The 72,089-nt window shown below is 41.6% G+C and overlaps 2 protein-coding genes across 9 annotated transcripts in view; one reads left to right on the top strand and one right to left on the bottom strand.

Moving 5' to 3' along the window:
• The window catches only part of LOC104134354 (activating transcription factor 7 interacting protein), a 93,444-nt gene extending 61,081 nt beyond the window's left edge, over nucleotides 1-32,363 (top strand). For 3 of the 8 annotated variants that reach the window (XM_035903245.1, XM_035903244.1, XM_035903246.1), the window contains exon 11: nucleotides 554-9,299. In XM_035903245.1, the coding sequence (XP_035759138.1) occupies nucleotides 554-1,999 (1,446 nt within the window). In that variant the 3' untranslated portion in view covers nucleotides 2,000-9,299. Of the gene's footprint in view, nucleotides 1-553; nucleotides 9,300-14,333; nucleotides 14,413-20,340; nucleotides 20,500-21,447; nucleotides 21,634-25,399; nucleotides 25,886-26,957 lie in introns of those variants that run through there. The other 5 variants (XR_004843181.1, XR_004843180.1, XM_035903248.1 and 2 more) reach the window with 5 other exon arrangements.
• A 4,888-nt stretch (nucleotides 32,364-37,251) lies between these two features.
• On the bottom strand, nucleotides 37,252-68,849 carry PLBD1 (phospholipase B domain containing 1). Its single transcript, XM_035903205.1, has 11 exons — nucleotides 68,618-68,849; nucleotides 66,419-66,638; nucleotides 59,618-59,701; nucleotides 57,549-57,687; nucleotides 50,636-50,800; nucleotides 48,972-49,116; nucleotides 42,091-42,291; nucleotides 41,840-41,980; nucleotides 39,996-40,181; nucleotides 38,722-38,828; nucleotides 37,252-37,421 (listed from the first exon to the last, which is right to left on the bottom strand). The coding sequence occupies exons 1-11, from the start codon at nucleotides 68,847-68,849 to the stop codon at nucleotides 37,254-37,256; spliced, it is 1,788 nt and encodes a 595-aa protein (XP_035759098.1). The 3' UTR covers nucleotides 37,252-37,253.
• Between the last annotated feature and the right edge of the window lie 3,240 nt (nucleotides 68,850-72,089).

The following is a 72,089-nucleotide window of genomic DNA, read 5'->3' as shown; positions in this document are numbered from 1 at the left end:
TACCTGTGGATTATAGCTATTAAAATATTTGTCAGTACTTGATATGTAGGAAATTCAGTACCAGAATGGATGACCGATGTACGGTTTTAAGATTTAAATTTTCAATATAAGATGCATATTTTGGAATTTTTCTTCTTCAGTAGAGCCTGAAACCCGGAAAAGATTTTCGAACAACAGATTGTGTGTGATAGTGGTATTTAGCAATGGAAGGTGAGCAAGGAGGGAAATAAGACACATGATGCTTTCCGGTTTTCAGTCTTGCGTTACAGTGTATGTTTCTGGGTTTGCTTTCAGTCAGATCAGTTAAAGCATGTGTAATGCCATGGTTAATAAAGAAGGACCTGATGCATTTTAATTGGCTAATGAGGTATGGAATTGACATGCCATATCATTTGAAAAATCCAGTTAATGCCACCTGCTTTTTGTTATGTAAAATCCAAAATATTATGTATTACTCCGCACTTCACAGCTCTCAGAACAAAAAGTAGTTCGCTGTGTGCCGTATACCTGTGGCATATTTGATGGTACAACTTTGATCAATTGTTTCGAAAAGCAGTTGAAACAGGAAGAGACTTCATCAGAAAATAAAGAAGCGGTAGAAGCAGCACAGACGAATTTTAACTTCCCCGAGGATGTCCTCTTTGGCTTGGAGGAAGAGGAAGAGGATGCTAAGAGCATCAAAAACACCCACAAGCAGACTGGCTGGGCAGCTAACCTATTAAAACAATGGCTGGCCAAAAATGGCAAGGATCCTAGCTTTGAATTGGTCCCAGTAAGTGAACTCAATGATATCTTAAGAGAGTTTTATTACACAATAAGGAATCATGATGGAAATACCTACAGTGTGGCAAGCTACAAGTCAATGCGTGCTGGCTTAAACCGGCATCTCAAAATGCCACCTTATAATCGTCAGATTTGCTTAATGAAGGACAAAGAGTTTGCTGGTGCAAACATGGTATTTGTGAGCGTGCTGAAGATGCTGCGCATGCAGGGAAAGGATGAGACTCACCACCATCCTCCTATAGCTGTTGAGGACTTGCGTAAGATTAAACAATCTGGTGTGCTGGGATTGCACAGTCCACTGGCACTTGTCAACAAGGTGTGGTTTGATTTGCAGTTGCATTTTGCCAAACGAGGGAGGGAAATTTTAAGAGATCTGGCTCCAGATGCTTTTGTTATTGAGAAGGACAAGAACGGGCGTCGATATGCTATGTTTAGGTATCCTGGCAAAGGAAAAAGTGGAGAAGATCCTCATAAAATGGGTAAAATGTATGATATGCCAGGGGATCCAAACTGTCCTGTTTTTTCCTTGGAGCTCTATTTGTCTAAGTTGCCTCCGGAGCCCCCTGCCTTTTACCTGCATCCTTTAAAGCTAACATCAGAGCAAATGCAAGAACAACCTGTCTGGTACAAAAGAGAACCAATGGGTGTGAACTACTTAGGTACCATGATGCCTAGGATAAGTGTGGCAGCCAGGCTCTCTCAACGATATACCAATCATTCTCTCCGAACTACCACCATCCAGCTACTGTGTGAAGCAGGACTGGGGCCTAGAGAAATAATGGCAGTGACGGGCCATCGCTCTGAGTCTGCTATTAGACACTACTGGGGAGCTGCCGAAGTTCGCTACAGGGCTTGGTCAGATATAACGGAGAATAACACCCCCAATTACCTATATAGCAAGATCCCAAATGAAGTGATAAAAGAATCACTATCTGGTGCCTCCACCTCTTCTATAAACCATGTTGTTCTAGAACAAAGCAAAATTTTGTTCCCTAAGAAATCTGTGGTGCCACCTGGCACTAATTCTGTGACTTTAGTCCCTGAGGGACACCCAGCTCTGAATTCCAAAAGTCCCGTCCTGTTGAACCACAGTTCTTCCAAGGTGTTTCTCCCCAAGAACATGGTCAGTGGGAACCTAACTGCTGGTCCCCTTCAAGGCTGTTGTAAAGAACCTGTCTTTATAAAGCGTGTGATAAAACAAGAACCAATGACTTGATGCTTCTGTAATGGAACTGGTTTCAAATGAATTGCTAAAATGGAAAAATTACCAGATTTGTTTTTTCATTTGGTCTACTAAGGAAATTTCTTATGGTCTAGTTCAGCACGAAGTATCCTGTTCGCACTCCTGAAGTGAGCTATGGAACAGAAACTTAAACAGAGCAGGGCCTGGAGTTTGTATGACTTTCTGTGGCAGCTGGGACTCTTAAGTGGCTAAGCAGAGCTGTTTTTAAAAAAATGAGAGAGAGATATTGATTTCCACTTAGCTGAAGAGCTATGCTTTCTTCACTAAGTGCATGGCTTTTCTGTTTTGTGAAGAGTGTATTTATTATACCATTTTGTGCCTGCTGGCACCAATGTAGCATCTTACAAATCAAATACTTGATTACTGAAGAGCACAGAAAAAGTAGAAGTTGAATGAAATAGACACAGATACACTACATATATATATATATATATGCATGAAAACACCTGGAATTGCTTGACCACTGTCACCCTCTCTGTTCAAATTGTTATTGGACCTACCAGAGGATTGTGCCTTTTTTTTTTTTTTTTTTTTTTTTTTAACATTCTTCTAAATTTATTTTCTCTGTGAGCTACAGATCTGTACTACAGGTCTTTCATTTTCCTATTTAATATTTCTGGCTAAGATTTCAGTCATTCTATTCTCCAAAGGCACTGTCTGATACAAATGATGTTAAAATTGGGATCTCTTCAGTTGTGCATGAAATGGGGAAAACATTGTGAAAAGAGTCGAGAACAGGTTTGTCACTTAAATGGCAAGTAATTAAGAGTTGAAGTGTTGTCTCTGTATATGCTTGTGAGAGGTTTTTTTGTATTTCCTCTCACCTACCCCTTCCATTGTCTTTGCAGTATAGTCTTTGTCAGTATAGTATAATTTACAAGAAGCACGTCCTGTTCTTCCCCACCAAACCCTATCCAAATACTATTTTTGGTTTTAACTTGTTTAGATTAGTTCAGTGTAGTAAATTGATCCTATCATTACATTTTTTGTTGGAGACTTTTACAGGTTAGAAATTCTCAGGATAGTGGATGTGAATTTTGTCAGAGAAATGAAATTGTAGTTTAAAAGGCTCTTTAGTAAAGAAAAATTACAAATTAGGAGGGCTAGTCATAGTTCATTTTGAATGAATCACGCTTGAGAATCGAACTCATGGTTTGTCTCTGCTATTCTATGCCATGACTTTCATCAGGGATTCTGACAAATAGGGAGATCTTCCTGTAAATAAAAATGGAAAACTGCTCATCAAATCACAAATTATGGTAGGTCCACTTTAGAAGAAGAAACAGGGTAGCATTTAAAACTGTTTTCCATTATGTTAACAGAGTGAAATGAGAATGGCTTCGTCCTTTTGAAATGCATGTGTATATATGTGTGTACACCCGCACACACACACACATGGTTTATCATGCTAAAGACTTCACTGGAAGTGTTCATGTGGCTCAGCAGTGGACAAAACAGAGAAAAATCCCAGCTGAAATAACAAAGTGACCATGATAAACTCTTAATTCTGTGGAGAACTTCCTTGCTGGGAAAGGCTTTCAAACATTGAATGAGATTTATCACTTTGTTATAGTCTGAACGAAGGACTTGATTCCTGAACTTTGACGTTTTTATCTTGGCTGATAATGTTTACCTTTGTGGCCTTGGGTAGGTTAATCATACTTACTGCATCAATTTTCCAAAGTGTAAGACCAGCACAGTGTGTTCCATTTTCTGATGGCTAACATTAAAGATGAAAAGGTTTTGAAAGTGCTATATTCATCTTATGTATTGTGTTTACAGACACTTTTATTTGCTGTTGTTATAATGATTGAGCTAGTTGATCAGATATAATTTAATATAAAAATTATTTCTGTACAATCCTGCACTTCCTTAGTTGCAGCATTAACTTTTACAACATTAACGACTAGAGGAAAGAAATCATGGATCCAGGAATATCACTTTGTCAAGCCTAGAGCAAATCAAATGGAAATGGTAAAAAAAGTAATCCTGTCTAATGGCTAGAAAGAAGGAAATTTGAAAAAACAAAGGGCAAGCAGTCCTTAAAATATAGCAGACCTGTGCAGTAGCTTATGCTAGGATATTTTAAAGTAACAGATTTCCAAATTTTAGGGATTCATAGAATTCATAATTCAGCCAGACTGGCAAATTTAAGTTCTTGTTTGAAAATATTTACTCTAAATTTCTGCCAAGATGAGTATGTATTTCCTCCCCTCCCACCCCAAAAAAATATTCCTATCTTTGTCTCAGGTAGTTATGCTTGTTCCAGCATACTGGCATTGAACATTTATCCTGCAGAAACAAGAAATGTGTGTTGCCAGGAGATGATTTTTTTTTTTGTTCCCTTTTGCTGCATACTGTGGTCATACTGACCACATGCCCTGCTCTGATCCTAACTGCATCTAGGTAACCTACTGTAACAGCATACTGCTGATCGTTTCATTCCTTAACACAAATTTAGTTGGTGATTTAAATGGAAAGGGGACTCTTTTGGCCAATCTGGGCATGTCTTTGATTCTTTCTAATTATCATTTGGCTTGTGACTTGACTTCCATTCTGTTGGCTCATAATTGGGGATATTTTTGGCTTCTCATTTGTTAAATTCTAATTCTATTGGCACCAACTATACAATGTCCTCTTACTACCTTCAGTTTGAACCTGATACTTCAAAGCTACTGACTGCAGTATTACTAGCTTTTGAATTTTGTATGGGAGAAAATTTTTTTGAAAATGAGAAAAAGCATTCCTGGTTTGGGCTGGAAGTATTATTGCTTCACAAGAGCTGTTGTCGGTGTTCACTAAGCGTTCCACTAATACTTGAATTAATTCTGATTAATAGAACATATTTCTAACCTTCCAGAACTGAAAAAGCTTTCTCCCGTTGCCCTCCTGCCCAAAGTGTTAAATGAATCTTTCCTATGTGTATTTTCTTTCTAGAAAAGCTGAAGTAGGCAAACAGAATGGGTGCTTCACTGCTTTCGTAAAGTCAACTTCGGCTATATGTACAGTAATATGGGGAGCAGGGGGTCGTCTTTTTTTTTTTTTTTTTTAAAACCTGTGAGAGAAAATTTCAAGTCAGTCCTGTTCATGGCAGTACAGGTTATGTTGTGTGAACATCACTAATTTTATCAAAATGGACATGAATTGGACTCCTCAGTGGCAGTATCAGCAAAGAACCTCAAGCAGCAGAATAACCTTTTGTTTTGTTTTGTTTTCCCCTTTCCATTTTATTTCCATTATAGGTGAAGCATGTTGGTGAACCAGCAGGTTAAGTGCAGTTTGTCTAAACATAAATTTAGACTTTGGCTGTAAACTTAATACGAAACTGTTAATTATAATGAAAATTCACTTTAAAAATCTGAATATAACAAATATACTTTGAAAGAAATTTATTGCTTATCACTCTTGAATTCTATAATTAGATCTTTTTCTAAAATAAGAATATTTCATTTCAGTTGCAAAAAACCAGCACTTAACCTTAACCAAGTCAACTAAACTAATTTTTTAAATAATGGCTGCCATGTAATTGATTAAATTCCATCCCCCTTGATGAAGATGACTCTGAAAACAGTGGGAAATGACTGGAACCTTATGTAGTACATCCATATATTTAGTCTTGCATCTCATTTTCATAATGAAGCTCTGATACTGGTGCTGTGCATCTAGAACTTGTGTTTTCTGTGCTTTTTCCTGATAAGTTTGGAAATACCTGCTGTTATGTCAAGGAGTACCTTAATTTTTCTTTTTATGAAGCTGGCACAGTATCTTACAGTATGTTAATTTGTTTTTATTCTTTTATTGCTATTTAAGTATTCATCCCCCCTGTACAGTACTGTGATCTACAGTGTGGGAGGTCTAGAAAGTAAATGTTCTTCACTGTGTGCACCTTCTCTGTGCCCCCTGAAGAGCTCTGTTGTGCACAGTGTCAAATACCTGAAGACATTGGAAGGATGCTTTGAAATTCAACATGTTCTTGGCTTTGTTGTGGTTTTAGTCTGGTACATCTCCTTTTTGTTGTCCTGAACTATACGGCTTCTCAATAGTTGCATACTGTTGAGGTCAGTATAGTCAACGTTTTCAGTAAGCAGCTTGGACACACGATTTTGCTGTATGACTGCTTCTCCTTTTTCAGGCTTCCTCTTCTTCCTGCTCTGAAAGGAATAGCCACAGGGATGTGGGAGGGGGGCATCTTACTGTGTTTGTGTTAGTCTCTCAACTTCAACTTTTTCCTGCATATGCAGAAGTTTAAGGGTTGTTATTCAGTCCCAGTCATTCTATTAATGGCCATTCCAGTGCCTCAGGTCCTAGAATTGCATTTCTGAAGACATGACAAGCACTTTTAATGTATTGGGATAAATATTATTGTTCCAGAGGCAAAGGCATTTTTAATTATATATAGAAATCTTAAGGATGGTTTTTAAGTATTTTATTATGAATCCCAGTTATAGATACAGGATTTATATATATTATATATAATATATAAATATAGTTACGGTATATGGAGGGAGTCTATGAAAGCAGCTTTTATTACATTGTAACATAAAATAACAGTGAACAAATTTGAATGGGGTTGGGTCTGTTAAAAATGGCTGACACAAAGTCAATCTGTTCAAGAGTGATTATGTGGTATTTATTAAAACCCCAGGTCAGGTGAATAGTCTCTTCTTCCCTCTTCCCCACTCCAGGTGCACCTTATCTTCTTACAGAGTAAATCTTTTTTCAGTCTAGATTTTATCTGTGCATTTCACCTTTTCACCTAATACTAGTTTTTTAAAAAATATCCACCAGTGTCCTATCCATTTCCCATTGTTTCTGACATGCCTTGATTTGTTTGGTTGAACTACAGTTTAATTTAAGCTATTTTGCTGACTATTGGAAATCCATCTGGTAAAATGTTAATAAAGTACATTTATAACTCCTATCCCTTTACTTTGCAATGTATAACAAACTTTGTGAATGTCTGTTGGGAAACAATGTGAACAAAGTGGATATGTCAGCTTACAATTCATAAGCAGCTATTAATTCTATATTGTTGAAGCATTATTGATGAATATGTTTCCTTGCATTTCATGGTTTTGTCACTGAAAATAAACATGCATAATTATATATGTAAAATGGGATACTTGATTTTTGTTTCTCACCCTGGGGTTATGTTTGTGCTGTTTAAAATGCAACTAGCTCTGCTCTGTGGAGTGGAACCTTTACCTGAGACTAATTAGAAATTTAAATTATAAAGAAGTTAGCAGGAGGACAGTTTAAAAGTCATACAAGAATGGATTCACTTGAATTTTGTTCCTTACAACAGCCACCCAATTCAGCTACATGACATCCTGTTGGGAATTCTTCAGATTATTTTTTTAATTAATTTTCTAAAGTGATTTGTCTTTCCCTGAGACCATATCTGTGTAACCTAAACCAACCCCAGTTACTGAGAGCGGCTTTCAATAAGTAAATACAATTGTGTTTTGTAGACTCCAATTTGTCATTTTGGGCCCCAGATTTGAGAGGAATATTAGAACAGTCTTAACTGATGATGTCAGACATGGTTAATGGCTTTTAAAAGTTGCATTAAACTAATGTGAAAAGTACTATAAATGAAATATATTTACTGATTAAGAAGATAATCTTCCATCATCCAAGACGGCCATCCCACATAATACTGTTGGGAAACTGTCAGTGGGCTTTGGGGAAACAAGGTAGATGTTTCACCTTAAAAGAATAAGAACCAGTAAAGAGATGTGTGTGTGCGCATGCATGCATGTATGTGTTTATTATATACCCTTTTAACTGTTTGATTAAGGAAAAACAAAATTGCAGCAGTAGATAACTACTTGAAGCATTGTGTCAAGTGTTCCTTTATGGCTTCTTGTTGGAGTTACGATTGCTAGTGCCTAAAACCAGCATTTCTGGCAACCAATTTCTCAACCTTCTTGATTTATTATTCTTATTAATAGGAGTAGCAGAGCCAACATCTACTCTTTGCACCAAAGAAACAAGAGGGTATATAATACATAGGGTTACTAAGACTGGTTATTCTTTTTTTTCCATGCTTGCATTGTTCTTGTTCTGTAGGAAGTGTTGCACAGTACCAATCAAGGGTAAGGGGAACACAGCAATCTTGTAATGCAATACGTAAAATGTCTGTCAATAGTGTTTTGAGTATTATACAAGTATGCAACCACACACTATCAAAGCATGTATTGCAGCCCTGTGAAATTTTGTTTGTGCAAACTGTGATCTTGATAAACTGCTGACTTTATTGCATTATCATTTTCATTTTTATCTTGGTAAGAGATGACAAATACGTTTGGTACGTTGTCAAATAAATTCTCATGACAGCTTTGCAAGGCTGGAATAATTACTTCAATTCTATGGGAGTTACTGCATTGGAAAAAAACCCTGTTAGTTATAAGTGATAAGTCTGACATTGAAGCACTTAGTGACTGAAATATGTTCAAAAATGTATTAAAATATAATTTCCACAGCTGCTTAGACTGTGCTTGAAATCTGTAGTTTTGTATATGGAAGACTAAAAAAGTAATATGGGCCTTATAATTATGCATACAAACACAGTATAACCACCCTTCCCACACACGCCTTGTTCCCAGAATATATTTTTACATCACTCCCCATAATTTAAGATTGACTTTGCTATTATATAACGCCTTGGTGCATCATGTATGACTGGTGGTATGATGCTTCATGGATTGTCTGTTCTACAACCCCCCAGCATTTTTTCTGTTGTGTTACTGTAGAAACTATTAATAATAAAATTGTCTGCACTTGTGTCAGTGTGCCACATGTAATCTTCAGAATTTTGATCTTTCCTACCCTGGAATTAATTTTTATTTTGCACTGGTTTTTTTGTTGTTGCTTCTTTTTTCCCTTAATTTTTCACTTTCACATACTGAAATGTTCCTTTATGAAAAGCAGGTGGCATTACAATTAATAGCTTTGTTATCGCTGTGTGATGAACTGAACCATGGCGTTATATAATACCAAAACTTTTTTTTTTTAATAGTATCATATATGAATAGAGAAGTGCATTTTGGAACTTTCTTCAAAATACCAACATTGACCTTTGGTTTTTCATGTGGTACAATACATGTGCATGTTGGCATGTGTATGTGTGTGGTTATATAAAATGATGTAACAGGTAACGCTTTCTGTTCAGTTTGTGTTTTAGAGACTTCTTTCCCAGCGTTGTGGTTTAACGCCAGCCAGCAGCTAAGCACCACACAGCCGCTTGCTCCCTGCCCCTCCTCCCCATCCAGTGGGATGGGGGAGAGAATCAGAATAGTAAAAGTGAGAACACTTGTGGGTTGAGATAGAACAGTTTAATAATTGAAATAAAATTATATTATTATAATAATAATAAATTGTAATGAAAAGGAAAATAACAAAAAGAGAGAGAAATGAAACCCAAGAAAGACAAGTGATGCAAATGAAAAGCAATTGCTCACCACCAACTGACTGATGCCCAGCCTGTCCCTGAGCAGCGGCCGGGCCCCTGCCAACTCCCCCCAGCCTTACATGCTGAGCATGACATCATGTGGTGTGGAATATCCCTTTGGCCAGTTTGCGTCAGCTGTCCTGGCTCTGCCCCTTCACAGCTTCTTGGGCACCTCCAGCCTTCCCATTGGCAGGCCAGTATGAGAAGCTGAAAAGTCCTTGACTGCTTAGCAACAACTAAAACATGGGTGTGTTATCAACATTATCCTCATCCTAAATCCAAAACACAGCACTATGCCAGCTACTAGAAAGAAAATTAACCCTATCCCAGCTGAAACCAGGATACCCAGTTTTCTTCAGTAGTTTGCCATTGACATATGTATTCTGTGATGCTCTGACTGCTTCTTTCTGTGTTAAACTTCATAATTGTAGTTATGGTGGAAGATGCCTCATTTTCTCAACATCATATCTACCGTATGTGCTTTGGCCTTTAAATTCAGTCTCCTTCCTTGTATTTGTTTTCCTCATTGAATTGGAATAGCTTTTTTTTTTTGTCCCCCCGCCCCTTTTTTTCTTTCTCTTTTCAAAATTACGAATGACAAAATCAACCTAATTTGCAGCAGTGCTGATCTGAAAAAGTTGCTGGATAGTAAAGCTAAGGTGATACTCTTTCTCCCACTACAGTGTATTTTACAACAGTGTGAAATGGTCTCAGCATGTGGAAAAACAGAGTGTAGCAAATAAGATGTTGTATGCAAAACATTTTAATTGCAAATGGAAGTTTACCAACTAGATGAAGAATAAAGATGTGACTATTAAAATTAGGAAGTCAGGAAAAGATGAAGTTCTGTATTTTTCTTGCTTTCTTCCTGATTTTTTTTTTTGCTCATGTTTATCTTTGAAACTGTGGCATTTCAGAGTAGGGTTTGTTAGGTTTAATGTTTAATTAAACTTTTTTCATTGCATTGTTTTGTATTAAGTTAAAATTGTTACACCACTGGCTGCTGTGTGAAAGCAAAGATTTAAACTAAGGCAGCTCAAATACAGTTGTGGTTAACTGGATGGTTCAGTCTGTGATGTTACGCTTCCACGTTGTACAAAGTTACCTTATCAGCTATGGATAAAACAGGTCCAAATTGGCAGTGTGAATGTCAGTATTTTGGAAGATTTCCACTTATTCAGGGTTTAAAAGCATATATGTTAACATGTGTGAGCTGTTAAGAAGGCTGGAAAAGGGAGTTCGGCAGTTTACATTGAGTTTTAAAATAAATTGTAACTTTTTGGTGTTTGATTACTAGAAACTACCCAGATGCTGTTATACAGAATCAGATTTAAGTGCCACTTTTGGTCTGTTTGAAGACTGGTGCTCTGGTTCTGACAAACGATGAAGTGGTGGTTTGGGGGGTTGTGGGTTTGTTTGCTTTGGGTTTTTTTGTAACTGTGATCTTCACACAGATAGAGATCCCTTTATATTACTGTGGTTATTTCGTTTCTGTTCCAACTTTATATTCTAAGGTGACTGAATCTTCTGTTACTCAGATTCGCTAGGCAATGTACGAACTAAAGCATCAGGCATATGTTTTGGCTTCTCATTAAATGCTTTTAATTATTTTGCTGGTGTGACTGTACAAATGAAAAAGTGTTACAATGGCATCATCTTGCTCTTCTGCAGAGATCAGCTGAAGCAGGTTCAGGTGCTTGGCTTCCTGTGTTTGGAGAAAGCTGAAAACTGTTGGCAGACTACAATACCTTGACTTTGCTTTTCTGTGTTAGCAGTTTCTGCCCAAACACTTGCTGATGTCTAATACTAGGAGCTGAAAGACTTGTTCTCTTATTTCAATGTTTGACATAAATGTGAAGGTTGTTGATACATGACTGAAAATCCAATGTCAGGCTTCCTTTTGCCTTTATCAGGGCTGCAAGCCTTCTTAAGCCGGTTTCAGATTTTGCTCAGAGCAGCATGTCTGAATCTCCTTTTCTGATGCGTGACATGGCAGTCTCCTCCTCAGGCTCCCATTCCCTTCTATTTACAGAAGCAATAGCAGTTGTTTCCCTCTAACCTTCCCTCAAACATAGCTGTGTTGTAAACCAGAGTTTTCACAAGTCCTTGTAGCAAAAAAAATTTCCCTGAGAGAATTCCTGAGTAAAATAATCATGATACTCCAAAGGGGTGTTTTTATTTTCTTGATGAGTTGGGCATGGGATTTGCTGAAAATCATTTATTACTTGCTTTTGGCAGGGATGATTCCAAATGGTTCCATTTGTAGGTCTTAACCATTCAGGTGATAAGCGACAACACTCCTACACCACACCCCCCTAGGTAGGAAACACAATGTCCAGCATTTTCAGTGTTTCGAGTTTCCTTTAAAATTTTCCTCTACCCGTAAATTTCATTTGAGGGAGATGAATGGTCAGTGAACCAGGGGAATCTAGTTGGGAAGGCTGGGGATTCAGGACTTCAGAGTGTGCTGTGTGTGGTGTACACCCTCTTCTTGGAGTAGCCGGAGTGTTTGCCCTGGAACCAGGACTGGGGGATGTACTACCAAGCACCAATAAAAAGGCTGCCCTGCAAATCTGCAACTTCTAGTGTGGGTTGTAGAAAGAACCTAGCTACTTAGGGATGGTTCCTGTTGAGGAGATTGTTCCCAGGGTCGTTAAGTAGAAAACCTTGAATGATGTGGCTAACTACAAAAAGGTCTTTCCTACTAAGAAGTGCAGGTGTATGAGACCTTGTCAGCTGATTGGATTTATCATTTAATAGTTGCCTGTTTAACTAACTCAAGATTTTGGCCTTTCAGACACACCAAAATAAAAAAAATGCATGCAGTGACATTCGTTGACTTGGAAATTCAAAGAACTTTCTTGACTGGCACAGTTAAGTAGGGCTTCAAAACAGTTAGCTCTCATACAGAATATTTTTCTAAGGATTTAGATTTCCTTGCAGAGGAAGAATTGAAAGGAAATTACTTCAGACTGATGTATTTTACAGTGGGAAGAAATGAATAGCTTAGTGTTATTTTTTTTCTTTCTCTAGTTCCTTATTAATCTCCCCCTCCACTTTTCAATCTGCTTTCTCCTGGCAGAGTGCGACATAGTTCAAAATACATGTCATTGACTGGGAAGATTATCAAATTGGAATGAAATTCCTCCTGACTTTATGCTGATCGAGTAATCATTGATTATTTGAATGTGCCTTTTATCTTGAGCTTCAAGTGGGTAAATCAGCTCTTCATACTAAGAAAAGTGAAGCTGGAAAGTCTTTGAAATAGAAATCACTCAACAGAAGAATTCCATGGTTAATAAAGTCTGAAAGATGTTTATGTACAGCAAAGACAAGAGTCCCTATAGAGGTCTCTTCTATCACCTGTGAACATAAGTAGTTAGATATTTCTTACTCAAATTGCGTATCATTTAGGTTATTAGCAGAATTTCATTAGTGAGAGCATCAGAACTTAAGAAGAAATCAGGTTGTAATAATGCATAATGAAGAAATCAGTCATGTCAGGTACTCCAAATTTAGTGACTGAAAATTTGGACACTGCTTTTGTTTGCGTTTAGTAATCATATGATACCTCTTTTCCCCCGCCTCAAAGCCTTGCCCATATGAGAATTGTCTTTAGGACCTCCTTAAAGGCTTAGTTTTACCCAAATGAAAGGTATTGAGCAGATAATCTCAATGCTTAGGCCTTTTGCATCTGTCCCCGTCAGACTACACAGAAAAATCTCTAATCTGCCTAGGAGTTATCATGTTGTCATTTGTATAGGCCATGTCAGGCTGGTAACTCTTAGCTTTTTCCCATGTTAAGCGTTCAGAGATTGAGAATTACGTTGCTTTTCTAACCCTTTGTGTGTCCTAAGGAACCTGGTTTACTCTAATCCATAAATCAGTAGTAGTTCAGTGCAACAATAAATGATCATCTCTTCTACAGAACCAAAAAACCCCTAATTTTTGCAGCAAGTTTAAGGAACTAGTAATGGACATAGTTAAAGATTTTTTTCTAGAAAGTATATTTAAAAACACACAAATACATAGGACCTCCCCCAGTATTTTTTTCTGTCACCTGAAGGAAAATGTTGGTGGTCTTTCCAGTCTGAACAGCCAAGGCAAAGTAATTGATCCAGAAGATACATTTTGCTTGATGGTCCTCTAGGGCTTTTTATAATGCTTAGCCTTCACAACAGCTTAAAAGATCCCTTTATCCTCTCTAAAAAGATGGTTACAAATGGCTTTGTATGTAGAATAGCAGAATGCTAAAACTTGTGATAATGGGTAAAAATACAGTAATGAAATTACTTTAAAAAGCTGGATACAATTGGAGTTTTCTGATGGCTTTTGATTACATGTTTTATAAGCATAGAGGTTCCAGCGTAAATTTCTCTTTTCCTTATTGGGAAGTCAATTTCTTTATAGGCACATAGGCCGAGCTGTCTCAAGATAAGTAATATGTAGTCCTTGTGGCTGTTCTGTCAAAAGGTTATACTGCTGTAGAAGAAAGCCCAGATTACAACCAGATTAAAATACTGAGTCATAATTGGAAGATACTCTATAACACTGAATTGTTATTTATTTACCTGTAAAACAACAATATGCTACTGGTCATCAGGGTTTTTTTACTCCTTACAAAGCTAAAACTACTTTAATATTTAATACCGCAGTACAGTCATTTGGTTATTGCCTGTTTTTCAAGTCCTGGGAAATTTGCCTGAAATTTCTTCCTCCTGCTCATTTCATCAGTTCCTTTCTAATAAGTGCATCAATTCTGAGACCTCTCCTTCTCAATGTTCAGTTTGTATCCCTTTTCCGCCTGTGTTCCCTGGATTTGCTTTTGCAAAATGAAGGAGTTTTGTCTTTCAGAGCGGGAAGGTCACAGGAAGCGATTCGGGAGGTGTCATTGATCTTACACTGGATGAAGAGGAGGATGGCTCTTCTCAAGGTAGGTGAAAAAGATTTTGCTAGGTGCAAGGGTAATTGAGCTACAAGTATTACTTCATCCCTTGAATGACAGAAAAGAATAAACTTGTATTTCTGCTTAGTGTATTTTATTCCTTGGTGTTTCAGTTAAACAGGGCTGTTATTAAAGAATTCTGATAGGTGTTAAATAAAAGGAATACTACTTACTGTAAAACAGTCTTTAAGATTTTTACCTTTCCCTTAATTTAAGCATTGTTGCTGTCTATGCTTAAATCTGTTAGACTTGAGGAATAATTTGAGATGTTTGGTTTCTTTATTATATTTTGGAAAATTCTTCTACATGTATTTAATTTTTCTGTTTACTGATTAAATTAAAACCTTTTAATTCTACAATTGGTATTCAGGCATTAGATTATTACAGCTTCTAATCTTTTAACTAAAAAACTGTGCAAGAGTTTGGATACTAAGTGCAGATCTGTTCTTTGCTTTGGGACTGCATGCCAAGATTAGAGTAAGTCTAGTTGTGCTCTTACATCCTTTGGCAGTGTGGATGCACTTCATCTTTTAAAATAATACTTTTTTTTTTTTTTTTAATAAGTCTTGCATGACTGTAGGCAGGTCTAATTATAAATAGCATTGGATTAGCAGAGAATTAATGTGTTTCAGAGAAATAAGAGTCTGTACTTAAGACTTATGTATTGTGCTGTCATCTTAACTGAAAAATTGATATTTCTACTATTGGAGATAAAGTCTTAATTCTGCATGGTCTCTAAATGTATGCCCCAGCACTGCCTTCTGGAGCCGAGCCACCAAGAATTTTGATTCCTTTAGATAACCTCAGTGGCTATCTCTCTAGCTAGTGCATTCAAGTTCCACACGTACATTATTAATATTTTGACTTGCTCTGTGTTTGTATAACAAATGTAGAAAATCGTATTGGGATGATGATACAGGGAGAAATGTAATGTTACCACCAAAAGCAGTTCATGTGATGCACAAGTATTAGGGAAGCATTATGCGATTCAGATAGCTGGCAGTCTGGTTTTTATCAGCAGAGGAAATATGGTGGACACTGAATTGAGTATGAGCCAACAGTGTGTTCTCATTTAAATTTAAGTTAGCATTCCCCCCTGATAGACACTAGTGTGGCCACACCTGAAATACGACGTCCAGTTTTGGCTTCCCATTTCTTGAGTTCAGAAGAGTTGTGGTAGCACCGGAGAGGGCCCAATAGATAGTGTCAGGATGTTGGGGGCCTACAGTACATGGCCTGTGAGAAGAGATCGACAGACCACAGCATCTTTGGCAAAGAGCAAACTGAGAGACAATGTAATAGCAGCCTACAACTACTTGGAGGAGAGTTACAAAGATGATGGAGCACAACTCCTCTCAGCAGCGCCAGACGATGATATCAAAGGGCAGTGGTTCTGAACTACAAGTTCAAGAGGCTCAGGTTGAGCTTGAGGGGAAAAGAAATCACAGTAGGAAGGTAGTGCAGCACAGAGGGATGGTAGAAACTCCGCTCTTGAATGTTCTCAAAATTCAGCTCGGCAAAGCTGCAGCTTAGTTGATTTTGCATTGGTGACAGTCCAGTTTCAACAAGAGGTTGGACTACACAGCCACCGGAGGTCCTTTCCAGACAGGATTTTGGTGGTTCTGTGAATTGCTTAAGTGAGTGTCAGAATAGCATAGGGAATCAAGTTTTCACCACTGTTGTCTCTTCTGAGAGTTAGTTCTCAGAAAGATAAAAAAGATGGTTGCACTTGGACTATAGAACTCTGTCAGGTATGGTTAAACTACGCAGTCCTATTTAGTATTTTGTAAAAGAATAGAAAATGGATTTATGGTATGTTTTAAAGCAGCATGTCACAGTATTGTAATGTATTTCAGCTAAACTTTTCTTATCAAAAGTAACATTTTTCAGAGAGTTTTTTCATCCGTGTTCACATAAAGTATGCGTTCACCTCACAGTTGCCATAAAAGATCAACACCGTGGTTGCAGGTACAACTGTAAGAATGCTCCCCTAAGTACTTTCAGGCTGGGTTAGCTCCTGTGTGTCTCTTCACTGCAAAGCAGAAGCCAGACACTGTCTGATAGTCTCGAGCCATGCAGATCAGTTTACGTTTAGAGTTTGTGTGGTAAGCCAGTATTTTTCCTATAAGTTGTATGGTCTAAAACCCTAATTAAAGTTTGAGTTTCACCATGCAGCGAAAACATATCTGTAGGATTTTGAGCAAGTTTCTTGGTAAATAATTCATGTGTTCTGGTAGTAACATTCACATTAAACAGAGAGGAAAAGTACATTTCTGACAGCTTTTACATGATCATAAGCACATATATACCTTAGGCCAAATATTTTTTCCACTGAACTTTGTTTACGGCAAATGTGGTGGAAGTTTTATTTTGTTCTTGATGACTTCAGGATATAAAGTACCTCCAGCATTATGGTGTTTACTGCAGTATGCTGGAATATCAGTTCAGTACGAATTCAAATAGAAGAGGAACACCTACATAGTGTTCCCAAGAACACTGAGGTCCTGATTATTTTGTTTAAAGCGCTGTCACCCGCATACGAAGTAAGCCTAATTCTGTTACTTATAAAAGGTATTTAAATAGATGTTAATGTCTGGAGAGAGATGTCTGTCATGTGTTTCCCTTTAAATCTCTCCTGACTAGGAAACAGAAGTTATGCTATTTTGGTAGTATACAACTACAATGTGTATCCTTGTTGGTTGAAATTACTAAAGATTTGGGTTGAGATCAAATTTTAATATTGTGGTAGATTTTAAACTTGTTCATGTAATCTACTATCCATTCTTTCCTTTTTCCAATGATGTTTCCATTTGGATCAATAATTAAAATTAGTATCTGTAGTACTGTATACCAAAGTATGTATATAAGGTAAATTAGACTTAAACTTCAGGTTAAGAACTTTGGAATTTTTAGGTGATTTTTTTTTTTTTTTTTTTTGGTTATAAAACTTGAAATCAGAGTTTCTGTATTGGGTCATGGAAGAGCAGATCTGCATAGACTGTCATCAAGCAAAGTTTTCAGTCATGGTAGACAGACAAAACTGTGCATTATTTTTATGGGCTAATGTGCATTATTTTTACGGGCTAATCATGGTTTTGAGGGTGGGGAATTTTGGTTTGGCTGCTTTTTGGGGCAGGTTGTTTGGGGTTTTTTAAAGTGACTAGGGCCTCTAATCGTGTGCTTGAGCCACTGGGTTTGCACACAGTGCTCCTCCAAAACAGTGTAGCTGTCCTTCAACAGCTATTGGTTTGGCTTTTTGAAACCCCACTACTCGGGGGTTTTCACGGAAACACATCTCTAACTTCCAGCCCCTTTTACATACAGTTTGCATTCAAATAGCGCTTCGTGGGGGGGGGAAGTATTACCATCACACTGTGAAAACACTAAACTAAATTTAATGCACACCTGAAGTGTGCAAAAATTATTAACAAAAATGTGGTGTAACATTTGAGAAACGAAACAACTAATAGATTTAGCTGATACCTATCCCTAGTCTAAAGTGGATTCGTGATCTAAGACAGACACACAGATGTACTCTCAAAAGCAGCCATGTTCCACTTTTTTTTTTTGCATTTACCTTTTTGTAGGAAAAAAATATTAAATACATAGAGAATCAATTTTTATTTTATAAACTGCTTTATCTGATTAACAAATGTGTAGCTTTCTGGATAATTTTTTGTCTTATTTTTGAACATGTGTATGGTGTCCCATGATGCCACTTCTGAATTAGTATGCTGACTAAAACCCCTTCCTGCTATAACTACAGTGCTGTAGGCCTTTTTCTGGCATGGAAATTAGCCCTTCTTTTTCATTTTGCTTATTAGGTGGGGAGTTTTGCTTACACCTCCAGTAGTAATGATTTCCACTTTACGCTCATTTTCATAAACCAGATTGTCCTGTCTCCATCAGTTCTACATTTTTAAAGAATATGATGCTCTGTTCATTTAAGCATTGGAACTGTTCCTGTATTACTTTAGTTTACTATGCGCCCAGTCGTCCTCTTTGCCGTGCTGATTTTTTACTTATATAGCAAAAATAGCCTTTGCTATTTGTTTCCACTTATTTAGTGAAGATTAGTTGGTTATCTTCCATCACTTCCCATGGCTGGTACGATACTGACCTAGGTTCCAGCAACTGGAATCTCCAGAGGGCTCTTGATTTGTCAGGGACAAATGAGTTTGCTTCTGTGTGACATTTAAAAACAAAAGCAACACCAAAAAAGCTCTCACATTTGTCCAGACTGTTATTTTTACTTGAACTACATTTTCACAGCAGTAGTGTGTCGGAGTTTTTACTAGTTGGGTTCTGAGTGCTCCTTCTCTAGGTCATGACTAAGAATTGCACTCGCATCACTTAAATTATCCAATGGCAGCTGAAATGTGCATCAGTCTGTAAATATTCAAAGTTAAACAGGCATATGCATCTCCATTGGAATCTCTTCAGAGTCAAATAATTTGTTGGACACTGGGAAATCTCGTGTACTCATGGAAACAAAAAGAAGCTTGAACTAATCACAAGACCTGTTAGTTGATGAAAGAGCAGAAAACATCTCGCCTTTTGTTTTCAGAATGAAATGCTCCTTTCATAGACTTTGAAAAAAGAAAAGTAAATTACATTTTCATCAAATGGCTTCAGTGAAGTAGCTTGGTTATTCAGTCTACAGGAAGACTATATGGGCTGCAATTTATATTGTATTTTATTTTTGAGGTCTTTGAATTGTATTTAATTTATCATGTAGCAGTTTATGAAGGGTATTGCTGCTTCAAGCTGTTAATAGCTGGTGTTAAAGGCAGCTTGGTGAGACCACCAAGATAGTCTCCAGCTGCTAAAAACCCCAACATTTTGAGATGCGCTGCCATTAACCCTGTTCGTAATGCTTTGAAATCTAGTTAGTGTACTTAATTGATCGTTTCTGAATGTGTTCTTCAGTATACTGTTGATATGTTTTCTCAAGAGTAAGATACGTATAACGTATTTTTTATTTTTATGCTGTGTGCTCTTTTACTAAATTAGTGGCTGCTGCAGGTACAATTTTATTAGGGCAAATATTTTTTAAATGAGTACCCTTAAAACCTCTTTTATCTTGTGTTTTTTAGTTTTTGGTGGTGCCTTATCTGCCCACTACTACTCTAATCTAGCTGAAATACCCAGGCAAAAGCTTCTCAATTCTTTTTTTATTCAACTTGTGCACAGGCTTGATTACATACAGACTTGCACTTGAATTAATATTTTATGTTGCCACAAATAAGCTAAAGCAGGAAAAAATACTGCTGTAGTAAACTACAGGTACAGACATTATTTGTCACTTCTCACAAGTCAGTAAGTAATGTTGAGGAGGGTGTCAATGTCAGAAAACAACTTAAATTGTCTTTTGAAAGTTTTCTATAAATAATAAAGTGATTCCCCCCCTTTTAAGAAAATAGCATGAAAATTCAAAACAGCAACAAACAGGGCTGACTAACAGGTTGAACAAAGGAAAGAGTCAGCAAATGACAAAAGGATGTAAGCATGAAAGGTAGATGAGAACTATTTAGGGGCCTCTATCAGTTTTTTGAAACAAATTGAATACAGCAGTGTTTAGGCCTTTTTAAGGGTTTAGGCTATTCTTTTTTAATAGAAACTTTTAAAGACTTCAGCACTAATTCAGGTTTCCAAAATACGCTGAAACACATAGGCTTCATGATGCTAGAATGAAACGTTATGGAGTACGTCGGGGGGGAAGATTGCGATGATGAAGGTGAGAGGAATTGAATGAATGTTCTACAGGTTTGTTTACAGAATTAAAAGATCAAAGAAATGTCATGCTAGGAAACATTCTTTGCTAATCTGTGAATGATAGGGGAAAAAAGATCTTAAAACTCTGTGGTGTTCTAATTTCTGTTTGCTATTTTCTATAATTTTTTTTTTGTTTTAAAGCAGATGGCAAGAAGCAGAACCAGACACCCGTTACAGGATTGAGCCTATCCACCCAGCCTTTGGCTCGACCCTTGCAGCCTTTGCAGCCAAACCCTGGGCAGCAGACAGGTGTGCCAACAAGTGGCCCTTCCCAGACCACCATACACGTATTACCTACAGGTAATTTCATTTTACATCATTATGTGAATGCAGTGACTGCTTTTGTTTCTTAATCTAGACTCTTGTGTGTTCTACATTGTGCTCATCTTTTCAGGTGAATGTTCAGGATGTTTGAGTCACTTTTTAATCTTCCATTCTAGTTAGTTTCACTTGTTTTTTTTCTTTTACACTGATGGAAGTGAAAGGGAAAGATAGTCCTGTTGGTTTGGAAAGAGTTCAGGATCAAATTAATTCCGTGGAGAGGAAGAAATCCTGCTAAGGATGATCATGGAAATTATTAAATATACTGTTGTTTGTAAAAGTGAAGGAAAAGAAACGTGTAGCAGTTGCATTATTTAAGTAATGGGGGAAAAAAAATCAGCAACATCCCTCCTAGTTCTGTCCATCTGCACTTGACAATTAATCCTTTTGGCAGAGTGAATGGTAAGGCTGACATTGAAGTTAAATGTTATTTTGTCCGCAGTGTGATTCCCCTGCCCCTCCTTTTCTTTCTGACATAAAGAAACGTAGATCCTCTTTTTTCTTTATTTTACTCTCTTTTTCTGTAGATGATTGTTGAAGATTAGTTGGCATTGGAATTTTCTTATGACTGATCTGTTCTACAGACTCTTTGGTGGTGCGTTTTATATTCTCCACAGCTGTGCTTACATTCAGGACCTTTTTTGGGGGTTGGGGGAGAGGATTATGCTTATCTTTCTGTTTGGAATTTCTATATATATTTGCGTTATTATTTCAGGTGAAAATTACTGTTTGTTTAGGCTGTTTTCTCTTTTTTTTTTTTTTTTTTTTGCACTATCAAAAGCAGATAGAATTTCACAGAGATAGTTTTTATTTTGCGTGGCTCAGATGAGCCAGTTCTCCAAAGGAGGTGTATACTCTGGACTAGGCATATCAGCTTAATGTTGTGGAATTCCATTCTAGGTTGTGGTCTGTCTTATCTTTTTCCAGCTCCGACAACAGTGAATGTAACTCATCGGCCAGTGACTCAAACTGCTGCAAAACTTCCTATACCAAGAGCCCCTGCTAACCATCAGGTGGTCTATACCACTCTTCCTGCATCACCAGCACAGAATCCTGTAAGAGGAGCTGTCATGCCAAGCCCCGGTTTAAGGCCTGTCAACCCACAGACTGGAGGTAGGGGATGCTTTCTTCCATGCACATTGTAGCACGACACAGCTTGATATGTTCTACCTGCTGGATATGGGGTTTGTTTTTCTGTTTAGGGCTTGTTGTTTATTTCTTTTACTATACTAGTACCAATTATAGAGGTTAGGGGTTTTTTCCAGCTTCCAGACTTGAGAAAATCTCAGGCTATTAAGAAATCATTCCCTGTAGAGCTATGTGAATGAGGAAAAACTGAATGTAGGTAATCTCAGGCACTAGCTCTGACAATTAGACATCTCTGGATGACATGCCCAGTATTTTACAAGGTAGTGGAAGGTAATGTGATGAGCACCACTATTTGTAGAAGGATAGTTAGAGACCCCTTTGGTATTATGGAGTAAGATTAAAACATGTAAGTATGTAGTAAATCATGTTCAATTTCCTGTCTAAAAGTTGCATATATATCATGCATCCTAATGTAATTCCTTAACAATCTCTGTCCTGTGCCCATCAAATTTTTCTTATTTTCTCTAGGCCTGGACAGATGAAATTTCTCACCAAATATATTTAGTGAGAAATTGATATGTGACTGAGTTTCCTTGACTAGAGATGTCAGCAAGTTAATCTTGACTTTGCAAACATGTAACTGGTATCTTTCCGTAGCAGTAAACTCATTTTCTGAAATGAGTAGTAGATGTCAAAAATAAAGACCTTAAGTGATAGTTTATATTTTGTTACGAAGTGATGGATCTTAACTGCCTTTTTTTAGCTCCTCAACTTCTACCTCAACCCACACTTAGTTTTCTTCATCATTACCCTTAGCTACAAGTTAGATGTGTGTGATCTACCTAAGTTTTGAGTACTTAACCGTGCATTCACTTATGTTAATTATTTTTAATAGTATTTTCTTCTTCTGTACCAAAATATAAAATACATGTTTTTGTCAGAATCTACCACTTCTTAGAGTTCTTATGACTGAATGCACATCACTAGTATTAATTTCTACAGAATACCTTTTAGTGTTTGACATGCAAGATAATTTATGTGTTGTTGAAGAACATAGAACAGGTAATACGCTATTTTAAAGTCTTTTCTAGGAGAACGCAATGAGATAGGGAATGCATATGTTTTTCGGGCAAGGTCATCGAACAACAGATCTCTGTGTAATGTGCTTCTGACCTGATGGTCCAGTGATACAATGAATGGTTATCCTACAGCTGTCTACTTACAAATTCTCAGAAATGAAGGCAGGTTTCCACCAAAATAGTGAAGATTCAGCTGAATAACCTAATCTAAGAGCATTCTTTCAGCAGAAGGTTGGGCCAGATCATCTCCAGAGGTCCTTTCAAACCTGGACTTCCCTGTGATTCTGTTAGAGGCAGTTCTGTTACTCTGGCTCAAAAAGTATGTCTGCATATTACTCAGTACTATTGTCTGAGCCACATAAGACGTAAGAAAATGATGGTAATCATAGAATGTTTTGGGTTGGAAGGAACCCCTAGAGGTCATCTAGCCCAACCCCCCTGCAGTGAGCAGGGACACCGCTAGCTAGATCAGGTTCTTCTACAGCATCGTGTATTCCCTATACCTCAGTACAAGGACGTCAGATGGTTAGCCTGAGTAGATAGAAGACCAGTTTAGTTAGGATACAGATTATTTCAAGGCTTCACATTTACATATCGGGTAGAGAGGTTTCACGTGGTGTTAACAAAATAGCAGTCATGTTTCTTGATTCCTTTTAGCTGTCATGAGTTTTCATCTTTTAGGCCATTCTACATTTTTCACCATCTTTGCTATACAGCTTTCAGAAATGCTGCTACTGATATATATTGGTTTATATTATCATTGAAACAGTCTTTAGTGTCAGTAGCAGATGCTTCAGGAGTAAGGTCTCTGCACTGTCTCTTCAAAAGATTAACTGTAAGAACTGATCCGAAGTGCTTTGCGAATTGTAGTTTTGTACTTCTACCTCAACTAAGTAGCATGCCTACCTAGAAATAACACTAAATTTGTACCTTGTTGAGGCATTTCTGTCCATCTTTCTTCAGATTATTGCAGTTTCCTGAGACAGAATCACAGTCATGCTAAAACAGCATATCTGATTGGATTTTCATAGATGAGAAATAAGCCAGTTCAGGTGACTGTTTATCCTATGGGAGTTTTCACAGCTTCATTAGCTTCTTAGATAGATGTGCCAGTAGGAGAAAGATGTGAAGCAGCTACCTAGAGCTCAGCACTTCGTTATAAAAGCATTAAGATCTAGCACTCTGAGCTCCCTGCCTCAGACTCACAGTTTACGTAGACTTCTGATGCTCATCAGTTATGATCATAGCTTGATGACTATTTATATGGAGAAGAAATTGCTATCCAATAGCTGTGGTTTCCTGATGTGTGCCGCTCTGCAACCTTCTCTTCTCGAGTGTTAGAATGCTTCAATCTCATACAAGTGTGGAAATAGGGAGTGGTAGAGATTGCCCCAAATCTTGTCTTTCTGGGCAGAAATAGAGGGACACCCTAGGCAACCCCTAACTATGAGCAAAAGCTTTGAGCACACAGAAATACAAGTTCCAAGAGTAAATAGACAAAATGTTACTTAAGAGAGTGAGATGTAGTATAAAATGAATGAAAACTTGGTAGTTTGCAAGAGTTCTGGATATTATCTACAAGGCTATAAGATGACCCAGTTTATTCCTGCCAGTCAGGTCAGTTTGCTGTGGGAATGAATGAAATGGTAATGCCTGTGAGTAACATCCATGGTGGTGCCTGTTCTGTGAGGGAGGACAAGCTTTGTGGACAGTGACTCACTGTCTTGGTTTAACCCCAGCTGGCAACTAAGCCCCACACAGCCACTTGCTCACTCCCTCCCAGTGGGCTGGGGGAGAGAATCCAAAGAGTAAAAGTGAGAAAACTCGTAGGTTGAGATAATGCCAGTTTATTAGGGAAAGCAAAATCCACGCGCGCAAGCAAAGCAAAACAAGGAATTCATTTGCTACTTCCCACCGGCAGGCAGGTGTTCAGCCATCTCCAGGACAGCAGGGCTCCATCATGCATAATGGTTACTTGGGAAGACAAAATGCTGTAACTCCAAACGTTCCCCCTTCCTCCTTCTTCTTCCCCCAGCTTTATAAGCTGAGCATGACATCATATGGTATGGGATATCCCTTTGGTAGGTAGGGGTCAGCTGACCAGGCTGCGTCCCCTCCCAGCTTCCTGTGCCCCCCCAGCCTACTTGCTGGTGGGGTGGGGTGAGACGCAGAAGAGGTCTTGACCCTGTGTAAGCCCTGCTCGGAAGTAATGAGAGCGTCCAAACCATAGCCCCATATGAGCTACTGTAAAGAAAATTAACTCTGTCCCAGCCACAACCAGCACACTTACATTTTTTGGTTTTGGTGCCATCCACAGCACAGCCGTCTGGCTCTTGAATACTGAACGGGTATCATTCTGCTGCAGCAGCTTTTGTCTTTTCCTTTCTGAATCTGAGTGATGTAATTTCTTTTCATACTTAAGTTTCCTGTATCTCCCACACTTCCCCACCCATTTCTTTCATGCTACAAATTACTAGAACATCATTCTGTCCCCTCTGCAGACATAAGCACTTGCTCTCTTTCACTTCTGCAGCTTCAGGGGATAGGACATGGTTTTGTTGTTGTGCAGTACTTTATCAGTCTGCTGGCAGTTTGAGAGTGTCAGTTTGAAATTTGTGTCATCCAGCTGAACCAAGGAGTTGGTCTTCCAGTATTCCGCTTAGCTGATTTTAAGTATTGAATACTCAAAGTAATCACTGTGCTTCTTACAGGTATGACAGTACGAATGCCTCAAACAACTGCATACGTTGTGAACAATGGACTAACTCTTGGATCTGGAGCACCTCAGCTTACGGTCCATCATCGACCACCACAAGTGCATGCTGTGAGTAGTCCTTTTGGCATGACTTAAGGCAATTTACAGGCTTGTCTCTGCATTAATGTCTTTCAGATTCCTCCTTAATGTCAACTGCAGAATAGTGAAATGCTTGTAGACACTTTGCAGCCAGTTCACGTGCATAGCAGCACCCTATCACCCACAGCAACTTCTGCCAAGAATGGTAAAAGCCATGCAGTCTGTTAGCTTACCCCAGAGTTCTCCAGATCACCAGTAGCACATGTTGAAGAATGGTACATGAATTGTCTGCAGGTGACTTGTGGAGTCCAGGGTACAGAAGAACTGCCACTAAAAAGTTTAGTCATGGTTTGGCTGCGAATTGGATGACCAGTTTCTCAGTACAGCTGTTTGCAAAACTGAGGTAGGAGAACAAAGTACAGACAAGATCCTCAAGGTTGCCAACTCCCAAATTTCAGAGGGTTTTTTTAATCACTGTTGGGGGTCATTACTTCTGCATCACCTCAAACCCTTTTCGTAAGTATTTGAGAATTTACTCTGACTGATCTCACGCAGTTTTGTTGTTCAGACCGAACCAAATACATTGCCTGCACGCTCACTTTTGGGCAGTCACATCACTTGTGATGTCCTGAACTGGTAAATGTATTGCCAACAAGGTGGCTCACCATTCTTTCCATCTAGACACCATTCAACTTCGTGCATTCTCCAGTGATAAATAACAAGAATAAATCAAGCCAATATCACACACAGTGCTTCAGAGGGCAAAAACTACCCCAGATTCCAACTTGAAAGGCCCCTGGCTTGAAGAATAACAAAATTTTGTACTCACTGTAACCACATTCCTGAATTCATCTTAACTAACATAAATGAGACACCTAGGACTGTTTCTGTGGTATAAAAAAAATGAGTGGAAGGCTACGCTTGTGCCCTTATTTTAAAATTTTCTGGAAATTGAGGCTGAGCTTTTGTGATCAATTTAAGCTGATAAAATCCATGTGGTACTGTTACCCATTCTTCCTTTTGTGACTGAAAAACTGCCCGTTGAAAAGATGATGAGTTGTCAGCTTAATCTGCTGCCTGGGGTGTTTTGGGTAATGTGGGAACAGCAGTTCAAATGCAGATGGAGCTCGAAGTCATCGTGAACCTGCCTGCTCGGTCTTGGTAAAGGGCAGAGTGTTCAGCCCGTCACCTCTTGGGTGGGAAGCAAAGATGAGATGGGGAAATAACAGTGGCAATGATCAGATATACTGCTAGGGATTTACATGTGAATAATAAGAACCTGTGGTCCCACCCTTTCTCAACTTTTGCTGCTGCTCTCTTGCCTGTGTGCTCTCTGCGCACAGGGCTTAGAAGCCCAATGGTTGGGTGACTGCAGGCTCATTTGCTTCCATTTGCCTGGGGAGTGATGAATTAAAGCCGCCTCGTTCTGCTGCTGTAGACTCTGACCTTCCCCTTATTGCTCTTGCATTGCTTAGGAGCCACTGCGCCCTGTGCATCCCGCCCCGCTCCCGGAGGCGCCGCAGCCACCCCGTCTGCCCCCTGAAGCTGCCAACACTTCTCTGCCTCAAAAGCCACAGCTGAAGCTGGCGCGGGTACAGAGCCAGAATGGTATTGTGCTGTCGTGGAGCGTCATGGAGGTGGACCGGAGCTGTGCCACTGTGGACAGTTACCATCTCTACGCCTACCACGAGGACCCGAGTGCCACTATGCCCTCCCAGTGGAAGAAGATTGGGGAAGTGAAGGCCCTCCCGCTACCCATGGCATGCACTCTTACACAGTTTGTGTCTGGCAGCAAATACTACTTTGCGGTCCGGGCTAAAGACATCTATGGACGTTTTGGACCCTTCTGTGACCCCCAGTCCACAGATGTGATCTCCTCCCAGAGCAGTTAAACTAGAGATCTTTGGAGCCTTTAAACCTGTCCTACTACCAAGAATTACCCCAGTTTTGGGGGGTTGATCCCATGCATGAAATTCACTTTTAAATCCACTCTCTTGCAGGATTATTTTAGACAGTTGTGTGATACACTACATGCATTCAGAACCAAAAGAAAAATAAAGTCTCACCTGCAGCAAGAGAGCCTGTTTTTTCTGGATAGCTCAAGTCATGGGCCGTTTGAAAATTTCATTTTCCCTTCCATGACAGCTGTTCCACCTAGATACCTGCCCACCCTTTATCCGAGGGCACCCTGGATGCCTGGGGTTCTGCTTCAGAGTGGGAACAAAATAATAAATTACAGTTTGTCTGAAGCCAAACATACACATCTGTAATACCTATTGAGGCACTGTCGTGAGGGCAAGAACAGATTTTGCCTCCTGCCCCCCACCGCTCTGTGAGCAGGCTGTGATACGAAGGGTGATTCAAGGTCTCACTTTTGTACTGGAAGATTGAGCGGTCTGGTCTTACTTTTGCAAACTGTGATGTGCTCTCTGAGGGGAGGGAAGGGAACTTGAGTCTGGCAAGGGAACCAAGATGTGTGTAAACTTGGAGGTGGTGGGAAAAACAAAAAATAAATCACCCCGCTACCTCCTACCTCTCCTAAATAAGAACGCTCCTCTGCCTTCACCATCCTCCCCCACTCACGCTGGGAGCGTTCCCAGGTCAGATCTGGAACTGGATTGTGGAGCGTGCATTCACACCTCTCTAGCTGAGATAATTTCTCTGCCCCTCCCTTCATACATCCAGCCCTATTTTTTAGATTTATTTTGTGCCTTAAAGAATAATTTCAGAAATAAATGTAGCCAGATACCTTGTGGTGTTCTTTTATTTGCTTGGAGTTATTTTCCCCTTTACCCTTCTAGCCTTTCATTACTGCTTCTCATTTTCCTGGCCTGCAGTAATTATTATTTCTGTAACAACCAGGAAGTGTAACATCTGCTGACACTGGATTCGTTTTTACCTGCAGTATCATGCAACCCTTTCCTCGCTGTAATTCTTGAGTAGTTGTTTTTGTCCTGTCGGGAATATTAGAGCATACAGACTGTATTTTCCACCAGAGCCTTTCCCTGTTCTTTTGGGAGAGCTGTATGCTGCCCTTCAGCCAAAGAAGAAACCTCTGTGGTGTGGCACCATGAAAGCTTCTCGCTGTTTGCACTCGGTGTGGATGCTCAGTTAGTACAAGAAGATCGGAAGCTGGCATTCCAGTCCTCTCTGTCAGTCGCCTGCCTGCCCCTGCAGAAAGCTAACGCGCCCAAAGCAGTTTAGAAACAATTTTAGACACTGGCCTAACACTTGTGAGCAATTGCAAATGCTAATAGCCGCTTTCATGATGCTTCTGAGCTGAGAAAAGAAATTGGTGCATCTGCCCCGCTGTGGTTGGCATGTTATACTTGCTTTTTTGCAGAACCAAATTGTTACACACCCGGACAAGAAAGCTGAGATTTTTATTTTACTTTCCAGAACAAGGACAGCGCTCTCGTTCCTGCCCAGCAGAACCAAATGGTGGATTTGGAAGGCAAAGAGTCTTTTTTCAATCCACTTTGCCATGTAGCAAAGCTGTAGAAGAAAGCATTTTCTAAATTTTGGTGCTCTCTTTCTTAAAACCAACATTTTTAAATATAAAGCAAGGTTGGAAAAGGGCAGGAAAAAATAAATCCCAAAACATGGCTGGTGAAATACGCTATGAGATTATGGGTTCTGTAGTTGTGTTCCCGTCGAGAGCTTTCATCGGTGAAAGAAACTGCATTGGAGACTTCTGTCTCTGCTGTTTTACTGCCCTCCTCCTTGTAGCTGGGACCGTGGCGCTGTCAGGTGAGTAGCGAATGTTTTCTGTATGGGAACTTGCATTTAAAGTACAGCAGTTCTATTGATTTGGGCGAGCAAAGATCCTGTCGAAATCCAAGTATCATGGGAGAAGGCTCACGCTGCATCTCATGTAGGAACGATGTGCAGCCTGGCCTTTGAGTAACCGTTGTCCCTGAGTTACTGGTGCCAATAATCAATAATGCCTTGAATTTTTTCTATGTTTCATTAAATGTTTTGTCTGCCTGTTTCAAGGAATAATTACTTCATAATGCATTTGGTCTACGTACAGAAAGTTGGGTCCTTACAAAGCCAGTTCTGTATTAGTGGTTAGGGCAGTTCATTCCAGCTGCTGGCTGTCGAGTCCTGCTGGGGCAATTCTTTTCAATGCGTCGTTGCGGTGGTACCAAAGGGCCATTGGCCGCGTCAGTACAATGAGGTTTTATAGTTTGAAAGTTAAAATTAATACTAGAATACAACCTAGAACTCCCGCTGCTTATAGAATTGTGATTCCAGCCCGAACTATACATGAGCTTTTCTATAGTTTGTGCTTGCATTTAGGTCACGATTGTTCTTAGGCTTAGTCTTGCTTGGGACAGGCGGGGGGTGAGAGTCCTGCGTCAGTCTGCTTGCCTCCCATGGAGGCAGCGTAAGGGACGCGCCGCTGTTGCGCTGGGAGGTTGCGTGGGCTGTGTCTTTAGGGAAGGACAACTCATCTTTATTTACTAAAGAAAGATGCAGTTCTCAACCAAACGGATTGTAAAGCCTGGCTTCTGTTAACAGACCCATTTCTGCGATGTACGGCAGAGTGCAGGTCATTTTTTTTCCTGCGAGTAGAGTGAATAAGCCCGCAACCGCTTGCTGGCTGCAGCCGTGGCAGCTGTGGGGCGAAAGCCGACTGCCCTGCTGTTTCTCCCCGCAGGGCTGCTGAAAGCCCAATTGCAGGATCTTGAGCAAGCAGTGGTGGTAAAGTATGCGATAAAGCGTGGCTTGACTTCCAGGTGCCCGGCTTAGTTTGGAGACCTTAAAGGTGGCACAGAGCGAGCCATGCCATTTCTGCAAAACCATTTTCGTGGTGGAGCAGATCTCTGCAGCGTGTATTCACCCCGTACACTAGCAGAGTGTTGCTTAATTTCCTTAACTCACAGCGCTTTTCCCTGTGCCGTGGGGCGGCTGGTTAGTTCTATTATCCTTTTACCTCCCGTAAACAATAAAAGTATTGAGGAATTAAATTTCTGCTGGCAACAAACATTCAGAAATAATTTACTTTGTTTGATAGACTTTATTTGACTGTATTACCAAAATATCCAGGAACATCCAGTGCAGGTCTGTTAGCACTGGGCTCTTCGTAACAGTGTTAATTGCCAGAGGCTTCCGATAATCAACTTTTAGATATGCTAAAAATCTCTTTGTGGCTTCTAAATGGAAAGGTTGGGTTTAGTTTCTTCTTTGCCCTTCATGCAAGTTTTTCCACCTTATTTTCAGTACCCTGGTACAGCATCGTTCCTGACGTAGCGTTTTGCTGCTGGCACTGGGCGCCTGACGTTTCAGCGGTACCCACCTTGCGTCTGATTCCCCGTTTTAGCAAACGCAGCAGTGACCCTACAGCTGTGTCTTCCATCCTCCTTCACTTTCTGGTTTGTTTTAGGCTTGGTTTGTTTTCCCTGTGTTGATGCAAGGGCATCTGGATGCCCAGGCTGAACGTGATTTGGGTTAGCTCCGTTTCTGGCTGGGGAGGAGCCCTGCCGTGGCAGCGCTGGTGGCAGAACTCTGTTCCCTTCCACCGCTTCCCCCTAGCCACAGTTTCACCAGCCTCCTTTGTATTTTAGCATATGTCTAAAAAAGCTTTATGGGATTCAAGTAACTAAACGCTAGGAAGGGGGCAGGCTGTGGTACGTATAGCGTCGGTACTGTATCTGCAGCAGCAGCTCCAGCAAACGTGGGGGTGCAGAGGCAGGTTCCCCTTGGCCCCTATTTATTTCTGCGCTCTGGCCAGCTTCCCGAGGAGCCCTGGACTTGGCTCCTTCGAATTATTTGTGCTACCGTTGGTCATGTTCGATCGCTGAGCACAAGCACCAAGACACTCGCCCATCCGAAGGGTTTTAGCACAAGGCTGGAAATGCCCACAGTGTCTTCCTGGTAAAAAGAAGGGGTCTCACCCTGCTTCCCTTGCGAACAACGGCAAAACCCCTCGTGCCTTCAGCGGGAGCACGACTGGGCCCAACAGTAGGATCCGAGCACCGTTTTGTACTGTAACAAAAATAGTGACTTCAACCCTTCCTTTATGCTGTTTGTCTTAAATGTCCAATAAATGAGAATCTCTGTTGTACGTAGGGATGGGTCAAATCTCTTCCTGCTCCCCAAACAGCCATTCCCCAGCATTAGAGTATCGCCTACGCTGTACAAAATCAAGCTGTGATTCTGCCTTCTTATAAACTCTTCAGTATTTTTCATTTCGTCAAAAATATCTATCCAGATTTTTTAAATAGAAGCGTGATATATTAAATATATATTTTTTTAATTTGTTGGTTGGGGTAGGGGTGGGCATTGTATGAAAACACTGGAGGGACAGGAGTTCAAATGACACTGAGCCAGCCCTGCCACCACAACTTGTATCCCCTTCCAACCACCTTCTGAGGGGAGAAAGAAAAAAATAAGGGTAGCTAAGAGAAAGCAAATGAATGAATTTTTCCTTCTCATCCCTTCTGAGTTAAATGCCATTCAAATGCATCTTTATTTCTCATTGTCATTACACAGGCTGAGCGTTCTTTTTTCATTCATACACACATAGATATGTATTTGAAGTGCTGTCTTAATTTAATGGGGTATAGCTGTAAATAAGACAACTGGGTAGTAGCTGTTTGGGGAGTCCTGTTCAGCTTTAGGAATTTATTGGCTATTGGGAGTCAAACGTGCAAAATCCTTTGTTAGGAAACTCGGAATCCGATTTCTTGTTTTGTTTTGCAGCTGGACTTGTAAATACAAAAAAATAAAAAAGTAGGACTGATTTAATGTCCAATTTAAACTGGGCAGTTGCAAGCTCTCCCCATTTTTGTATGTACTGTAGCTTAGCGTGTGTGTCTGTGTTAACTGTAGTGGGGTTTTGTCTGACAAGCCTGAAATTTATACTTTGAAATAAACTACTGGGTTTTTAACATTTGGAGTCATCTGTGCTTAGTTCCAGGCATCTCAGGGGGACTCTTCCAGAAGAGAGCCCCACCTCTGCCCCTGCCCACCAGCAGTGCTGCCGGGGGAGGAGGGGGCACTGCCGGCGCCTGGGCTTGGCAGGCTGGTGGCCACCTCGCTCGGTAACTGTGAGCACCAAGGGTTTGGCTCTAGGTCATTCCCAGAAAGGCAACTGCATGACACTGCCTGCCCAGCCTTCCCACAGGAACAACCCAAAAAAAACCCAAAAGCAATGCTGGAACTTTCTAGAAAGTTGCCTTCCAGGTGCTTTTTGTAAAGCAAAGAAGGGGGTACATATCCGGGACAGGCATCCAGTAACTTGCATCCCAAAGTAAGTTGCCCCAGAGGGGGACAGGAATGGAAACCAGGGTGCTGGTGTGACCCTCCTGTCCCTCCAAGAGGCTGGGTTTGACCTCTGGAGTGAAATGGTCATGCTTCTAGCAAGAGGCTAACAAGTGCAGCAGCTGCCTTTGGTTTTTCACAGAGCCCTTAAGCGTTAGAGCCTTGAGCCTGCAGCAGTGGGCTCAGCCCCGTCTGCCCCCCCCCCGCCCCGGGGGGCCATGCTTTGCAAGCTGGGGTCAGCTGCTGCACTCAGAAGTCACCGCATCAGTAATGAAATCAGAGGTAATAAAAAAGGGTGATTTAGAGCAGGGCTCGAAAAAGTCTCAGCCTCCCTCCCCCCCCAATTCCTTTTCAAGGGTAGAAGCCAGGTAAAACAGTGTGATAGGTGTTGGGCAGCTTGGCTGAGCCAAGAGGGCAGGAGGGTAAATGCTGGCTCCTGGGCCCAGCTCTAGTGCCAGAGCGTAGGGAATGCAAATTGAGCGCTTCAAGCTTGGAGTTACTGACGTGCCTACCCCGTGTTAGTGCTGAGCCTGTACTTCAAGGGCATATGATTAATTTGTGATGGTAATAATTAGTTTTTCTGGCCCTAATTAAACTTGCTTCAAGTCGCTGACCAAAAGATGATGGACTCTTGTGAAGTGATGCCTGAACATGCTCCCACTTGCAAGTCCAGAGGAGTTTCTCACACTGCCTATTTATAGAGCAGAGCCTATACATACTGCGCATAGTCTAGGCCCTTGGTTTTGTCATAAAATACAGTGTAACCGCGCTGCTGCGGCGCTGTCGTGATTGCAGTTCGTGCTGGTATAAAGGGAAGTGAGAAACGACCCTCCCCAGCACGCACGCCGGTTTGCTGCAGGGTAGCTTTGCCATACGCTCAGGGCTCTGGCTGGGAAGGTCCCCTGCTGCTGAAAAAAAAAAAAAAAACAAACCAAAAAACACACAACCACCAAACACCAAAAAAACCCAGGAAGGGGTCTGAGGAGAAGTAATCTGGCCCAGCAGCACAGCACCAGGACAGGGACAGAGAAATGAAGTCGGTTTCTCCCTGGGGATCCAGACAGCCGCTGGTCAGGCCTCGCATGGGTGGCTCCTGGGAGAGCTGAGGCCAAGCAGGGCCCAACCCCCCGTGCCTCCGTCCTGAACGAGGAGGGGTGGATCGTGCCTGGAGTTTGGAAAAGGGGGATGGTAAAGGAAGCAACAGCTTGCATTAGATGTGGTCATGGTGGTGGTCTTGCTGGGAGGCTTCATTTCCTCTGCAGGCATGTGCTAGTGACGGAACAGCGCATTTCTTTTTATTATTGCAAAGGAGGGGTTTCACCTCTCAGTCATGCCCCCCCCCCAAAAAAAAAAGTAAGTCCCTGAAAACCTTACATTTAAGAGGCAGAAGCCACAGACTAGGAAAAACCTGCAAAGAAGAGTGACAAGGAGCTTTTGCCACAAAGACTCTGCTTAGCACACACCTTCCCCTTCCCCAGGGGAACAAGATGATGAAAGAGACTTTTTATTTTCAGCAGCTGCCCGAGAATTAAGCTGTCCGAGCTCTCTTGCCCCACTCAGAGCCTGCTCTCCTCCCATCCCCGACATTGCCATGCAGGGGAGAGGAGCTGGATCCAGCTGCTGTGGTTTAGGGTTGGCAGCTGGGCAGCACAGTGAGAGGAATGCAGTGACCTTTAACAGCACAACCATCAAAGGCAAAAAAAATTTTAAAAAAATAAAAATAAAAAATAGCCCCCATCTCCTGGATTAGAGTCATGAGGCTCATAAGGTCCCATTGATGTAAATATTTACTCAGTGAAAAGGGCTTTTAAAAGCAGAGCTCTGTTTTCCCACAACTCGGGGTGGGTTTGAGCACAAAGCAGCTCCCGCCTGAGGGTAGGAGGCTGGGGGTGGGGGAGAGGCAGAGCTCCCCTTCCCCTGCGTACTTACCAAGGGGCCTGTCACTCCCTGCAGGGGGGGGCATCCAGGTGTGCCCCAATCAGGAACACCATCCATCATAGTCATCAACTGCCACTTTCCTTTTAAACAATGCTCTTACACGGGTGTTTTCATAGAAGATTGGGTGAAAAGGCAGTAAATACAACCTGCAATGTCGCTGTGTTGCCTAGGACTGACGGCCACCTAGCACATGGCCATCCTCCGGCCCCTCTCTGCTGCCCATCTCGAAGAAGCGGCTGATGCTTGGTTCTCTGCTTGCTGTCATCTCAGCTCCCTGCACCCCCCTTCAGCCCCCAGCTCCCTTCCTTCCTTTACGCGTGCTCCGTAACGCCCATTACTGCCCCTTCAATTCAGTTCATGCTGCGGCCGGGGCTCTGTAGCTGCCAGTCTCCAGCACAGGGCTATAAAAGAGGACTCTCAAGGTAACGATCAGCTGCAAACACCTGAGAGCTACACAAACAAAAAAAAAAAAAAAAAAAAAGCCCTTAGTTAATCTTTGGTGCTGATCCAAAAAGCATGAAGATTGCTGCCCTGTAAGGCTGGAGCTGCGATCAGAGCCTCCCCACGAGGTCACACAGCTGACAAACCAGGCAGAGGGCAAGACCCCTGTGGTGACAGGCCAGCAGGAAGGACAGACAGGCCCTGGCAGGGTCCAAGCAAACGCCACAAGGTAAACGCCACACAGCAGGTAGAGCTTCCCCCCGCTCAGAGGCACCAGGGCCCAAGAGAGGGACTGGGCTGTTTGGCCAAGCACTGCTGCTCATGCTCAGGGGGACATCACAGGTCCCCGGTACCCCACTGCCCTTTGGTCAACACAGCTGGAAGAGGGCATGGGGGGCTGGGACCACAAGGCCCAACCCCACCGGGGCAAGGGCTGACACAGGGGCTGATGTCTCTGGGGGTCCCAGCTGCAGGCAAGCAAGACACCTTCACCGATAGAGAACCTCAGGGGTAGGAGTAAAGGGAGGGGGTGCTGGATTTAAAAACCATGTGGCTAGGGGTGCCGTCTCCCCCCTGCCTCTGGCAGAAGGCACCTGCGCAGCACGGCCATCGCTTTTGGCTCAAGAGGCACCAAGCAAACATCACATTCATCCCCCTCCAGCACAGGCAGAGCAGCAGCTGGCACATCCACCAATGCAGACTTACAGAGCGGCTGGCTACCATGGCTGAGTAATTTTGCTGCTTTACCCAACAGAGAACTGTACTGCAGGGCAGAAAAGCAGCTCTGGGGTGAGTACTGCGGCAGACGCAGTCATTTTACACAGTGCTCCCCTGCCCCTGTATCCCACCCACTCCTCCTACCCCTGCACGGGCACAGACGGCCTCTCCAGCCTCTCACACTCACCTCCTCCTGCTCCAGCAAAGACTGAAGCAATTTGTTTGCACAGATTTTCATCCTCAGCAGAAGTTTTGCTGTAACTTATGGCCTCCCTCTCCCCTTAAGGGAGATCAGCCCTACTGTGACAGCCAAACATTTCAGGTAGAACCTCACCCATGCTGCAGTAACTCACGCCCTTCCCCATCACACGAGCTAAACTCCAGGGGCCCAACCCAAACCTCACACCACTCACCCTTCACTTTTGGAATACAGGGCAGTTGCTCTGCAGGTTAGCTTGGACCACCAAGGCCATGAGGCAAGGGCTGTTTATTTTCTTTCACTTAATTACACGTGTAACATCTAGCACAAAACAGGCCAGTGACTCAACTCCTCAGTGCAAACACAGGTAACTGAGAAGAACACGCACAGCCCTGGCCCTCACAGCCACCTCACGTTCCACCTCCAGAGCTGAGGAAGCGAGCAAAGGGCTCACTGAACAACTGCCCGGGCCGGTCAGTCAGAGATCTATCACACGGACACATGCAGACACAGTCCTTTTCCCTGCTGCTACACTGCAGCCTGTGGGGCAGGGGTGGTACTTCCAAAAGCATTGGGCTGCTTTCAGAGATCTCCAGGCACAGGTCCTCCTTACCTTTCTGAAATGAGACAAAGGAAATCTTGCAAAAACCATGCCCTTGCGCGCCTGTTGTCTACTGATCGGCCATAGAGAACAGCACCTTGGCTCTTTGCAAGTGACAGTCTTGCAAGTGACATTCCTGGATGAGCAGCAGTTTGCAGCACATCTCATAGCCTGCTCAGACAAAAGGCGGACATCAAGCCCGAACAGAGATAAGGCCACCATGGCCCAGAGCAGCCACCAGGCTGGGCCAGCCCCAGAGGCAGGTCCCATGCTGCTACAAGAGGCAGATCACTCATTGATGGCATTGCAGTTCGCTCCCGCTCTGGGAACAGCTGCGATGATAGCTCAGATCACCAAAAAGCAGCACCACTCCTGCTTCCCATCAATCCTAGTCAGAGGAAGGGCCACCCGAATAGCTCAGAAGAGCAGAACACACATTGGGCTGCAGAGAGGCAGCCGATGTCAGTACAAAGTGCCTGACAGGCAGGACAGGGGAAGGCAGGCAAGGCAGAGGGATGTGGACATCCAGGTCAATTTATTACACACAGGAATTAAAATCTCAATTAAAAAAAAAAAAAATCCCGTTTGGGAATATTGATGCTGGTTTTATAGGATCGGCCTCATGGTGACGAAATGGAAGTTGTATGATTCTGGCAGGCCCTGGTGTCGCGTGTGGTTAAACCGTCTCCAGGTGAAGACAGGGAGCCCGCCCTGCACTGGGGGGCCATTGATTGCAGCGGCTGTGAACGCTGAAGCCAGGCGGAAATCTGACACCTGTAATAAAGGACAGGAGTTCAGGGCAAAACCGCGGCGTGGTGTTTGGCGTGCACCCATGGCGTGGTCTTTGATGCGCACCCGTCCCGCAGAGCGGGAACAGCTCTGGGAGATTTGATGACATTAAAGAAAGTGGGCAAGGGGAAATGCCTGCCCTTTGGCAGTAGCAAAGCCCAAGCCCACGCTGCCCTCTGGCCCTTGCACTTACCCAGGGTGACAGAGGCAGCACATCTGTCCTCAGGACAATCCTCCCCGGGTTTGGGCGTCTCCAAAAGAGCTGGAGCTGCAGCAGGCAGCCTAGACCTTCCGACCTAAGCTCTGCTGCATGTTGGGCTGTCCCCTCGGGCACTCTCAGGGTAATTTAGGAAAGGACAGAGTCTGTTGTGTTTACAACAGACTGGCATTAGCTTCACTGCCAGGTTTTGCTTCTGCTCTGGGCTATTTCTCTCAATGCCTCTCTTAGGTCCCCTGTCCTCCCCCAGCCCAGCCCATTCCCAGCTGGCCTGGGCTTGTGCAAGCTGAGTGGACACACAGCACCAGCAATGCCAAAACCGCCTCCACAGGGTCCATCCTTGCAGCCAAACTCACAATCCAGAAACGCAGCAGGCTGGTCCCCACAAAATAAAGCACACCAGGGCTGGGCAGCTGCTTACTCAGGTTTTGCCCCCCACAGTGAAAACACCATACAAGATGCCTAGAAATACTGCTGCTTTCTCCAGGACAGTAGGTCTAAGGATTTTCCCACATCCCCCCAGAAAGCCAAGTGATCTTTACCAAATTTCGCTCAAAGCAAGTTCACAGAGAGGTGGAGCCCTCGAGTAGGGTGACTCACTAGAAAGCCAGGCTTTGAAAAGGTGAAGCTTAAGTGAGGCTGAAAACACATTCCTGTGGGCTCTGGGGAGGCACCCACACAGTCCCCATGAACAGGAGGCCAAGGCTGTGCAACAGTCACCTCCCCTGAGTGATGTGAAGGCTCATTCAGCCTTCTCTTAGGCTCCTCCTGCTGCAAGGCTTTGGGGTTTAAGCCCTAAAGACCACAAGTTCCCATGGACATCATTCCTTTGCACACCTCCCCCATATCCTCTGCCCTCTGCCACTGTGCCAGGTGGCAGGGACAGGAGATGGGACTGCACAGAATGACCACCTTGGGATCTGCCCAAGCACTGGGAAAGCATGAAAAGAGGGAACAGACAGGCCTGGCCATGCCTGCCCTAGTGCAGGGAAACATGCTACAGGTCCAATAGGAGCACAAACAGGCTGCAGCAAACATTCAGCAGATACTGAAATTGAGGTAATTTACCTTGGAGTCATAACAGCCTGCAGGCACTGGGAAAGAAGGATTCAGGTCTTCCCGGCAGCAAATGGTGTTGCAAGGATTGCGTTCAGCATAAGGATCACGCTGGTAGTCTGGGGAGAAACGTGGCAGGAGGGAAGGAAGGAAGGAAGGAAGAAAAGAAAACAAATTAATCCCCTCACAAAAAGCCTCTACTACTGATGCAAAGTGCCCGAGCCACTAAAAGCTGGATAAGCGCACTGGCAGAAACGGAGGTTTATCACATTGCTCTTGCACTCCTCCCCAGATTCCAGCTGGAAGTCAGAGCTTGAGACAGGACATTAAGTAGACAAGCTCCTAATCCAAGTCCATACAGCTATTTCTGCTTCCAGGGGCACCACTGCCAACCTCTAACCACAAACATCTGCAACTCCACATGACGAAAGCTTGCAGGAACTTTGTCAGGAGAAAAAAGCAGAAGAGAAAGGGAAGGAGGGGAAGGGAAGGCAAAGTGCAGCAGTGAGAGCCTTTGTTTTCCTGTTCTGGACTACAATAAGCAGCAAAGAGCAAAGTCTTTGAACACCCATTGTAGTAGCTGCAGGTTAGGAGGGGAAGGTGGACAAGCCTCAATGCCTGTGAGCATGTTGCTACTCACAGCCCAAACAGCAGCAATACCCCACCCTGGGAGAGGCCTTCCCAAACACCAAGCCTGGTAATCAGCGTGCTCCCTATAATTGGGAATAAAAATACAGCATCTAAAGCTATCTGTACTTAGAGATGGGCTTAGCAAGAAGTTAATTAAGCTGGTTTTAATCCAGTTAAGGAGAACCCTGTCAGGGAAAAGAGCAGAGCACTACCTACCAAAGATCATTCTGCCTTAATAGGGGGACAAAAAGTAAAAAAAGCCAAACTGATGTGAAGTTTTAAATCCTCTGGCCTGATCTGACCTAACTCTTGCTTAGGATTGAAGGCTTTCAAGATTGACAGGCTGTAGATGTATTGGGTAACAGCAGTCCAGAGTCTCTTGGAGCATTGGAAACTCTCTGGAAAGGTCAAACAGCAAGCTCAAGGGCCCTTGTTCCAGCAGGAACCAAGTATTTTTTCTGTTAGAGTAATTTTAGCCTGGTTTCCTACCTCAACAGTAACCTTATGTTATCTTTTTGCTTCATGTGTACTCTGCACCTAAAGTAATACAGCTCTGATCTGTTATGCGAGGCTGCAGCTTCCCACTATAATCCAAGAAATAAAAGTAACACTGCTTTATTAAGATCAGCTCCACAGTTGGTAAACATGTATCTTACTGTTGTATCTCATGATGTACTTCATGCTTTCCAAGTTGGTCACCTTGCCCTGGTCTCGACGGAAGATTTTTGCTCTTGGAGCAAGCTCGTAAGAGAAATCCATGCCATACTTCTCAACATATGCCGCATACCCACTGAGATTGTAAATCTTTTCATGGAAAGGGATATTGTACGAAGGCCAGTAACCTGCCAGAGACAAACCCCAATCTATTAATCACTTAGAAAAGCTGAACACTCTCGTTTATATCAAAAAAGAAAAATAAACCATTTTCCATGCTGCATTGCCTTAACAGTATGTCGAGGAATAACAAGTCAAACTGGTTTGAACACAAGAAAATAAGGCAATAGTCACTGACACAACCAGGGTTGACTCCCAGTCTAACACCACTGGAGGCTGTACCCAGGCAACCCGCCCCCAGACTTCCACCCTGAGGACTCAACCTGCAAAACAGCTGAGATCAGAGTTGCGGGAGTTTGAGGTGAACACGCAGAGCAGCCATAGCCCTCTTACAGAGGTTTCCCTGCTCAACCTCAGAGGAGTGCAAGATCATTTATGCCCACCAAACTTCCCAAGCAAGAGGCTCGAAATCACTCCCTTTCCCCACCCCCGCTTCCCATCTCACCAATACACTGTTCCGAGATGTCAGGGACGGACGGACACACACACACACAGACCACAGAGCTAACAGGGGCAGGTCAGCAAAGAACACACACACACACACTTTGTGCAGTGGTGGTTGGAAAGCTGTGGTTGCACGCAGCGATAAGGAGAGATGGGCAACAGCTGCATGTGGCCAGTACCTGTCTTCAAGGGTTAAGAAGTGATTGAGCAGCAGAGCAGCACCCTGCCCTAACTTTTCCAATGGCAAGTGTGAATCCTGCAGTTTTGTTAACTCTAAAGAGCAGGGTTACCAGCCAGAACTCCAGAGAGAGTTTTAGGTAGGCAACATACAACTGCCTGAAACAAGACTAGTCTAGAAAGCAGAAAAGCTTGTAAGGAGCCAGGAAACCATCCAGGTCAGGACTTGGGTACAGCAAGTCCCGGAAGAAATCAGAATAGATACCTATACCTTAATGTTCAGTCCTTTTTTAATTTTTTTTGCGAGACAGGCACCAAGGAGTGTTCAGGCAGAGAGTATATAACATGAGCTAGTCCCAAGAGCAGCACATTTCCAGGTTCTCTCCAAATTACTGGCCTTCCTGTTGTCAGTGGAGAATGTTGCTTCTCAAATCACACACAAGAGGATTTGGCTTAGAGATTTACTATCTAGACACTGGTGAACGCAGCACTCCAGGTATTAACTTCAGCCCAGCACAACACGAGGAGCCTGGCTGTAAGATGCTCAGGAAGATCAACTGGGACTCACTGGGAATGATACACAAGGATACAAACCAAGCTTCCTGAAGGACAGATACACAGGCAACATAAGCACTGGAACGCTGCCCAAGCAGAGGCCTTACTAGCCTGGGTCCTGCCTAGCATGCAGCAAAGACATGAATACCCTGTCTGCTGGCATTTGATTACGTGACCTAGAGCCTACCTGAAGGAAACCGGTTGTGTGTACATGTTGTGTTGCAATACGGGTGTCCTCCAGAAATGAGCACACTTGCCAGCCTCTAATGTCACAGGCTGGAGGATACAGGTACATCAGCTTCCAAACCAGTAGGGTTTAGCTGTGATTCAAAAAAGTGCTATTGTCTCACATGAACGCAGTGCATAGAGATGACCCCTTCTCCTACCTGGAAAAGCTTTTTGTTTAAACTGCTAAACCAGAAGCAGCTATTTGAAATTCTCCTCCAGCAAGAGACTTCCCTAAGCCAGTAACTACTATAGGAGCTATTACCTTTCCGGAGAACATTTGTTTGATCAGAATACTCCACAAGGGTTGGGATCTGCTCAACAATGTACAGTGCACCTTCATCAAGGCTCCTCTGCAACTTGACCTTCTTCAGGTCCAGCACCATGTACTGATTGTTGTAGGTCCCTAGGTATGAGACCAAAGAGCGTTACGTGTCCTGCCTGGGGAAGGAAAAGGGTACAAGGGGGAGAGGGAACACATCCCTTTTTCCAAGATTCATATGAAAGTGTACTTACCAGAGTTGCATTTCGAGAAGGTTTCTGCCCAAGTTTTGCCACCATCTGCCATCATGTTAGCAATACGGACCCTCTGCCAAGCTAACAGGGATTCAGGCACCACTTGCTTAATGAGGGTTTGGTTGAACACACTGTTGGTAGTCTGCAACATTACCAAGCCACTGCCTAGTATGTAAAAGTCATCCAGGGACACCAAAAAGCCTTAAACAGCAATAATAGAATTTGTTATCTTTGTGAACCTTTGATGTACTCACAGAACAAAACAGAGAGGCAAGCCAAGATGACATGAATGAGTCAACGTGTGTATGTTTGAAATCAATCTGTACAAACATTAAAGATGAGGTGGCGACATCTGCACAGGCTTTAAGCCCACCTGTCAGCACAGTTTCTCATTTGTCATGCTTTCAACACACAACCTAATTCTTTGTCTAAAGCATTTGCTTTGTGTTTGCATCCCAAGCTTGGAAGTTCCTCCTTCGTATGTCAAGCTATGTCTTCTTCTTATGCTGAGGATTACATACTCTAAAAGCCTACTGAGCGTTTGTTTCTAACATAGACACTCCTTTTAAAAATACAACAAAGAAAATCAAAACAGGAGTACAAACTCCACAAACAACAAAGAAAATCAAAACAGGAGTACAAACTCCACAAACTGATTTTCATCAACCAGTTTCAGTTTTAGATGTTTATTCTGTAAAGACAACAGGTATTCCTTTAAATTAATCCCTTCTGGACTAAATTAAGCCGAGCAGAAAAATCTTCCTTCTAGCTTACTCTTTTCCAGTCTAACTATTCTTAAAAGCATCTCCAAGAAGTGGGAACCTCTTAAACCGTATCCTGTATATGAGAGGAAGTTTTACCTACTCCTCTTTCTGACATGTTGGCATTGCTTTTTTTTATGCCTATCAGCCCTGACAACTCAACACAGTGATGGATGTCTGGGCAGGATTCCCTTCCAGGTTACATGCCAACAGAAGTACTTGGTGCAGTTGCAGATCCCATGCCAGGAGGTGGCATACAGAGCTGCAAAGGTCAGCTATAATGCCATGGATAGCATAGTGACCACTTACAAACCAGAAATAACTTGACTTTGAGATTCCCCAGCAGATGCAGGGCTGCCGGGTTGGGGAAGAAAGGTTGTTAACCGAGCTCCTGATGGGGAAGTCATCTAGAACCTGGTCTCTTGCTAATGAGTTTTTAATGGTATGACTCTTCAAAGAGTATAAAATGCTAAAATGCTGCACAACAGTGTAATAGTTTAATTCCACTGTGAAATCTTCCACGGCAAGCTTTATTAACGCACTCTGCAAACAAAGGTCAGCAACCTATGACAGCCAGAAAGACGACTCAGCTCTGCTTCCTATTCCTGGGCTTTCTTCACAAGGCAGACCTCCTTCAAGCAAAAGTAATGTTTAAGGGCTCCACTTCAGCATGATTTCTTTAAAGTCTCAAGTTCTCAGATCAGAACAGATCCAGGAAAACATACTTTGTGGGTCACCTGTTCTCTAAAAATATGTCAGTATAGAACGGGCAGAGCATCCTGGCGGCTTGTGGTTCCTAGTATTTTATTCTTGGAGACAGAAAAAGAGTGTCAATAAATTACGTGCATCAACAGCAGAGTTCTCTCTCAAGTAAGGGCAAGAAAAGAAACACTCTAAACCTGTCTCTGCCAGTTTATTTTATACAAAGACGTGGGATACGCCAGCAATAAACTGTTGTGCAACAAGTTGAGTGCTTGCCCAGAGACAAGAAATGAAGTTGTTAAACAATTGTGATTAGAATCGAATGCCAATTCCCATGTGGGTGCCAATGCCAAGTGCCCCACTTCAAAATAAACCAAATAATAGTTTTTTCTTCTTTTTCAATCAACAGCTGAGATAAAACAGAAAAACTCAACTCAAAGCAAGTGTCAACACAAGGAATGATGCTAAATTAACTGAAGTTTGAACTCTGTACTTCAAATAAATCGCAAAGCTCAGCTAAGCTGAAAACAAGGGATTTCCTTCTGGGCCTTAACATTTACCAAGTTTTATCATGCAATGTTTTATAATACAGTGTGCCCTCCATGATACACCATGACTAGGCCAGTTATTCCAGGACAACATATACCATTTTGACTTAAGGCATAAGCACCCCTGAAACAAAGGGAAGTTAACACACATACAGCAGGTTTACCCAGGGCAAAGACATCCACAAAAATAGAACTTGGGTGAAGCCTAGAGATATCATCAGATATTTGATGTCCTCTTGTGTCATTCTTGTCTTTTTAAGCATTATGATAATCTGTTGCAATTGAAAATGCCTTTTATGTCAACTGTTATCTCACTGTATGGTTCACCTATTTTTTCTGTAAACTTATCTCCCATTTTTATCAGCAACTCTCAATCAATTTTTTTTCTTTTTCTTCCTCCCCTCTCAACCCCACTCCCACCCCATTCCCTCCAATGAACCTGACTCTTCCTACATAGAAACAAGCAAAACCACTTCTGATTCCATCTTCTGGGTCTGAGCCATTTAGATTCAGTTTCCCATCACCACTGGAGAACTGAAGTTTCCAGAATCTGCAGTTTCATTCATCATGACCATATTAATCAGCCAAGCAAAGCAAAATATTTTTTGAAAACTGAGCCACAGTGTTCTCCAGAGAGTCAGCACACCAACACGTTCCTGGCAGCTATTGTTCCTAAAGAGGTAGGCTGCTGCTTTCTGAACCAGATGACAGCAGCTTTTTTTAGTGTTTTAAAAGGTCATCGTGCTCATTCAAGTACAGAAAGGGTCAGTACTACAGGCGGGAAGTCAGAGACATGAGGTCTAGCCATCACCTCACAGAGCTGAGAGTAGCTCTGGCTGAGATGCTCAATGCTCTGGGTTATAAACACACTTGACAATGGGAACAGAGAGGTCTTCTCTGGATTAGCTTTCTTAATCCCATCAGCAGTTGCTTCTCCTGCCAAGTCTGAACTCCTGCCATCTGCCTTCCTTCCACTTGCAGACCTCTCCTAGGCACTAAGAAATAGCACATCCCACACGATAGCTCTGGCCGTTCATCTCCAAAGTGCATCGGACACTTTCCTCTGCTTCCCTCCAGGTTTTAGACAGATGTTGGAGGGAGCAGGGAAGCAAGAAATGGTCTGGCAATACCTCATGAGCAAGCTGATCCCCTGAATACACGGGCTACCGCCCTTTCCATGCTTTGTTCCTCCTAGCTCCTGCTCAGGCTGTGGGGAAGGATAATGCTGTGCTTTCTGATCCTGCACTAACAACAGATTACTTCACGGCAAGGGACATGTTACTTCTCTCTCCTGCCATCCATCCATCAAGACAACTTGTGCCATCTTGTTCCCATGTCATAGCCTGTCTCAGCCAAGCAAGATCCCAAGAGCAGACCAGAGGAGCAAAGGTGGCAGTAAAGTTGTTCTCAACTGTTTTGCTTGAATAGCTAAAATCAGAGCAGCATACTTAACAAGACTGTGGCTCAGCCCAGAGAAAGTAGGTCACTACCCAAACCAGAGTGCTTGGGTCCAAATGGTAGATTCCCTTTCTTAAATGGGGTTCAAAACCAACTGTTCAAGAAGAGGTCCATCCAAATGGACAGAAGTCTTAAGAGCTGCTGTCCAAGGAAAATTGCAAGTTTCATCAGTTAAATTGGGCTCACTTCTTTGAATGCCTCCACGGGGCAGTGTAGAGCAGTGACTGCAGGGAGGGGGGCCTTTCTCTCTCATCTTTTACTGGAAGTGTCCTGCAAAACACAGCACCTACTTAGTCTCTTGTCATTGAATTTCCTACCTCCCCACATCAGCATCGCTTCACTCACCATATTTGTGAGCAACTGTAACGTGTCTGTACAGTTTAAGTTCTCTCTGCTGCGCGTAGATTCATCAACCACTAAGTACTTATGTCCAGAACTTGAACAAGACACTGAAGTCAGGGGTGCCCAAGCATTCAGCTCAGACATTCTCCCTTTCCAGAGATTCACAGAGCAGCTCTGCACAGATGCTTTCAACAGGAAAAAGCTAAGACTGTGAGCAGAGTTCAAGTGAGGATTAGGATTAGTATGGAAACAAGCAGCAAGTGGCTAAATCATTCTGCAAAAGCAGAGATTACTACTACCATACATTTCCACTTAACTGTGCCTCTGCTGTGCTCTGAAAGGGACAAAGCAGCAAAGAGAGGACATGTTGTAACAGTGCACATTTGAGCATTTGGCAGGAATGTGAGGAACTGCTGGGGAAGCCGGGATGAATTCTGCAATTTCTGCCTGTCCTCCGAGCTACTCAGTCACAGCAGAAGCAAGGAAGCACGAGGCCCTCTAGCTGTATCATAATGCACACACTGGCATGCATCATGGCCAGTGATTAATCTTAGATCCTTTGAGTCACCACAAATATTAATTTTTGCAGTGTAGTAGCCTGTCTTTTGAAATTCAGTAAATAAACAATCTGGACAATTTTATTCTGTGACTCCAGGAGAAAATCAGGGAGTTGGCACGCTCCTGACGAGAAGTCAAATGACTCCTTGAAGCTTTCCTGACACAGCTTTTAGACAGCAGAAGTTTTACTTCATGTCCAATCTACTGGATGACAGAAATCTTTTAATTACTCAGTTAGGTGTCACTGAAGGCCTAGAAGGACACCTGTCTTTTAATGCTCTTTATTTCCTCCAAAAGTCAATACTTCTATGTACATTACAATCATGTTACTATTCAGGAGAGCTTACTAGCTTGGCCTTTCTTACTGGTTCTTAGCATCTATAAGGACGGAGAGTAAGAGTGGGAACTTGCATGCAGGGAGAAGTTACAGCTGTCAAGCTGAACCGTGGCCAGGGCCTGCAGATTCCTTGGTCAGATGCCCTGAAAATACAAGGCTACATCTCATCACAACATGAAGCACAAGTATTTGGCAGTTCCCTTCTTCCTGCATGATGTCCCTAGGTGATTACCAGGTCAGTCCTTTCCCCTGGAAAACCGCAAGTTTGTGAACTACACCCACAGCCAATGCAATTTGCTGTAGTCAATGGATCATGCTCATCTAGTGCTTGTGATAGTATCCTGTAACTAGGTGGCCAGTGAGTATGCTTTGCATACCACAGGTGTCTCAAACTTCACTGTAGAAACTATATTTTTTTGCAACAGCTATAACTCAAATTTTGTTGGTAGAAGTACACCGTACCACATCACTGTGTCAGAGTCTACCCGGCACAAGCAAGCTTTTAAAAATGGGGCATCTCTGCAGACCTCAACACTCTCAAGGAAGCACACTGGGATTTTGTATGCTAGCGAACAGACCCTGACCCGTTCAGCATAGCAGTAGCTGATTTTCAGGTATCCTCCCATACAGTGACCTTTATCAGCCTCATCAAAACAGAAAACTTGTATTTCGCTTTATACAAAGAATCCACAAAAGGATCCCAGAAACATCACCATAGACACCCACTAAAAATAAAATAATAAATGCTCTTCATGGATGATCCTGATTCCCGGTTTGAATGTGCAGCATGCAACAGTTGTGAAACAGAGCCACATTCTCCTGAAAGACAGTACTACCCTCAAGAGCATTTCTGCTGAGAGATGAGATCCAGAATAACCTTCTGTGCATTCAGCTGATAAACAGAGCTCAGACAGAAGCCTTGGCTTTCTACCAGGTTACACAGGCTTGGCAAAATTCCTTGCAACAAGCGGGTAAAATACCTCCAAGGGAATCAGAGATAAACCCAAGCTCTTGAAAGGCATTTACCAGAATACCCCTCTACTCCTTCCTCAAAGCAAAAATCTCAGTCGTCAGAAAATGCTGCATTCCTGAGGGTCACTGCAGAGGGTCAGAACCCCACAGGAGAAGGAAAAAAAAAATTTAAAAAAAATGCTTTCAACATGAAACAAATGTGACTACTTTTCAAAACAGTTTCCCAGTCACAGTCTCAGGAGTCCCTGCCATGAAGGACACTTGCCTTTATAGTAAGGCAAGCACAGTAATTCTACAAAGCATGTTTTGAAATCATCAACCAACAAAATTTCAGCAGAATCAGTCTCTCCTACGGCGCACACTTCACTTTAAAAAGTTGATGAAGATTCTTGAGTGTTTGGGCATTTCTGAATTTGAAATTCCACCTTTAAAAACTGATGCAATGCTTACTCCTAGAGTCTTAGATTTGCTTTGGTTTTTCATGTTCACATTTATTGGTGCTACTCTAGCAAGAGTACATACTTTACCCCTGAAACATTAACTGCTGGCAATTTCTAACATTCTTCCAGGAAATTTGAGAATACAATATGCTGCCTAATCTTCCTGCGGGAGATTTTAAATATTCTGGCTGATTGTATTACTAACACATGAAATAAACATAAAAAAATACTCCCCTCGGAAAACACAACCAAAACACACAACCACGTAACTGAAGGTTTGCTAACCCAACACCAAAGAAGTCGATACAACTTCAAATGGCTAGTGCTTGATACTCTCCAATAATCCCATTACAGCATGAATCATGCTACAGTGGTAAACAGAAGTGTTCAAAACTGTTAGTCCCAAACACACAAGTGCTATAGGCAAGGTGAGAAGTTCAACAGTTGAGATGACTGCAAACTACACAAGCAGAATTCAAAGCAGCATGTTTATGCCAGAAATAGAATATTTAACTAGTGCTATTCAGAGCACTGAAGGTGATTAACCAACAACAAAAGACAATGACAACAACATCATGTTCAAGCCAGAAAATTGAAGATGACATTTTGTCCTCTCAGTGGCTGAAAGTTTTAAGGTAGATTGAAACAAGTGCTTGTTTAGGTATCATCCTTTTTATAGGATGATATACAGGACATCTGCAAGACAGTAAGATGGTCCATGCAGTCTTGGATATCTACATTCTTTTGGGTTTCTTGACTTTACCTGGGTAACTGCTGAATGAGACACGGCTGGTTCTGGTGTCTGGATCAACTATATTGAAGTTCCAGTGCTTATATATTCTCAGTGTGGCTGCATATGTAAACCAGCTGGAATGGGCAAAATATATATTCTCATATCCAGGTAGAACCTGGAAAGCAGAAGCAGAAAGATGAGTAGTTTCAGACCCTACCATACTCTGCATGTTTTGTACTTGACAGAAACTGGGAGAACAACTTGTTTTAAGTAGTTTGATTAATTGCATTGCTCAAGAAGGAGCAGATTCTTGTGCTTTTAACTGTGTGCTTAACAATGAATTTCTGAAACCTGTGGAAATAATTCTTGCCCATGTGTTGTTTTCAAATAATTAGTTGTTATTTTTCAAAAAGAAACAGCTTCTGATTTTCTAGGACACCTGCATCACATGGTATGTTTTGTTTCCCTGGTTTCCTTTTGAATGCTTGTATTTACTTTCAGATCAGCTCTCTGCAAGCGTAGAATCATGGAATCATTTAGGTTGGAAAAGACCTTTAAGATCAAGTGCAACCATTAACCTAGCACCACTAAGTCCACCACTAAACCATCTTCATAAGCACCACATCTGTACGTCTTTTAAATACTTCCAGGGATGGGGACTCAACCACTTCCCTGAGCAACCCATTCCAATGCCTGACAACCCTTTCAGTGAAGAAATTTTTCCTATTATCCAATCTAAACCTCCCCTGGCACAACTTGAGGCCATTTCCTCTCATTCGTATCATTCATTATTTGGGAGAAGAAACTGACAGCCCCCTCACTACAACCTCCTTTCAGGTAGTTGTACAGAACAATAGGCATATCCAACATTAACTAAGAGCATGCCGTTTCCATGAAAAACCTTCTGGGTGACTTTAAAGTATGGAAGCAAATGCAAGCAAATTCATTTTGAAAAGATAAATATATACTGATAGTACATCTTTTCAAGTATTTCCCTGGTTCTAAGATCTGTTGTCAGCTCAGAAACCTCTTGCTATAGACAAATGCTTGAATGAATGCTTCTCAGTTTAAGGTGAATATTGTTGCTCTGGGATACATGGAGTCTCCATATGCTGACTAGACCCTCAATAATTTTAACTGAAAAATTTAATTGCCACCATGATATATCAGATGCTTATCTTAAAAGCATTTTTTCTGTCATTACTCCCATTGGAAAGCCATTCCAGAGTATCACCATTAACACTCAGAAAACATCAGCCACTTGCACCCATTTGTTCTTGTGCTAGCACTGTCCTGCAGTTTTTAGTAATCCTTTTCCCTTCCTCCCTGCTTATACACCCAGTGTGTTTGTAGACATTCACAAGACCCCCTTTCAGACTTCACTTGGCTAGGTGAAACAAGTTACCCTCTTCCCGTCTCCTCTCCATGGTAGTTCCCCATTCCCTAGTAATTCTAGTAGCTTTTCATTGTTGGTCCCAGTGGGTTTGGTTTGTTTTTTTCCCTGCCCTTGAACACAAGTGAACAAAACTGGACCCAGAATCCTATGAAGGCACAAATGACAACTGCATAAAAGCACCTTGATTGACAGGAGTCTCTTTATGCACATGCAACATAAACAGTGAAGACTCCAGAAATGCAGACTCACGACACCGCAAATCAACCCAGTCACTGGAGATGAAGTTCTTGGTGCTCACCTTAATGAGAGCAGAGCAGTGACCCATATCCCACTGATATTTCCCATGGCCTCCTGGCTCCACATTGCATTGTCCACTCCGTGCAGAATACTCAAACAGTGCAGGAATGAGGTCCAACAGGTCTCCAACTGCATTCAGAAATTGGACATCAAAGATGCTCAGTGGCTAAGGAAAGGGAAAAAAGACAGACCACAAAAAGCACTTTCAGACAGTGAAGCATCAAGACAGTCTCAGCTGTTAGAATTTTTCTTTTGCTCTCAAAGGAAGCTCTTATATGGTCTATAAAATACCTGCTCACAAGGCCCAGAAGCTGAAACTCAATGTCAAATTAGGTACATGGGTATCTTGAAGGGTCTGGCCCTTGTAGTGGCATTACCAATGCTAACATTTCTGAGGAAAAAAGGAGACGCTACCAGTATATTATGAAACTTTTGTGTGTCTTTGCAAACAGCATACCAATCCGTCTGCTGTAACTGTTACACTACGGTAATAGTAAGATTTCAATTTTTTTTGTTTATCTATCTAGATGCCTTTGAAGGGCTTTACATTAACAAACACTCTTGGGAGTTTTTGGATTTTTATCAAGACTGTGATTAAGGCATCCTCAGGACTGAGGAGGAGGAAACGAATGAGAGAAGCAAGATATGTTAACAATACTAATCAAGTATGGAACTAGCTGAAGAGAGGAAGTCAGTCAAAAGGTGCTCTGCTATATACTACATGCTTGCAAAAAAACCCTTACGGTTAGAGCTAGCCAGGGTTGACTACACACAGCTCATTGTGCAACATGCTCTTCAGAACCTTCTCTTAATTTGCCTCTTCAAAAATAAGAACTTAACAGTGGTCTAACCTCAACCTTCAAAGACCGTTTGCTAAATCTTTCCTGTTCTTGCTTGCACCATGCCTTTAGTTAAGGCAAGGCTTAAGGAAAAGAAGTCAGAACAAACATCACTGTAGGGCTGTGAATAGGGATATAACCATATAGCAAAGAAACACATTGCTCACAATATAAATCACTGTTATTAAACCACATAGCTGACCTTTCTACAAACCCCAATAAAGGGGACACAACAACATGGAAAAAATAAACAGCACCAGATCCATTTACTTTTTATTCAGAAGGCTGAATTCTCTATTATCCATCTGCTGTTTTGGCAGAGAGAATAACCAACAGGAAAACCAAAAACTGTGTAAACTCTAGTCCATGTATCCCAGGGGAAGGAATTAAACCTCCCCACAATGCTTACCAAGACAAGTGAGAGAAATAAGCCATTCTCACAGCTAAAACCATGCATCGCCCAAGGCCATAACAGCAGCTATAGTTTGAGGAAGAAATCCAAAGCAAGCTTTCCTATATGTTGCATTGCTGTACCTCATCACATTTTTGCTGTAAGGACCCAAACAGGGAGCAACAAAGGCCACAACTGATAAACATCAAGAGATGTATCTTCAGATAGTTTTAAGCAACTCAGTGGTATGAATAATTTACAAACAAGACCTAACAACTGCTATCTCATTGGAATCCATATAGAGAGACTTGGCACTGTTTCAGCACAGGTTTTCCCCATCCAGCTGCACTTAAAGATCTGCAAGCCCACAATGAGGAAAAGCTGTTTTCCAATGTCCAATTTACACAGGTATTATTGTACAGTACCACTAGGAGGGGAGCAAACAGACTTGTCAACCAGCCCTGAGACATTTTAATTGTATTTGCCATCCACTTGGCAAGTACATAGTCTCCTCCATAAAACCTGCCTTCATTGTAACATCTACAGGTAGCTACACTGATACTGCTGCAGCATGACTTGCTGTATTTTAAAAAGGTTTAATATTTCTGTGCTATCTTACAGTCATTTCAAGAAAAAAAAAATTAAAAAAAAAAAAAAAATCAGTAACTACTAGGAAGTCCATTCAAGCTAGAAGAAAGGTGCCAAGCAAGGACGCTATCAGAACTATGCACACAGAAAGCTGGCCGGAGAGCAGGAGGAAAGACCCACTCAAGCAAAGAAGCAAAGGTTATGAAAATTCCTAGAGCTCCACTGGGTGAGATTAGGCTGCCAGCTCCCAAAGCCAGACAAAGTATCAGAGAAGAAAAAGAGGAAATAGGTTGTTAAGTACCCATCAGGGTTCTGTTTTCATTCCCCTTTTGAAGGACAAGAAAATTTTATTCCAGTTTATTTCCAAGAACTCATTGCTCTGCTTGGATAAACCTGGCTTTGTGTTTTGTGATTGTCTGCTGCTCAGTGACATCACACAAGCACAACGGCACAGAGCATTTCTGGAATCTCAGTAAAACAATCCATTTGAACAAGATCTGGGCGTCTACAATGCAGGCCAAATCTGGGAACTTCAGGAGTGTCCTGAGGTATCTGCCACAGGGCAGAAAGCCCCAATTTTGGGAATCACTACAGCCAATTTCCAGGATATATGGAGAAGTCTTCTCTGGGAGGAGTTAAACAGTGCCCTCCAGCAAGAATTAGACAAAAAAAAAAAAGTGTGCATGATAACAATTGCATAATATAGGGCATACGACAATCTTCTGTAATCACCTTCTCCCATCTCACACAGCAACATCAGGAAAACTCCTTGCATGCATGATTCACATCTCAAAGAAGAATGAATTAGCTAAATTTACAAGTGGAGAGGTGGTACAGCCACAACAACAGAAAAAGTCCTTTTGCTAGAATGTGTGGGTCCTAGTCTACAATACTGGCCTGAATAGCCAAATTAAAATATATATATATCAAATTGAGTTTGACTTAAATTAGCTATAAGGAGAAATAAACTTAGAAAGGGGAGCAGACAGGAGAGAACCAACCTTAAAAGGCTTGCCTACATGTGATATTAAAACAGACGTTATTCTGTAAAAATTTGTTTTCCAGTAACTTCCCCATGCGTGAGCATTCTCAATACAAAATAAGGAAGTACAAATAGAGAACTGTCCTGGAATCATTGTACTACTTAAAACTCTGACACCTCCTTATTCAAGAGTAATTTCCCTGTGTAGACAAGCCCAAGATTAATCACAGCGTTGGTACAGCATTAGGCAGATGAAAAGGCTTAATGTTCTTTGGAGTGCCCCTCCTTCAGAAATTGTCTTGACAAAAGGGTTGGGTTTGTTTACTGGATATAAAATGTTGCTAAACCAGATGGAATAATGTCACACTTTAACATGAAAATGTATTCAGATTTTGACATCATTCTTAATGATACCTGTAAATATAAAATTCAAAATACAGAAGTTTACAATATGCATCTCCTTCATGCAGGTCTCAATAGAAGCACCTACATAAAATAGCCCTGCAGGAAACCAGACTTCATGCAATAAAAAAAAAAAAAGGTTTAGAACAGTACACTACAAAACATATGTTTCATATATATAGGAATAAGAAACCCATATGTACTAGTACTACTACCAAACAGTTCAGAGTCCACATCAATTTTTCCTTCTGTAGAAGGCTCAGTTATTTGTGGCAGACACAGTAGTTCTACAGTATTAAAGTGAAGTAGACCTGAAATTTAGGGGAGAAAATTAAGATGGAACATTTCAGAGTGGCCTGTGTACACACAGTCCAGCTCTCATTTAAGCACTATGTGGATTCGGCACAGCTTCAAACTACCAGGCATTGTACATGATAATGGAAAGCCACATCTTTTCGCTTGTCTTCCTCAAGTAAGCGCACATCAACTAATCCACCAAGTGTAAAACTCCAACTACTTGCAAGTTTGAAGAGGTATGTGTAGTACTGATAAGAAACCTTGACACATGAAATGTGTAAGATTAAAAGCAGATTAGCTACTGATACAGCTTGTTTCCATTCTCCTGAAAAGAGAATAATTTTATTCAACTTTGCCCACCGTCTCTTTTCTCCATCTTTTGACCTATCCTTGTTAACCAGCCAACCTCTCTGTGTTCGGGAGAGCACTTTGCCCATGTACAAGCATTCATTGTCGGGGGAAGGGAACGTGACAATTTTGAAACCCATCTCTTTCTCTTCCCCATGTCTCTGATCTTTTGGGAGAGGAAAAAGACAGACTTCCCAGCCTTTCTTCTGCAGCGTTTAGCCTTCTTTTAAGCTTAGGACATTGGAGGAAAAATGCCCTCCACACATAAAAAGTAATTACAGAGCAATCAGTTGGTTTTAGAAGTATGCACAGTTTTCCCCAATAGCAGTTAGAACATGAGGCAACAAAATACAGCCTGTCACATGTTGGGTTTTGGTTAATTTTGGGGTTTGGGTTTTTTTCCAGGGGGTTGGGGTGCGTAAAAAAAGGAAAATAAAACCACCACACAACCCACCCACAAGATATGCTCAATATTTCTCATGTTCATTACCACCATGAATGCAAACTACTGCACCACCAGAGATCAAAAGATAAATTTGTTCCTGATTATGATAATCCTGAGACAACACACATATAGAAAGGATTTTTTTTTAATGAAACAAAAGCAGTATCTACTAAAGGAACAAGGGAAGAAGAGACTCTCAAAAGCACTAAGGAAAACATGCAATAGGAATGAGATTTGCTGTTAAAAACATGCAGAATTTGTTGGGGGGGCTTTCAGTAACAAGTCTAATTATTTTTTAAGGTTAGGAATGAGTAATGGAAATAGTAAATACTTGTTACTGCAGTTGTTGCCCAAAGAAAGATCAAAACAACACTGGATGAATTGAACTGAAGTAAAATACTTAGAAAGAAAAAAAAAAAATCATCTATAAGGTGAATTTATTTGCCAAACATTCTTCTTACTAACAATCTAAGGTATTAAATAAAAGAATCTTTTTAACATTCTTATAATATGTACTGCAAGAGAAAAGTTGAAAACAGCCTCTTTGGAGGGCAGATGTTCTTTAATCACAATGAATAAGGAAGATACTATTGGTCTTCTCAGGGTTTGGTTTTTTTTGTTAGTTTCGTTTGTTAGCTTAGTTTTTGTGAGGTTTTGTTTTGGGGGGGGAGGGGGGTTTGGTTTGGTTTTTTTTAAATGCCAACAGTTTACAGAAGCTGGGTTGATTCTCAGATAAGTGGATGTGTCAAAGCTGGAATACTCGTCAGTAACATTGCATTTGCCTCTGTTCTTATTGTCTGTGTAAGCACGAAGAAACAATCTTCAAGCTCTTTATCTCCTGAAGAGGATCCTAACAGCAGTAAATATGTACACAAATAGCACCGTTGTAGCCTAATCTCCTGAAAGTATTCAAAAAGTATCATGGTACCCAACAAAGTGAACTGCATGAACTTCTGCAGAGCTGACAGGTATCATGTTGATGGCAAGGAAAACCAAACACGTAGGTGAAAAAGCAGCTGTTCAAACTGTACTCAGAGGTAAGAGACTGATGTTAACTTACTGGCTCCGGCAAACAGAGAAACCTGCAGCACCATCTCAAGTGATAAATACACACATGGGGAAAACTTTTGCTTTTAATAAAAAGGCATGGATCCCAACATAGGTGATAATGCCAAAAGCTAAAATTGTGAATAGCATAGGAAGGAATCAAAATAAATCCCACCATCTGCTCCAGGCACATTTGTGAAAAGAACTATATATATCCATTGCATATAATTCAAAAACAGAGGGGACATATTTCAGACTGAACCACATATTTGAACTTTCACTAAATGCACCATTTTTACATAGTCACGCTGATGAGATATCTGAAAAGAAGATTAAGAATGACTCTGTCACTTCAGAGGTCAGTGCTTTTTAGTATGAAATACATAGTTAAATAAGTATCAGGGAATATACATTGCAGATAGGACATGACTATTATAATTAGCTCAGGCACAAACTAACACTTTCCTCTCCCCCCATCTGAATCTAAAGGATTCTGAAGCAGCCAAAAAAAAAAACCTGTGAGCTTTGCAGGGCTCTTCAGATGCAAGTGTTATGAAAGGGAATTAATGAGTTCTTTTCCTAGAAAGTCAAGGTTTCTTAGTATCTTCCCTATAACTCAGGCCCATGAGAATGGATCTTTCCATTATTGTGAACAGTCTTTTCTTTTAGTTTGAGCCAATTCCTCGTTCATGAAAACCACAGAGCAAGTTCTACACAGAAAGACATGTGCATTTTATTAGCCCCAACCATTTATTATTTAGCACTCCCAACTTCTCTAAATTCTTGATATGGTTAAACGAAGACAAAAGGGGTCAACTACAGTTACTTAAGTCCTCCCTCTCACATTGAGAAACCTATTAGACGTTAGGCTTAAGGACAGCATTGTAAGTAATTACAATAGCTCTACTGGAGTTAAAGGAGCTGTGCTATTGCACACAAGCTGATGATCCGGAACACAATTCTAATTTAATTAAAAAAAAACAAAAACAAAAAACAAAAAAAACCAAACCACAACAAAAACACACCACCCATACCCCATTTGGCCTGCCACAGCACTGACCATTTATTTTGTAATGGGAGACTTAAGAGAAGACAGGAAAGGAGAAGACATTTAGCAACATAAAAAATACTCCAAAACAAAACAGAGAGGCTTCTAAGATTTGAAGTCTGATGCTTGGAAATAAGAATGAAAGCTTTAATACACTCCCTACATGCTGATTCATGCTATTGCAGCTACTCTTTATACCTAGAGGGTCATTTGCTCAGTAACAATTGTAAAGTGATGACAGCAAGCACTTCAGAAGTATCTGTCCTTCCAACATTCACACATGGATACAAAAGCCACCCCCAATCTAATCAGCAACGTGAGCACCCAGGGTTCCAAGTCCAGTGCAGAGGTTCTGTGGCAATATGACGCAAGTGCTCAGTCACATTATCTACACTGAACAGCCACTGAATTTTTTCTGGAATGGCATGCTTTTTTTTTTTTTTTTTTAAATATCAGATTCCCTTCTCCCATCTTTGTCCTCTGACACCCCATCCCCAGCTACTGAAAAAGAGATGCAGTAATCTTACTGTTTGTTTCTGTAGTTTAGCCCACTCGAGGGCTCCCATGTACAGACCATCCAACTGTGCAATAACATAGCCAGCATGCCTCCAAAAGGGGTCATCCTTATTATTTCTGATTTGTTGTCTTGTCCATTGATCTTGTTTCCTGCAGAGGAACAAACAGGTTGGGGTTTTCTTGGTTTTGTTTTAGAGTATAATTGATAATGCAGGGAAGGGACAAATGTATTATGACCCAGATGATCCAATCTTCTTAGAGTTTTGAGGCAAATTGTGCTTTGGAAATCCCACAGACATATGTTACATCCTCTGGGTGTAAATGTTCAGATCCATGCAACATACCCTACAGTAGTGTGCCTCTACCAGCCTTTAGTATCAAAGAAAGAGTTGGACTCCACCTCAGTGGGGGACTCTGCTACATCAGATCTAGCAACGCCTTACAGTCAGTAAAGGGAAACAGGCATTCAATAGGTCAAATGAACCATTCCCTTTCAAACACCTTTTTAAGGATAAAACAGACTGACCTTTGAAAAGCCTATTTCTCTCCCCTATGTACAAGTGCAATGAAGGCATGCTGCTGTTGATGCTCAAACACTGCCTAAGAACCATTGCTATCCTCTGAGGACAAGGTGGGAGGCCAAACATGACCATCCCATGTGCCAAATCCAATCAAGAGCCAAATAACCCAGGTTTAGAGCATGAGGCAACGCACGGTGAACAGACCATTGGGCAAGAGCAGCCAACATCATAAGGATCTCTCAGAGTTCCCTCCTTTGCTGTGCATAAAGGGCCACAGAAGAACCACAGTTGTTAGATTAAGTCAGGACCAGATTCTGGCCTCTTCCATTCTCCTGTGTCTATCTATCCAGCATTATGTAGGGGGTGTGGGGGCTGGGAGGGTGGAGAAGAGAGAGAACAAACCTAGCAAGGAAGCACATTTTTCCAGCAGTGTATGGGTGACAAAGCCAGCCATATTGAGCTTTCTGGAAGCAACAAGATGCAAGGAATATGTCAGAGGAAATAGGGATATGGTCAGAGCATTCAGGGCTAAAGACTTTCAGGACAATGCAGCAGTCCATATTGCAAGACTGCTATTAAGTAAAGCAGCAATGCAGGAGTCCAGGATACTGGCAATAGAAAAATGATACAAGGCCACCTAGTATTTCCCCCATCTTCCAACAATGCATCTTGGGGTTAGAGCTGCTATGCTGAGTCATCCTGGAAAAAAACCCAACACATTGATACGCAGCTAGACCATTTTTCTCACCAGGAGGACAGCAATGTTGAAGAATGATAGCAAGGGAACACTAAGATTTTTTTTTTTTTCCTCTTCTTTTTGGATAAGCTAAATCAAATCAACTTTATATATGTGCACAAATAACAGAGTTAGACAGATATATAACCCCTTGTGGAAAGCACAAGACAAGGGGAAGATGGAAAAAATAGTCCCCAGCAATGACCAAAGTTTCACAGAAGTATCTGTAATGGAAGAAAACATAAGATTTAAATAAGCAGTAATCCCAGCTGAGTTTCCCAGTACCTGGCCTGGTTCTTCTCCCACTTGTAGCTTCCCACCAGTGTAGCTGCATTATTTGAGCAGAATTAATTTTGATTTATATAGCTGAAGAGAAAAGGGAATCGGGACTTTTGCGATTAGAACAGAATTTACGTCACTTGTAGAATAAACAAAATGCTAAACTAACAGAGGAAGGAAAGGATACACAGCTAAAGAGATTAAGGTGCCAAGAGACCACACTGTTCAGTGTAACATTCAAAATACCAGCTTTTCAGAAAAGGATTTTGACTAGAATGACATTCAGAATGCATTGGCATTACCCACACCCCTTTGTAGCAATGGTTGTAAACACTACTTTGAAAGAATCAATTAGGGAAGGGCATATGCCCTTCTTCATGTGCATTTACAATTTTTTTTTCATACTAACGGCATTGAATTAGAGGGAAAGGAAGCATGTATCTTCTTTAGCCCGTTACAAAGAGAATAAAAAAAAAGTCAAAAATTCTGTCACCCTCCAACCCCAAGTCTTGAGTAATTTCTTTTCTAATAACTAAATACATACGCCATAAAATTCTGAACTCCACTTCGAACGGTGGGATTCTTAATTAACTGCGGATACATATTTGCAGCATGGTCATACATGTGCCTGAAAGAACAAGAATAGCTGAAGTTACTCATTTGCATCTTCCCTTCCTTTTCCTTACCCACCCATTGGCCAACGAGCATTGATAGACAAGCACCACAGCCCACAAAGTAAGCTTTTCCTAATCACAGTAATTACTTCATATCTTTAATGCACAACAAACAGCAAAGGTAACACAAATGGGTTGTTGAAAATTAACTTAAAAGAAATGACCTTGCTAATACCTGCTCAAATTGCTGTACAATGGAAAGAGAAGCAAGAATGAGATTGAACTACTTCATGGCAAAACTTCACATTCGGGAATATTTGTAGGCCAGAAGCATCTTGGAAGTCTTCGGACATTAATTTAAATCTCAACAACAGTTTACTGGAGAGCTATTCTATTTGGAAGCCAAGAAAACAGAGGTGAGGAGAATATAATTTGCTTATTCAGTTGAGAGAATTTCAGCCTGAAATCTAGCAGGTTTTACTTACCATTAACCATGTTCCTTCCTTACCAATTAACCTAAATCTATTTTAAAGTGTGTAGACATTGATCCTACATGTTCCCGCAGAAATTCCCACTCATACCAGCCACCCCTAAGTTATTGTGGTTATTTTGTTGTTGTTGAATTCAGTTAACTGTTTTATCTCCATTAACTAATAGAAACAAAAGTTTTAGGGCTTTTTTTGGTTGGTTGATTGGCTGGTTTTTGTTTGGTTTGTTAAAGTGAAGCACTTTACACTTCAAGATGAAATAAACTGCTAAAAATTGCTCAGGAGCCCAAAAGTTAAAAATCACCCTTTCGGTTTAGGTCAAATGTAATTGTCTGATTCAAGCCAAAACAGAACTTCTGGATTTTCACATTCTGTTCATTTTTTTCGCCTATTGACATTTCATAATTTGGGTCAAACTTAACCAACATTTTTTTCAGCCACTAAGTAAAAAAAAACAAAAGAAAAAAAGGAGGACGAGAGAAGAATATTTAGTTTTAGGTGGAAATCAGCCAAAAATTAGCTCACTGAGGTCTGGAGTTGGTAGAACTACATCAATCATCAGTAAAATTAGCTCCTACCAAGTGCTGAAAGAAAGAAAACAGAACTAAAAAACAGATATCAGCCTCGAGGAAACTAGATGCCAGCAGGGCAGAATTCTCTGTATTAAAACTCATTGAGGGCAACTTCCTCCGAGAGGCATGCAGAAAGGAGATCTTCCCAGTTTCCCTCAGAGCATTATTTGAGAATACAGCCAGCAATGACTGAATGGTTTGTTAATGATTAGACAATCATCCATTGATCTTCTCCCCTCTCTTTCTGTCCCCTGCCTTATTCTCAGCTGTTTAAGTACTTGATTGCATGGCCCTGCTGCCTTATCTCAGCTCTGGTACCGTTCTGACTACCAAATCTAACTGTTGGCATACATTCAGGCAAAACACTAACCCAGCAAAAAAAGGGAATATATTTTTCTGGCAGTTTGTAGTTTGAATTGGGTTGTTATGTAGACAGATAAACCACAGAGGTGGAGCAAGAAGGCGTCTCTCTACTGTGTTAGTAAATGAACTGATGCATGAAAAAGCCTGATCAGTGTCATGGCAGACACAAGTTGGGAGTTTAGATCTGTGGAGGGAGGTGCTGGAGCATTCAGGGGAGCATTCAGAAGCTTCACACAATTAAAACTTCCATGAAACTGCAGCTATAGTATCAATTTTAGTTCTAGAGTTTCCTGTCTCCCATTTAACACAAGACTACATGCCATGATCATAACCTACTTCTTGAAGAGGACAAGAAAGGTGAAGAGACAGATCAATATTCTCCACCCCTGCAGTCACAGAGAATTTGGTAAATAAAAATCTGAAGTAACTTTAGGAAGGAAATTATAGTATAACATATCCCATACTACAAGTCAGAGCTCTCATGGCACTAGAGAAGAGGAGCAAATAGCACAAGACAGTCCATCTGGCAGGTGGTCTTCTAGGGAGGAGAACCAGATGAGGAGGAAAAAAACCAGACAGGATTCTAATCACTGCCTAGGTCAGGACAGATGATCAGGCTTCCAGGTTCAACCATCACCTCTACTCTCTTCATTTTGCACTCAAAGGTTATGCAACACGAGGCAGATTTTACACTAGCAGTTAGTACCTTTAAGCTGTGATGACTGATGTAGAGACTGGGTTAGTTCAGAATTGGGACTGAAAACAGCTTCTTTAATGGCCTTCCTTCTTGTATATGCTAACAGAAGACATACAATTCCAGGAACTGTTTTTTCTTTAAGTGCCCAAGGTTATTGAGAATTTTTCCCCTAGTTACCCTGTTGTTTTTTTTCTGGTTGTGGGTTTGTTTTTTTTTTTGCTTCAACAAAGCTTATATGTGTGTGGCTTGCATGTTTTGTAAGGGTATTATCCTTCGAAGTAAATTGGATCATTACAGTAAGGTAAGGCTTTGCAACTGTATCCAAGGCCAAATGCAAGGCAATTACAAAACTGGGACAAGAATTCAGTCTAAAAACAGTGAAGCAGAGCCCTGCTCCTTCAAATTAGAGAGGAAGATGACAGGACTCAGGTCAGCTGAGGTTATATCAGAAAAAAAGAATACAATTAATGTTGCTTCAAATTTAAATACTGCTGTTAGGCACCTGGCATGCCCCAATTGGAACCGATTATAAGTATGTGCTTAACATCACAGATTTGGATGTATTCTGCCATTCCCCTAGTAAAGTGAGGCCTCATTAAAGCTTCTGTTTGTAATGAGGGAAAAGAATTCATACCCAAGAAAACCACAGCAAACATCTTTGGCTGGATGATAGGACTGGGCCTCACGGAGAGGCAAGAGACTGGAGATAAAAACAAATGTCTGATCTAGAGATGCTAGAATTAGATTTATTCCACACCTAACTATGTGTTTTCAAAATAGACAGCTTCTATCTGAATCAGGTGCTGACACTAGGAAGATGAATCATGCTCTAGAAAAGGCCTGTGTTTCTACCCTCACTGGTAAGCGGGTCTGACTAACTTAGTCATTACTTTTTCTACCACAGACCTGTATAGCTAGAGCTGAGATTAATTCTTCCCCAGCAGTCTGAGATAAAAAAGTCCCAGCATGTTTTTTTGGTTTTGGGTTTTTTTTTTTTGGTTGGTTGGTTTTTAAATCTGTTGTCTTACATTCTGCTTGGGTTCCTACTAAGGACAACGTGTATGCTTTTAGGAGAGATATTCTGTCACTCTTGCTTACATCATGAGGTCTAGCCGTGTCTAGAAAACTCCCTTCTTGCCCTAAGTGTAATGCAAGAACTGAGCTAGCCAAGAATTCCTGGAGCTCTGCAAATTGCAGGCACTGTCAAGCTGGAGCTCTTGCTCACTAGACAGCTTCTGCAGGAACCTGTACTCCAACTTGGAATAAGGCTTGCAATGTATCCTTCCCAATAACGCATCACATCAGAGCTCTTCCTGGTAGGACTTCAGAGTTTGCAAAGAACCACCTTGGGTCATTTCTGCTTCATGGAGTCATTGCCATAAACAGATGCAAGACAGCTGGAGGCCTTGGAGTTGTTCAGGCTACAGGTAGCAATGTGCTAGAGGGCACTTCAATTACCAGGCACACCTGATGTATTCACACTGGCTTGCTGTGCCGAGGTGGTGCTTCTACAAGTGACACAAACATCTTCACTCCAGTAGCTAAGTGGCTGTTGATGCAAATAAAGCCTTCACCACAGCCAAACACATCGTTACACTCTTCCTTGTTGTTACCAAGTTTTTAAAAAGGAAGGTTGAGCTATGTGCAGCTACTGCAGGCACTGATGTCTGCAAAAGCAGAATGAGAGTGTTTGGAGACACCTTCTCATAAAAGGAGTCACAATGGTGCTAGGGAGCTTCCCTGAAGACAGGCTGAATGGGCCAGGTGGTCTGGTGGGAACAGTTACAGATTGAGAAATACTGTTTCCCAATATTACTTCAGAAGACTTGTGTAACTGTGAACATCTGCCTGCATGTTCATTAGGATTCTGTGAATCTCTAGGCAAGGTAAAGAAGAAGTGGAGCTCTGAGAGCAATCTTAACATCTTCAAACTTAGTGAGTTCTCACTACTCCTGTGGGGTTCAGGAAATGGCAAACACTGCGTAAGAGGATTCATTAGTTGTAGTTTGCTGAATGAAAAAAAAAAAATCATGAAAGTCATACAGCTAAAACCTGAAGTAATAGGTTCCCCATCTTCTCAAGGGTCAGGGGAGTACATCACTAATTCATCTCTGCTTCTTAGCTGGAGCATTTTCAATAGGTATTCTTAGCTTCAAAGAGAAGCCCTCTTAAACCAAAATAGCTTTACAAGACCTGACAGAAAAGGCTTATATTCATAACTCCCAGTAAGAAATATACTTCTACTGCAGGTATGGACGTACAATGAGGCAAAGACATAGTCAAAACCCAAATTCAGATGGCATGTATAGTATTTGATAGCCATTTTAATGATGGTAAGTACTTCCAGGTTTTGCACTGTCAGAGAATTTCTCAGTGGATTTCCTCAGAAAAGAAAGGCTTTGGCTACTTCTGGTTTTGCATCTTAACCCACTCTCACACCTAAACTCCTTCCAAACAGTTGAGCTTCCCACTTTGCTTTAAAGTCTCAAACCCTACTTTTCCACATTGATACAAATCCTCAACTTCACTTCCACAGACTTTAAGATCTCTGTTCATTACGATTTCTGCTAAATCCACTTCTCTATACTACACTAACAACAGATAGAGCTCGGAAGCAGCCTCAGTAAGCACCTGACCCAGAGAAGGCAAAAGCCTTGAGCCAAGTAACTTTTGAGTGCCTTTACTTCTGTGAATATTCACTTAACACCTGTGGAAAAAAACAAAGGGGAAAAACTCCCTCCCCCAAACCCAGGCATAGACCAAGACGTCAGATAAAAGTCCATGTGGACACTGTTTCACATTCAAACCATGTTTAAAGGAATGGGCATATACTTAAGTCTGTTTAAAAGACAGACAGGAAGACATATAAATCTACTGTGGAGGCAGAAGGGGAACAAGGTGTAGGCTGTTGCTGCTGGAACATTACTTGCCATCTCACTGGGCTTAGCATGGATCCAGTTGTCTATGTAGTATGACAAAGCTTAAGCTTAACCACTTAGAAATGAGTACACCAAGGTACAGCCTTAGTGAAAAAAAAAAAAAAATCTGTTGAACAATACCCAGTTTTAACAATATTCTAAATGTAATGCTAGCTTCCCCCAGATCCACATGTAGTTTACATAAAGTTACAGAATAGCACATAGTAGTAACCTCTCATGCCAAATAATCCAAAACCATACATCTGGACCTCTCAGGTACTTCATTTCCTTTCCTGCCCCAAGTACAGGATGTGCACTCAGAATGCTATGATTCCTTTACTCCTTCCTCCAGAAGTATTTTATTATTGACAAAGATTATTGAATTTCCTTTACACTCTCCATGGACCTCGCTGCCTCTCCAGCAAAGTCTACTAGAGAGTCACGTTAACATATCCTATGATCGGAGGACTACCCAAAATCTTAACTGATCTCAAAATGCCTTACTAATTAAATTAATGTCATCTTGTCCAGCAACCATATCTGACAATTGTTTGACAGACAACCTTCCCTTACTAGCCTGTTCAATACAGCCCTATGGGTATTTATTTTAGTGTTCTGGAAGCAAAGCTGGTGAAGCCAAATTCATGTCACTGCATCCATCACAAGCATCTCCCAACTAATCCCCAGCCATGCATCAGAATTTGGGAATTTTTCTTTTCCTATGACTAAGTTGATAGAGGAAAAGAAGGAGCTTGTTCAGCAACAAGTCACGTGCCATGTTCTTAGCTATGTCACCAGCTATATGCTACCAGTTAGTATGTCATAGTGCTATTCTGCTTTCCAAGGAAGTCCAAGTCAAGGAAATCATAGAGTTCGGTTTTGTGGTTGTTTATGGTTTTGGTTGGTTGGTTGGGTTTTTTTTGTTTTGGGGTGTTTTGGTTGTTTTGTTTTGTTGGTTTTAGAAAAAACTGCTCTGGATTCGTAACAAGTACAAAATTCTGCCAGTTTTCATAGATCTGGGTTGCAGGAGAGATTCAGACCCTCATCTTCTCTTCAGAGGGCTTTCAGGAGTACACTGACCCTTCTAGACACACACCAGTTTGCCTTCAGGCCTACCAGTATATCAGCATTTTTTTAAAATTTGTCCAAGAGAGACTAAACTTCCCATGCTGTGAAGATTCCACATCAGCTCCCTAGCAGATTCTTGACAGTGTTTGATGAAAAAGGTCCTCAGGGAAGCCCTGCAGCCCTGCTAGCAACATCTCTCCCTGCCTGATCTGCTCTCAACTGTCTCATCTGTTGTTGGTCAGTCACCTAACTACAGGCTGGGGGAGATAAAAAGGGGTAGCAGAAAGAATAGTTATTATTTACAACATAGGGCTTACACAATTCCTTACACATACACTATTCTGTGATCACATTACTTAATAATATAGATACAGTACTCATCTATCTCACCAAGGCATTAGGAGAGCCTGCAGGATGAGAAGGGGAAGGCACATCTTGATCCAATAATGAAGATGCTATACTTCATACCTGCTACTAATTAAAAGAACAGCACACAACTGCAAAATGTACAGTTAGTTTCAATGGATGGGAATTAAGGGAAAGGAAAAAACCAAACAAAAAACTCACAATCATACACAAATCCACTGGAAGTGTCATAAGTCGAGTTGCTTCCTGAGGTACTTACGGAGCTGTGAGATAGCCTTCCAAGAAGCCAGCTGCATACATGATATCTTCATTGCTTAAGGTCTGACTGCCATAACCTGCTCTGATCTCCAGAACTCCCCAACCTGTTGTCTGTATAGTATTGTTGTAGAAACCATAGGCATCTCCACTCCTGTCCAGTATATTCTTGACCTGAAGTGTTTTTTCAGCTCTATTCCAGTACACAGTTGCATAGCGGATTTCTATGGTGGAAAAGAAAGGGGGCAAGGGAAACAGACATGAGTAGGTATTTCCTATCCAATACTGAAATGTCAAGACAACATTTTAGCAATTTAAAAAAAGTTAATTTGATAGCTTTCCATCAGGTTTAGTTCTACTACTGTGAGCAACACTAAGTTAACATACTGAAAAGTGGCATGAGAACTAACTGGAGTTTTACCAAGACAAAAGCTTACAGCTAAATATGCTCACGTTACTTTTCTGGAAGTTATCTACAGCTCTTTCAGTATAGAGCTCCAACACAACTGAGTCTTGACATAAAAGTCAGAAAAGTATTTCCTTACCTGGCCAAGAAGAAAATCTATGCAAATCTTACTGAAAGTAACTTTAGAAGACAGCATGCCTTAGCAACTGCAAAGGATTATAAACTACTGTTGACTTTGTTTTCCATGTAGAGATTCAAAAGGCTACAAAAGTTCTCTAAACTGTCTTTCTGGGCAACTAATCCTGGAGGTGGCATGACCAAACAAGAGCACTAGAACTCAGTGGATCACAGACTTAAAGACAAAAGCACCACAGGTATGCATTTCTTTATAAGGCGTATAATCGATATCATCCAGCCGCAATAGAATCAATCCCAAGTGTGAAATGAATGGGAAGAAAGGGCACTAGGCTCCTCAGAGTTCTGCCTGGACTCCTGTTTAAAGAAGCATTCTTCAGTAGTCGGGTTTTTAATCCTGCTGAGCTGAAGAACCAAAGAGCAAGATAAACTGCTTTCAGAAAAAAACCACAACAACCTACTACTCTAATTCAACATTCCCTAAGATGGGACCTGATGACATCAAATTGCTCTTCATGACTGATCAGATCACTACTACAGTATTGCAAGTGAAAAGAGTTAAAAAATCATCAGTCAGTTCCCAGAATTATCTGAAAAGTTTTAAGGGATAACATCAGAAACACTTAACAACTACTGAGAAAACAGCAACATTTTTATTCCCCTGACCCTTCTCCAGCGTGTGACAACTAGTCCTGCCACTTTACAGCAGGAAATTATGATTTGGTTACTACTCCTCACAACAATTCAATTTATGCATCATGCCCATAACAGCTGCAAAATAGAGAGCTAGATCTAATTCTGGATGATCTCTCACAAAATACTTGGTATGCATGCTATGATAATGGAACTGTAAGAAAAGCAGTAATGCCAGCAGAATACCTAATGCTCTACAAAAAGCTGCAAATAAAATGTTTGTGATTAAGCAGCTAGTTTGATTTCAAGTTAAGTGCACTCGCTTCATTCAGTACTCTAAAGCACAACATAAAGAAGCTATTTTTATGAAAAGCCATGACATATTTGGAAAAAAAAAAAAAGGCAAAAACATTTTCCAAGAACCAAACTCTTTCTTCAACTAATCACTTTTTGACATAGCAGTTACTCAGTTGCTTTAAGCCAGTTTTCATCCATTTTACCAGACTGTTGAATAATCCGTGTCATTTAATAGCTGGAAAGCTGTTCTCTCCTTGTATTCCAGCAAGAATAGCCAAAACTGTTTCTTACTGAGACTCACAGAATGGCTGAGGTTGGAGGGGACCTCTGCAGGTCATCTTGTCCAATCCCCTTGCTCAAGCAGGATCACTTAAAGCAAGTTGCCCAGGACCATGTCCAGACAGCTTTTAAGTATCTCCAAGGATAGAGATTTTTACAAACTCTCTGGGCAACCTGTATCAGTGCTTGCTCATCCTCATAGTAAAAAAATAAAGCGTCTCTTGATGCTCAAAGAGAACCTCCTGTGTTTCAATTTGTACCCATTGCCTCTGGTCCTATCACTGGGCACCAATGAAGAGAACCTGGCTCCATCTTCTTTACACCTTCCCTTCATGAATTTTTACACATTGATGAGATCCCCCTTGCACCTTCCCTTTTCCAGGTGGAGCAGTCCCAGCTCTCTCAGCCATTCCTCATGTGAGAGATACTCCAGTCCCTTAATCACCTTTGTACTCCTTTGCCACACTCCGTCAAGTGGCTCCAGATCTCTCTTGTACTGGGGAGCCCAGAACTGGACCCAGCACTCCAGGCATGTCCTTACTAATGCCGAGCAGAGGGGAAGGATCACCTCCTTCAGCCTGATGGCAACACTCCTCCTCACGCAGCTCAGGAGACAGTTATCCTTTTTTGCCACAAGGGCACATTGGTGGTTCATGTTCAACTTGGCGTCTGCCATGACCTCCATGCCCTTTTCTGCAAAGCTGCTTTCGAAATGGTCAGCCCCCAGCATATATTGCTACGTGGGGTTATTCCTCCCCAAGTGCAGGACTTGGCATGTCCCTTTGTTGAACTGCATGCCCATTTCTCCAGCCTATTAAGGTCTCTCTGAATGGCAGCACAACGATGTATGAGCCACTCCTCCCAGTTTTGTATCATCAGCAAACTTGCTGAGGGTACAGTCTGCCCCACCACCCAGATCACTAAGGAAGATGCTGAACAGTATCGACCACTGGCATACACCACTAGTTACCAGCCTCCAGCTAGACTTTGTACCACTAAGCACTATGCCAGTCTTCATGATGTACTGCAGACACTTCTCATGTGAACAGGAAAAGCAAGAACAGAATTTTAATAGGGAAGGAACTGGTTTCCCCTCCGCCCCCCATTCTATGAATAGAAGTTTTTACATGAATCTCTATTTAGAGATGAAGTCATTTCAGGGACTTGGAACACAGTGTTTAAAAACATGTTTTTCATCTGCCAGGTACCAAGGCTATTTAAAGGACTGATACAGGACAGACTTTGGATAACTCTTCAAGCAGCTACAATCTTACTTCTGTGTTGTCTCTTTTACTATCTTCTAGTAATACATGGCGTAATTGCTACTTTAGCTTAAGGGTAAACACGTGAATCACTCAGAATGAAAATCTGTGAGCAGGCTGATGAGGGTCATCACTGAAAAGAGCCAAAGGCCATCTTACAAAGCTAAACATACACAAAGAGGTCAGGGAAAGGGAGGTCCTGTGAAGAAGTGATGCAAGGGGTCGGTGCAGAACAGAACTAACCTGTCCAGCAGCAAAGGGGAAGGCTGATTCCAACCAAGCAGCCCACTGCAGGGCAGAGGCAAGGCAGGCCACGTGCCCAGGGCACAACAACAGCTGAGGAATGGGTAAAAAGAGCAAGAACAACACAGGGGAAGACACAATCTTCCCATCTCTTCAGTAGGCTGTGGAGAGGCAGCAAGTAGTCAAGAGGAACGAGGGCAGCTGGGTATTGTTATTAGTGCCTGCAGACTAATCAGGTATGTCAAAGAAACTTTCCTCTGCCTACAGCAAAATAGCCTTTGCTTTCTTTTTATCAAAGGAGGCTGATGCCAGTGCCAGGCAGACTGATCTGACACAGGTATTCTAACACAGCAGGCTGTGTTTCTTTGTTTTATGCTCTGCCAGAGCATGAGCACACAGAGCTATTTTCAAAAGTCAGAACAAACTTTAAAATTACCCTTGGAGTTTGCCCTGCCCCGACTTCACTATGTGACAGACTTAAACTGAAGAAAACCAGGACTAGAAGATGATGGGAGAGAAGGGAAAACATTAAGTTACAGGATAATTTGCAAACGAATCTAGAGAGGCCTTTAGAGGAACAGCATTGAGGTAGCTATCATAGATGTAGCTTAACAGTGATGCTGGAAAAGGCCATCCCCCATTACTGATGTCCCCCCCTGCCCCCCAACTCATTCATTCATCATCCCATTTCACCTCATTAATTTTTGTGTCAGTTTCGGCAAATCTAATTGCCCTTGTCTAAAGTGTCAAAACACCTACATATGAAATGGCTATGTTTATTTCAAGGAACGTGTATATCATCTGTAATTGTTATAATTTAGAAGTTAAGTCTCTATCTTGCTACAGATGGAGTTAAAATTACAAGCATATAAATCCGTACACTTAAAACATACTTACACTACGATGTAATCGAAGCATTCATCACCCAGTCTGTTACAATTTTAATCTGTGTTCATCTAAAGCCAGCAGCACTACCTTTGCCAAGAAAACCATCCAGAACTGAAGTATATCATGGAATACAGATCTACAAGGAGCAACCGCACATTTCCAAACAATCCCATAGGTGTCCTGCAACAAGAGGAACCCTCCCCTTGAATAATGCTGGCATTTTTATATTTATTTTTGGGGGGTGAGGCAGGGGGCCTAGCACCTGTTATCCCAGCAGTTGTATTGGTAACTTCTTGCACATGAATCAAATACAACATTACCATGAATCTACAAATTGTCGTTTTACCATCAAAGTTAGGCTTCCCAGTGTGTAGCTGAGAATGCTGTTGAGTATTTCAGCCTATTGCCTGCTCTCAGGTCTCTGAAGAACAGAAAAGACTGTGATAATCTTGGCTGTAATATGGCTATTCCGTAACAGTATTGCTTAGAATAACCTAAACAACAAGCCAAAGCACACGGTATTTACTGCAACGAATGACTCAAAATCCCTGGGGATTGGGTAGGTCAGCAGAGTCACACTTCCCCTCCGTGCAAACAGCCAGAACTGCGTGATGCCAGCAATGCACAGTTCCACCACAACCACCAGTGCAGTGTGTGGCGGGAGCCAGAAGCGGAGAAGTGCAATGACAAAACAAACAAGTGTTCCTTCTCCTTTCTGCAGCCAGTAGGGACTGGGAGGAAGCTTCCCTCAAATTGCCTGCTTTTAAAGATACATCGATGCTTCTGCCAAATAAAGATCCAAAAAGAAAGACTGTAGTTGGGAGAATGCTGGAATTTCTTCAACAAGTGAGAAGTATCTGCTTTTTGCCAAGATTATACCCTAAATAATGGAAAAATGAAGATATTTCAGCTGTGGCTAGGAGGTGGTGGTAGTCCCCTCGGTTTTCAGGCTGAAGTGCCAAATCTGTTCCCTCCCTTTTTGGCTCAATACGGGCATTGCCAAGGTTATGTTAAAAGTGGATCTTGACTTTTATTTGGTGGCAGCAGGACAGTGGAAATACATACATGTTCATGACATTATAGAGAAAGCAGTTAAAGGAAATACTAAGTAAGAGGACTGAGGCAAGATGAAAAAAAAAGAAGAGATCAGATGCTGAAGAGGACATGAAAGAGTAGCAGTAACTTACAATGAAAGAACAGAATGGACAGAGAAGATGACGAAGAAAAACAAAGAGCAGTACTGCGGGATGGCCCAAGACCATCTAACACACACACTATTTGATAACTGCCACTAATACTTATTAAATAAATTACACTTATAAAAATAACAGATGACATGCCTTAAGAATGCCAGTAAAATTTGTTTGGCAATATGCAACAGCTGCTTTTCCTTATGCTTTCCCAGCTGCAAGCTGTTTTTAAAACATACATCTATCTAGATAGGCTATTTGACTTTCTAATTTAGAGAAATTAGCAGAACTGCCTTTTCCTTGCAGATGAAAGAGCTACAAGGCTTGAGGGCAAGAACCAGT

This window comes from Egretta garzetta, unplaced genomic scaffold (assembly GCF_000687185.1).
Source record: "Egretta garzetta isolate BGI_Z169 unplaced genomic scaffold, ASM68718v1 scaffold51, whole genome shotgun sequence".
Lineage (NCBI taxonomy): Eukaryota > Metazoa > Chordata > Aves > Pelecaniformes > Ardeidae > Egretta > Egretta garzetta.
Note: the sequence above shows the minus strand (reverse complement) of the source record. Positions and strands in the feature narration are given on the sequence as shown.

What these genes read in the sequence shown, in the direction of transcription:
- PLBD1 (XM_035903205.1), bottom strand. Translation starts at nt 68,849, where the DNA reads ATGGAGGTCATGGCAGACGCCAAGTTGAACATGAACCACCAATGTGCC. An exon ending in GAAGGCTATCTCACAGCTCC is followed by an intron (nt 59,702 to 66,418) that starts GTAAGTACCTCA and finishes TTGTTCTTTCAG; the next exon opens with GCACATGTATGACCATGCTG. An exon ending in ACTGCTCTGCTCTCATTAAG is followed by an intron (nt 49,117 to 50,635) that starts GTGAGCACCAAG and finishes TCTGCTTTCCAG; the next exon opens with GTTCTACCTGGATATGAGAA.